This window comes from Schistocerca cancellata, chromosome 1 (genome assembly GCF_023864275.1).
Source record: "Schistocerca cancellata isolate TAMUIC-IGC-003103 chromosome 1, iqSchCanc2.1, whole genome shotgun sequence".
In the NCBI taxonomy this organism is placed as follows: domain Eukaryota; kingdom Metazoa; phylum Arthropoda; class Insecta; order Orthoptera; family Acrididae; genus Schistocerca; species Schistocerca cancellata.
Window position 1 is genome coordinate 539,564,692 of NC_064626.1, and position 72,089 is coordinate 539,636,780.

The window sequence follows — 72,089 nt, forward strand, 5'->3', positions numbered from 1 at the left end:
AACTGTCTCCCACTAGACAAGCCGACAGCGACTCTTCTGATGGTGACAGTGACGCAAGTGACGAACGTGACTTTTGTAATTCCGACATCGGATTCGCAATCAGCGACTTCAAAAATCTAAAAAGAACACAGTTTTTTAGAATTTTACACCACTTTTTCTGTTATGTGTAGGTTTTGAGACGAGTTGGCCCACAGTGACACGTGAGTAAAGGGCAAACATACTGTCCGCTCAGCTGAACAGGATCTTACAGATACGTCACGTCCCTTGAATCGCGAAACAGGCTTCTTTTCAGCAAGGCAAGTATGGACACGGGCAATACGAACGCCGTCTGGAGGACCACGTAGTGTCAGCACGTCAACCATTACTTGACGCGTCGACAGGGCTATGGCTACCCACAATACTGGACACAGAAGTGACGCCACTGTATCTTTACAGACGAACCCTAGTTCTACCTACAACATCACCTTTGACCCATCTGCTGTGGAGGCTCTGAGTACAAAATTGCATTCGTTATTGTCATAATGTCCTACCACCTAACCACTTTTTGGAAACCAGGTAGACAACATAACCACCTCTGTTTTCATGGTAATTTGTGTAACTGGAGTTACCTTTGTGAGGTGTTAAGGCCGGTGGCTGTGCCCTGCCTTCGATGTCTCTGTGACGTTATCTTTCAACATTGTAACTCTATACTCCTTGTAGTATATATGTAGATGCATATACTGGTACACATTTGTCGACGATGTAGGATAAACGATCTAGCAGAGAATGTAAACTTTCATACGGACATAAATACAATCTCTACAAAATAAAATTTTAAAAGGGAAGTACAGAAACAAGTAAGATTCCTGCTCATAACAACAAGAAGAGGGAACAGGAAACATAATTCTGACACTGGCAAAAAACTGACAACAAATGTTACATCAAAATGACCTCATATCTATAATGTAGGCGCATTTCGAAAAACTACACACACAATAAACACATAACGGACAAAACTATGAAAAACAAATAGGAACACTACCACTCATTGCTTATAATAATAAAACCACGTAATACAGACACTACCACATTCTATACAGAATTTACAGCTGATATAGCTCCCATTTCAACCATAAGATACGGTATATCCTTTGAATTAAAGACTATGCCCAGTGACTGAGCCATGCTGCCTCTATAGCCGCCCATAATTGCGAAGGATTCAAAAAATGGTTCAAATGGCTCTGAGCACTATGGGACTTAACATCTGAGGTCATCAGTCCCCTAGAACTTAGAACTACTTAAACATAACTAGCCTAAGGACATCACACACATCCATGCCCGAGGCAGGGTTCGAACCTGCGACCGTAGCGGTCGCGCGGTTCCTGACTGTAGCGCCTAGAACCGCTCGGCCACATCGGCCGTCGCGAAAGTATTGTCAGCGCAGGATTTCTTGCACGAGCTGACCTCTCGATTTTGTCCTATAAATGTTCTATGGGATTAATGTCGGGATATCTGGGTGACCAAATCATTCGCTCGACCTGTCCAGAACGTTCTTCAAACCAACAATTGTGGCTTATTGACATGGCGCATTGTCCTCTATAAAAATTCCATTGTTGTTTGGGACCATGTCCACGAATGGCTGCAAATGGTCTCCAAGTAATTGAACATCCAGAGGACCCAGTTCATTCCATATAAACACAGACACAGCCCACACATTTATGGAGCCACCACCAGCTTGCTCAGTGCCTTGTTGGCAACTTGGGTCCACGGCTTCGTGGGGTTCACCCACACTCGAACCCTACCATCAGCTCTGACCAACTGAAATCGGGACTCATGTGACCAGGCTACGGTTTTACAGTCGTCTAGGGTCCACCAGATCTGGTGACGAGCCCAGGAGAGGCACTGCAGGTGATGTAGTGCTGTTATGAAATACACTCGCGTCGGTCGTCTGCTGCCACAGTCCATTAACGCCAAATTTCGCCGCACAGTCCTAACGGATAAGTTCATCGTACGTGCCAGGTGGATTTCTGCTACTATTTCACGCAGTGTTATTTGTCTGTTAGCATTGACAACTCTACGCAAATGAGAGCTCCGCCAATGGACTGCTCTTTTATACCTTGTGTAAACGATACTACTGCCATCTGTACATGTGCATATCATTATCCCATGATTTTTGTCACCTCAGTAAAATGTCGTCATGGCATGTGAGACTCAGTTATAATTGACCAGGACATATAACAACAACTTTTTTGGAGTTTAACTGTTGAAACCCGTCGTCAGGGATAAATAGTGTTGAACTCGATCTTGGCTACTAAACTTTCTTCCTTAAAGATCAACACTGACAAATCCCAGGAGCTGATGTATAGAGGGTGGAATGTCAGGTACGCGGCCGTATTTATCTGGGAAGGAGGGGGGGGGGGAGTGGGGGAGGGTTTGGTACTGGCAGAAGCTTCAAATGCGATATAAAGAAAAGAATGCATAATGAACTGCAAAATAAGAGACCAGACATTCCTCTTTTTCAGAACACCAACGAATTGATGACATTGGAACAGTACATGAACGTCATAAGAATGAACAACCTTAATCAAAACGCGATCACCATTAGGCTACAGAATAGCTACGTCTTTCTAAAAGCATTTTCACTAATGAAGAAGTAATAAAGAAGCAAATAAATATAACTTGTAGTTCATAAATCTGGTTAGCGAGCACAGTAGTAACAAACTGAAATATCTTTAGTCAGTGTGGTGTCACCGCCAGACACCACACTTGCTAGGTGGTAGCCTTTAAATCGGCCGCGGTCCGTTAGTATACGTCGGACCCGCGTGTCGCCACTCTCAGTGATTGCAGACCCAGCGCCGCCACACGGCAGGTCTAGTCTAGAGACTCCCTAGCACTCGCCCCAGTTGTACAGCCGACTTTGCTAGAGATGGTTCACTGACTACATACGCTCTCATTTGCAGAGACGACAGTTTAGCATAGCCTTCAGCTACGTCATTTGCTACGACCTAACAAGGCGCCCTATTATTCAAGAATGTATTCGGAACTGATAATATTGTGAATCATGTACCGTCAAGAGCGACGTTCGTCATTAATGGATTAAAGTTAAGTACCGAACTAGCTACGTCCGCTTTCTGAATTCTAATCCCTTGTCATGTTCCAGATCTCACGTCAGTATAGTTCTTCCCTCCTCACGCCAGCCTGCGTGAGCTAAAACGTGCGCATTTCGGCCTCCTATAGTAACACGCAAAGCCTAGATACCAAGCTATATAAATTTATTGTCGCAAACAGCTTGTTCTATAGACCGGACACTCATAGAAATCTATATACTCACGGAAACTTATAATGAATGCCGACATAGTAAAGTACACACACACACACACACACACACACACACACACACACACTTTGTTGTTGCTGAATCCGAAATAATTGTTTCCCCTCCTCTGTCCCTTTCCTTTGCGCCTTTTTGTTTTCGACCCTAATCAAGCTCACTTCCTTCACACACGCACACACACACACACACACACACACACACACACGGACATACACAATCAAGCACACATCTATGAGCAACGAAAGGAAATTTAGCAGTGCATTTATACTACAACACAGGAAGGACTCCACAGACTCTTATAATAATAATCAACATCATTATTAACAAAGTAGCAGAAAATAAACATTCTCATTCTTAGTGGTGACTCGTGAAGTACGGAAGTTTTTAAGCGTGGGACAAAATCTCGATCTGCAAAGTATTCTATCTCAGCACAGATACAAAGAAAAGATTGCATAATGTCTTACATGCGTGTTGAATTAACAAGGTTTAAAAGCCCGATGAAAATGTGCACCAGTTGGCCAATGCCAAAAATAACGATCTAAAAATTTTCCAAAATGAAGTTGCCATGTCTTCACAATATGTTTTAGAGCTAAATTATCTGTTATTGGACATTAGAGATGTTCCAAAAATGAAAGGAAACAAAAGGCTAGGACAGCACTTAAATAGTCTTTTAGTTTGTCACAGAAGTGGCTCCCATATAAAAAAAAGCTTAAGATTCATTTTAAAAAGGTGATAAGAGACACAAAATACCTTTCTTTATTAGAATTTAGTGTCCTTTCAGTAAAGATTTTATTTGTGGTAAGAGAATTTATTCTGTTTGGTGTAATCTGGAGAAATAAAGACTGGTCTTACCGAAGAAACCATTTACGCTTGCGGTTTATATTGCGGTGCTCTAGTTGTAATTTGAGGACAGAAGCACTAGATTTCAGGATCCCACGTTCTGCAGCTGTAGGCTCCGTTTGATTGAACATAACGATAATGCGTTGAAATATAATGGTAAAGTTATTTTTCTGAGTGAGAACTCATATTTAAGAGAAATTAGTGCCACGGTCAGTGTCTCCAGGCTCATGCCTTGGGATGTGGCGGCGGCGGAGAAATCGGCGCGAGAAACAACGTCCAGGGCTGCAAAGAAGTTCACATCCGCTCGGAATGTGGGCGGGACCTCATCTGAGATGTACCCTGAGGCGCTGCCTGTGGCTGTCAACGTGCAGTCATATTCAGGTTGTGGCGTATGTCGGCACCAATGACGCCCATTGCTTGGGTTCTGAAGCCGTCCTCAGTTAGTACAGATGGTTGGTGGAGGTGATGAGTACTGCGGGCTTCGCTCTCAGAGCGAAAGCAAAGCTTACAGTTTTCAGTATTTCAGGTTGAAAAACAGTCTGGCTTGCAAAGTTATTTGTTTCAATAACGCGTTTAACCCATTTGGGGAATCATGAGATAGTGTAAAAATAACTGGATATGATGATGCCCAAAAAAAGATGTAACATGTTATTGAAACAAATAAATTTGCACCTTAGACTGTTTTACAACCGGAAACAATTCCAAACAGTTGCTGCACCAGCTGGAATCTTATATATTCTAATCTGCAATATTATACCAAGAACTAATCGGGGTTCTATGGTTTGGAGCCATGTGGAGGGTCTCAAACAGAGGATCCGTCAATTCTGTGTGAAGGTGTTGCTGTAGATATCTTGATCTGCTTTATGAGATGGGAGAACAGTAGGATTCCCCTTGATAGGTCAGGAATGCAGTACACAGAAGAAGCTATCACTCGGGAAGCAGCGTACTTGCGGAGTGCACGTAGAGTTTTTTTGTTTTGTTTTTAAAGTCTAGGCTATAGGCTGATGTCCTCTGATGAACGCTAGCCTGTCGGCACGCAGAGAGCGAAATCAGATTGCGTACAAAGTAAAGACAATTCGAATGTCAAATTTTAACATTAAGTTACCGAAGCATTAGTAACAAATTCAGAGAATTTGCCACCTTCCACGAGGGTTGTCACGCTCAATCTGTGCTCTGAAAAGAGTGTTGTATGAAACCCGAAGTGGAAAGCGCCGAAATATATAAAGTGTATTGGAAAGAGAGATTAGATGCCATAAGAGGTGGAGTGCTCATTGCAGTCGACGAAAATATTGTGTGTTTCGGATCTGATTGTATCGCTATCTGGACGCGAGAATCCAGCTTCAGTGAACCGAAGTTAACCATCAGATGTTTGTACCGGCCACTTGATTCCGCTGTAACAATTTTACGTCATTCAAAGCAAGTTTACACACAGCGGCACGGAAGTACCCCGATCATGTAATATTAGTTGGAGGCGACTTTATCCTATCGAATATAGGCTGGGATGTCTATGCATTCATTGCAGGTGGTGTGGAGAGGCATCCTTGTGAAAGAGTTCTGAGCAGATTTTCCGAAAACTGTCTTGAGCAGTTCTTCGACAATCTATACGCAATTGAAATATTTTACACCTTGTAGCTAGAAACAGCCCTCTTATCGACAGTGTCAACACAAAGACAGGGATTAGCGATTATGATTTCATCACAGTGACGATGGATAGTAAGGTAAAAAACACGACAAGGTGACGAGAAGCATTTTTATGCTGGGAAGAGCAGATAAGAAGTTGTTAACATTCTGTTTAGACACTGAAGAGGTATCATTTATGGTTTCTTTGTATACCGATCCACAGTCTCAACGTATTGTCTAATCATTTTAACTACCGTAGGCTGTCAGTTTTTTTCCTTTAATGCACCCTACGCTGTCGTATGTGTCACATTTACAATAAAAAATAATAAAATAAAATAAAAAATTAAATGTGTCACACACATCGCCAATATGATACATTTGATAACGGACTAGTGGCGAAGTTGGCTAGTAATATAATTTATATGCATGGTGTATTAAAGGAATAAAACTGAGAGTTTACGGTGATTAGAATGGTTACATCATTTAGACAATACGTTGAGGCTGTGGATCTGGTTTATTGGGAGAGTTTCAGGGAAATGTAGCTCATTACGCAGATGTGGCACGAACTCAAGGGGGAATCCTTGAAGAGAAGATGGCGTTCTTTCTGCGAAACGTTACTGAGAAAATGTATGTATGTATATAGATGAAGCTGATTGAATGAAGGTTTTGAGTGATTCGCAGTTTTTCGCAAACGCCTCTTTTACAGAATCATATTTACTCTAATGTTTCGGCTACTTTTATCGTATACATTAGCCAGTTTTGGTTTTGCTACTATTAATTATGATACTAACTGTACACAGATTTTGCATCTAAGCTTACCTCTGCTGCCCCTCTGAAATTGTTGCCCCTACCGGCCGTTGGTGGGTTTCTTGCGCTCTGTTTAGCGCCGCGGGCAGTTCACATTTGGTCGGCGGATTCGTTGGTGAGACGTAGCGAATGACTGTACGCACGTCAGTCGCGAGAGTGTACTTGAGGGTGATTCAACTACCGATGATTAGAAAGGTTTGATTGTACTCTATTCAGGCAGTTCATTTAAGAGCAATGGTATATAGCATGGTGAAGTCTAGTTATAGTGGACAAAAACTAACAGTGTAACGTCCCCTTTGAACAAATTATACAAGACTGTGCTTAAACTGACACACAATATTTTTTTAGCGCAACGCAAACTGACTTTCAGAAATCCCTACAAAGGAATGGCCCTGACTAACATTAACCTGTACCTTTCACAAATCACTTACCTCACCAAAAATCTTCGTTACTCGAACTACTGCAATACAGCGAGCGCCACTACTGCCAGCTAAATAAAAGATTCAAACTACTGAAGGCACTAACTACTGATAGGCATAGTTAGCAAATGAAAGATTTTAATAGAGAACAAACAATGTATTTACCTTAATAGTGTTGAAAAATCATAATATACATAGCAGTTTATGACATCCAGTCTTACAAATTTCAAAACTCCGCCATCTCTCTCCCCACATCCAGCACTGCTGGCGGCTCACCGCTCACCTCCAACTGCGCAACGCTACGCGCTGTTCACATCCAGCTGCCCAACACTACAATGGCAGACAACAATGCAAACTAGCTACAGACTGCACACAGCACAGCCAGTGATTTTCATACCGAGCGCTACGTAACGTTGCCGATAAGAAAACATAAACAGACTACTTACAACAGTAATAATAATGATTATCAATTGGGAACTTGGCGTAGGAAAATTAAATCAGTTTCCTGATTCTTACAGCATCTTTCTTTGGGACAAAAAGAAAGAGAGAGAGAGATAGAGATAGAGAGAGAGAGAGAGAGAGAGAGAGAGAGAGTGAGAGAAAGAGAGAGAGAGATTTACAGACGGGAAGCAACAAGAGTATGGCGGTAGGAATCTTATACTCTCAAAATAGAACACTCGAAACATTTTTTTAGAAGTAACGATGACATTTACTTTCTCTGTATCTTTTTATTTCAATGGTAGTTCTGAAAGGAAATAAATTTAAGAAAAGTATTAATTTAAATCGCAATAGAAGAGCACACAAATCACGAAAATTAAAACAGAGAATAATTTCTCGCTACTGTATTTTTCTTAACACTGTATATTTGCTTAATCTTTCGCACATTCTCCTACATGTTGAGGTGGTGCAATGGTTGTCATAATGGACTGGTTTTCGCGATAATCAGGTTTCAAATCTTTGTGTGTTAATTTCGGATTTGAATCACTTGAAGAAATTTCTTCAACCATCTCGAACTCAGCTAGTCCGTTCCTAACGACATCGATGTCCACAAGGCGCTACTCTACAACACATCTGTATCTCTGGTACTTCTGCAATCTGGAGTTCACATCGTACACATTTCCGGATGGTCATATATAATGCACATTTCTGTAATTACAATTATTTCTGTACTATCATGTACTTAACGTTTCGTACTAAGTTCATTCCACACACAAGTGTGTTCACGTTCTAATTTTTAGAAACGTTTTTTGTTTGCTTACAAGAATATGATTTTCAGATTAAACAGAAAAGAAAACTGATGATAGGTGTCAGTAAATTTACAAAAATGAGAATGTTTAATGGAATTGTTGTCTGGCAGTAAGGTATTACAAAAAATAATACATCGATATAAACAGTGTCGATAAAACTAGAAAAGGAGGAGCTGATAGCTCTGAAAGGTATAAAAATTTTGAAACACTTTCGTATTGCGTTGATATTAGACTGAAACTCACATAAGTTCAAAACAATAAGATTCCAGCATAGAAAGGACACACACTGGAAAGTTTGGCTGCTTATTGAAGGCTCCCAAAATTATACCAGTCATTAAAAATCGTCAAAAACTTGTTTTCTTTATAATTTTATGAATTGCAGATATAATATATAACAAAATTACACATTTTGTGTAATACGTGACCGAAAATTAGGTATAAGAAAGCTGTAATACTAATTTGTTGCTCATTTTGTTATAGATCTGTGGCCCTTTTGCAGTCAGCAATGAATGTGTCAATATTCGTTCTCTTATTCATCAACATGGCAAACCTGTGCTCCAGCTTGTTCGTCGCCGCCGTAGTAAGTAGATTATTTTTCCATTTTACTTACAAATGTAAACGTGACGTAGTTTTCGTTAAAATATGGGTGGATCGTAAACAAGACTCTCTGTAAATTACACAATACGTTTTTGCCCAAATTTTCATAGCCGAACTGAGAAGGGAGATGGACAAATGGGGCATTAAATTGACCAGCGTGAGATCTGGTTTTGTAAAAAAAATTAACTGCTAGAAACTAATCAGGATAACGAAGAAAACTTAATTAACAGTTTGAGGGAAAATGGAAATATATCGTGCACAGCTGCTGTTACCTATATGAACTTAGCTTCAAATTCATCTCTTCAGGGCTTAGATATTTTGCGTAAAAAGCTGCGCTAGTATAGTATTTGATTTTAAGATGGCTACCTTCGAATCAAGTACTAAATATTGGTCACTTCAGTACACTAGGCATTAGGAAGACAAATGAGATATCAATAAGTTTATCTCTTAAGGCCTAGTTATTTTATCCAGAGAAAGCTACAGTAGTGTGATATTTAACTGTAAAAAGGTTTCCTTCGAAGTAAGTACTAAATTCATGACGATTAAGGAACAGAAGAACTTAGGAAAGTAGATGACTGTCAATAAAATAATGCTTTCTGAAAAAAACTCAAAAATAAAAAAAAGTGAAAGAATCTGTCAGATGTTTTGAGACAGGTTTGTCCTAAAGTAAGAAATAAAATAGATTAGAGAAACATTCAGTATCATGTACGATATAAATGAGGCGTGTCAATGTTTCTTTCATCTATTTTAATTATTGTTTTTAGACAAATAATTTAACAGAGTATTTGACCGACTTTTTTCAATTTTTTGTGCTTATTGTTTTACTAAGTTTAAAAAAAATGGAGGACCAATAACTGGTTAAGGGACTGGAACGAATCCAGGGGGAGCGGTATGAGTTGTCTGTCAGTCGCTCTCCTGATAGATTTATACCACATGGACACGCATAACACTAAGTAATTCAAACTGATATATTATTTGGCAGTACCAAACACAAATTCTCGAAAGAAAAATTAAATTTGCGGGATATATAAAATTTATTGAGACTGAACTGAGAGTTCACCCCCGATGACGTATAGAAATACAGCAGAAATAATCAGTTGGGTTGAATAGAGTTATACCAGGATGTTTTCGATCACAACTTAATCCTGAGTAATCAAATTCAAATCTTACTCGCGGAAAAAGAAGAAAGAGCCGACGTCATCTGGGAGACAACATGGGGCTGTTGAGACGTCTAATCCTGAACGGTTTACTTCCTCTCCGTTCATCTGTTAAGTGTGACTGTAATTAGTATAGTATGGTGTCATGTTTGTGTTGGATAACGAGAGAAGTGTAAGGATAGAATCCTGTGCCAGTACGTAGCCTACTCCTCTAGGACAGAACTAACGGCCGGCCGAAGTGGCCGTGCGGTTAAAGGCGCTGCAGTCTGGAACCGCAAGACCGCTACGGTCGCAGGTTCGAATCCTGCCTCGGGCATGGATGTTTGTGATGTCCTTAGGTCAGTTAGGTTTAAGTAGTTCTAAGTTCTAGGGGACTAATGACCTCAGCAGTTGAGTCCCATAGTGCTCAGAGCCATTTGAACCATTTTTGAACAGAACTAACGAGTCGGCCTGGTTTAACGTCTGCATCCGACAGATAGGTTATCATCAATATACGAGATGCATTCAAGTTCTAAGCCCTCCGATTTTTTCTAATTAACTACTCATCCGAAATCGATGAAACGTGTTACATCTCGACGTAATCGCCCTGCAGACGTACACATTTTTCACAACGCTGACGCCATGATTCCATGGCAGCGGCGAAGGCTTCTTTAGGAGTCTGTTTTGACCACTGGAAAATCGCTGAGGCAATAGCAGCACGGCTGGTGAATGTGCGGCCACGGAGAGTGTCTTTCATTGTTGGAAAAAGCCAAAAGTCACTAGGAGCCAGGTCAGGTGAGTAGGAAGCATGAGGAATCACTTCAAAGTTGTTATAACGAAGAAACTGTTGCGTAACGTTAGCTCGATGTGCGGGTGCGTTGTCTTTGTGAAACAGTACACGCGCAGCCCTTCCTGGACGTTTTTGTTGCAGTGCAGGAAGGAATTTGTTCTTCAAAACATTTTCGTAGGATGCACCTGTTACCGTAGTGCCTTTTGGAACGCAATGGGTAAGGATTACGCCCTCGCTGTTCCAGAACATGGACACCATAATTTTTTCAGCACTGGCGGTTACCCGAAATTTTTTTGGTGGCGGTGAATCTGTGTGCTTCCATTGAGCTGACTGGCGCTTTGTTTCTGGATTGAAAAATGGCATCCACGTCTCATCCATTGTCACAACCGACGAAAAGAAAGTCCCATTCATGCTGTCGTTGAGCGTCAACATTGCTTGGCAACATGCCACACGGGCAGCCGTGTGGTCGTCCGTCAACATTCGTGGCACCCACCTGGATGACACTTTTCACATTTTCAGGTCGTCATGCAGGATTGTGTGCACAGAACCCACAGAAATGCCAACTATGGAGGCGATCTGTTCAACAGTCATTCGGCGATCCCCCAAAACAATTCTCTCCACTTTCTCGATCATGTCGCCAGACCGGCTTGTGCGAGCCCGAGGTTGTTTCGGTTTGTTGCCACACGATCGATGTTCTGCCTTCATTAAACTGTCGCACCCACGAACGCACTTTCGACACATCCATAACTCCATCACCACATGTCTCCTTCAACTGTCAATGAATTTCATTTGGTTTCACACCACGCAAATTCAGAAAACGAATGATTGCACGCTGTTCAAGTAAGGAAAACGTCGCCATTTTAAGTATTGAAAACAGTTGTCATTCTCGCCGCTGGCGGTAAATTTCCGTCTGCCGTATGGTGCTGCCATCTCTGGGACGTATTGACAATGAACGCGGCCTCATTTTAAAACAATGCGCATGTTTCTATCTCTTTCCAGTCCGGAGAAAAAAAATCGGAGGCCTTAGAACTTGAATGCACCTCGTATGCGAGGTTTAGGATTTAGTAGAGCACATTCATGCAAAGTCTAGCGATCAGGAACATGACCTTCACTTCCCTCTCAAATAATGGCGTTGGAAATTTTCTTCGCCACCAGTAATCGAAACGAGTACCTCCGAGTCGAGAGCTGCTGCACAGACGTTGTTTGAAGTCCTATGCTAAGGAAGCTCTTTTGTTATCAAACAGAAGGTGAAAAGAAAACCCAAATAACAAAAGTCTGTAAGAGAGGGACTACTTAAAAACGAAACACAAATCAATATAGAAAAGCATCTTATAGGGAGTATTTCTAAAATTCCGTAACTAAGCCCAACAACATGAAGAGATTATTTGAGAGATGATGATTTGAATAGGAATTCATGCATGTATCCATTCACTGCTATAGAAACGTACATGCAAAACAGTGTGTTCCACTTCCTTACACCTGCTGGTTGAAAATGTGACTGTAATTTACTGTCTCTGTCTCTTAATAACAAATAACTACGTTTGTAGCAAATTACTTACTTTCACGAGTGTCGCCAGACGTGTTCATCATATGGTTTCCTCAAACAGAACAGGCGTATGTTTTGCTCACCTAGCTTGAAAAGGCACATTTTAAATTGTAATGAGCATTTCAACAAGTGGTAACTCGCGTACCCACAGACGTCGGAGCATTATTGCATTTCAGCGTGTGAATTTGTGACCGCCATGACCATATTGCCTAACTCCAATGCTAAATAACAGGGCCCAAGGTATCGATTTTTTTTCTTAACAAGCATTTATCAGCATACCTTCGTCAGTTTACTGTAAAACTGTTACCTTAGGTGACAGAGTGTCATACAGGTCGTATGTAAACATACTGACGGAAACGGAAAGTGTTCACCATGGAGATCAGTCCCATATTTATCAGTGTTTCGGGAGGTGCTCATCACAGAACGGATATTAAACGATTAAACTTGGATACCGTATAGAACTGATATTCACCATCAAGATCATTTTTGAATGTGACCGCCAACAGGTGTGACCACACTCTTGTATTTATTATGGCTTGGAAGCTGACAGCCTCTGAATGTCATATTGAGGAGTTTCTTGCCATTTCTCAAACACTTGCTGCATCATTTCATGAAGATTGCCGGATGTAGTCTAGCATCAAAGTGTACTTCATCCCATCGCAACCCAGAGACGCTCTATGGGTACAGATCAGAGGAACGAGCAGGCCAGTCTAGAATTAGTACATACCTCAAAGCGATTGTGATGTGAACTTCAGTGTGAGAGCTTGCATTGCTCTGCCCATGAAGGGTATGACAACAAGATTTACCGTTCTTTGCACAAGCAGGGGAGCATTCAGGCTCCTTTCAACGATTACCAAATCAGTCGAATGTTGTCACATCGGGCAACTCACCACGCCATGACTCTGGCTTTGGAGAAGTATGGATCTCGAGAAGACCTGCTCGCCGGCCGGTGTGGCCGTGCGGTCCTAGGCGCTTCAGTCTGGAACCGCGTGACCGCTACGGTCGCAGGTTCGAATCCTGCCTCGGGCATGGATGTGTGTGATGTGCTGAGGTTAGTTAGGTTTAAGTAGTTCTAAGTTCTAGGGGACTGATGACCACAGATGTTAAGTCCCATAGTGCTCAGAGCCATTTGAACCATTTTGAAGACCTGCTCCCTGTGACCTTTTACCAGGTTTTCTACGGACAGGTTGACGTCGATCTGACCGCCATAAATAGAAGGGTGGTTTGTCGCTGAACACCATCGTATTGCACTCAGTATCTCAGATGACTCTGCCCCTGCACCGTGCAGGCGTCTGTGGTCTTGGTTGGTGTCAACGGCAAACGATGCATGGCAATCTGAAATGTCAACTCAGCTTCCAGTAATCTGTTACCCACTCTTTCTGATGACACTCTGTCTGAAATGCCAGGATGTTGGCTGTCGTCATCACTCTATTCGTCAGAGCGAGTCGACCAATCAGACGATCTTCTCGTGGGGTAGTCTTTCTGCAAGGACCAGTGCGTGATGGTCGTAGCGCCCCCCCCCCCCCCCCTTCCTGTTGTGTTGAGTCCATCTTTTCACCACTTGTTCTGCAGCCATTCCATTACAGGTGACTGTCTATGGGATTTGTCTGTACAATGTGAGTACACAGAGTGTGTCAAACATCAGTGTGCTGTTCCCATGCCACCTTTGTTATCGTCCAAATGATGGTGGTAAGCTACAAGTACATACACACTGAGTTGACGAAAGTCACTAAGTAGCGACATGCACATATACGGATGGCTGTAGTTGCGCTTACACAAGGAATAATAGGGTAGTGCATTGGTGGAGGTGTCATTTGTACTCAGGTGATTCCTGTGAAAAGGTTAACAGACTTTGAACGCGGAATGGTAGTTACAGCTAGACGCATGGGACATTTCATTTCGGAAATCGTTAGGGTATGTAATATTCAGAGATCAACAGTGTCAACAGTGTGTCGAGAAAACCAAATTTGAAGCATTGTGTGTATGTGTGTTGAACCAGGGACGTGGAAACGACAGAGAGGCTTTGTGCCCCGTAGCCCTCAATGGTTCACAACCCCACAACAGGCCGCAGCAGTCCACCCTCCTCACCGTCACCCCACACCGAACCCAGAGTTATTGTGTAGTACAGCCCCCCAGTGGACCCCCCGCCCCACCGCCCGGTAACCCCCAATGTTTGCTTGTTATAATAATTATGGTGTACGCGTATGTGGAGACAGTGTTTGCGCAGCAATCGCCGACATAGTGTAGCTGAGGCGGAATAAGGGGAACCAGTCCACATTCGCTGAGGCAGATGGAAAACCGCCTTAAAAACCATCCATAGGCGGCCGGCACACCGGACGTCGACACTAACCCGACGGGAGGATTCGTGCAGGGGACTGGCACGCCTTCCCGTTCGGCAAGCAGCGCGTTAGAACGCGCGGCTAGCCGGGTGGGCAATTTCAAGCATTACCTCTCACCATCGACAACCCTGTAACCGATGGCGTTAACATATCGACCACGAGCAGTACGTTGTCAGTCCTAACATACAGGCAACACTGCGTGAAATAACCACAGTAATCAATGTGGGATGTACGACGAACGTATCCGTTAGGACAGTGCGGAGATATCTAGCGTTAATGGGCTACGGCAGTAGATGACCGACACGTGTGCCTTTGCTAACAGCATGACATCGCTTTCGGTGCCACTCTTGGGCTCGTGACCATATCAATTGGATCCTAGACAACTGGTAAATTGTGGGTTGGTTAGTTGAGTCCCGATTTCAGTTGGTAAGAGCCGATGGTCTGGTTTGAATGTGGCGCAGAACCCACAAGCCATGGACCCATCAACAAGGCACTGTGAAAGCTGGTTGTGGCCCAATAATGGTGTGGGCTGTGTTCACATGGAATGAACTGAGTGCTCTGGGCCATCTGAACGGATCATTGAAAGGAAACAGTGATGTTAGACTGCATGGAGACCATCTGCATTCATTCTCGGACTTCCTGTTCCGAAACAACGGTATCATGTCACTGGGCCACAACTGTTCACGGTTGATTCAAAGACCATTCTCGACAATTCGAGCGAATGATCTGGCGACCAAGATCGCCCGACATGAATCGCATCAAACATTTGTCGGACGCAATCGAGAGGTCAGTTTGTGCACATAATCTTGCACCGGTTATACTTTTGCAATTATGAACGGATATAGAGGCAGCATGGCTCAGTATTTCTGCAGAGAACTTCCAACGATTTGTTGAGTCCATTCCAAGTTACTGCACTATGCCGGAAAAACCAGGTCCGACTTGATGTTAGGAGGCATCTCATGAGTATTGTCATCTCAGTGTATGCTGGGCACGAATAGCGATTTCCATCTGAAAAATTCTGTTAATGTGACCAAATATACTCCTGGAAATGGAAAAAAGAACACATTGACACCGGTGTGTCAGACCCACCATACTTGCTCCGGATACTGCGAGAGGGCTGTACAAGCAATGATCACACGCACGGCACAGCGGACACACCAGGAACCGCGCTGTTGGCCGTCGAATGGCGCTAGCTGCGCAGCATTTGTGCACCGCCGCCGTCAGTGTCAGCCAGTTTGCCGTGGCATACGGAGCTCCATCGCAGTCTTTAACACTGGTAGCATGCCGCGACAGCGTGGACGTGAACCGTATGTGCAGTTGACGGACTTTGAGCGAGGGCGTATAGTGGGCATGCGGGAGGCCGGGTGGACGTACCGCCGAATTGCTCAACACGTGGGGCGTGAGGTCTCCACAGTACATCGATGTTGTCGCCAGTGGTCGGCGGAAGGTGCACGTGCCCGTCGACCTGGGACCGGACCGCAGCGACGCACGGATGCACGCCAAGACCGTAGGATCCTACGCAGTACCTTAGGGGACCGCACAGCCACTTCCCAGCAAATTAGGGACACTGTTGCTCCTGGGGTATCGGCGAGGACCATTCGCAACCGTCTCCATGAAGCTGGGCTACGGTCCCGCACACCGTTAGGCCGTCTTCCGCTCACGCCCCAACATCGTGCAGCCCGCCTCCAGTGGTGTCGCGACAGGCGTGAATGGAGGGACGAATGGAGACGTGTCGTCTTCAGCGATGAGAGTCGCTTCTGCCTTGGTGCCAATGATGGTCGTATGCGTGTTTGGCGCCGTGCAGGTGAGCGCCACAATCAGGACTGCATACGACCGAGGCACACAGGGCCAACACCCGGCATCATGGTGTGGGGAGCGATCTCCTACACTGGCCGTACACCACTGGTGATCGTCGAGGGAACACTGAATAGTGCACGGTACATCCAAACCGTCATCGAACCCATCGTTCTACCATTCCTAGACCGGCAAGGGAACTTGCTGTTCCAACAGGACAATGCACGTCCGCATGTATCCCGTGCCACCCAACGTGCTCTAGAAGGTGTAAGTCAACTACCCTGGCCAGCAAGATCTCCGGATCTGTCCCCCATTGAGCACGTTTGGGACTGGATGAAGCGTCGTCTCACGCGGTCTGCACGTCCAGCACGAACGCTGGTCCAACTGAGGCGCCAGGTGGAAATGGCATGGCAAGCCGTTCCACAGGACTACATCCAGCATCTCTACGATCGTCTCCATGGGAGAATAGCAGCCTGCATTGCTGCGAAAGGTGGATATACACTGTACTAGTGCCGACATTGTGCATGCTCTGTTGCCTGTGTCTATGTGCCTGTGGTTCTGTCAGTGTGATCATGTGATGTATCTGATCCCAGGAATGTGTCAATAAAGTTTCCCCTTCCTGGGACAATGAATTCACGGTGTTCTTATTTCAATTTCCAGGAGTGTATATTCAAACCATTCCTGGTGTGTGGTAATGGATCTTTTCTGTGCTGAAAACATTGCAGATGACCTCGCATAAGGATGAAATTCTCATCAACACAAGCCACAGTTATGGAAACGCTGGAGTATCAGTTTGGTAGTTTTCGGTCAAACTCTACGAGGTGTAACACTTCACTTTTCCGTCAGTGGATGTTCAAGAGTAGGGTTCTTCAGAAAATATATTTCCTCTCTTTATTACCAGTGGCCTAAGTGAATGCAGGTGAAGCAGTGGCAACGTTGCTGATTGGCACAAACGGCCACGGCACTAGAGCCGGGATGGCCACATAATTCTGTCCATGTCTTCCAGCTCCTTAATAACTCTCTTCCTCTATGTTCCACAGCGTTCTGCACTGCGAAAGGCGGTTATTCAGGCTTTTGACAGAGGATCGCTTTAATGTGGCTGGACAGTATAGCTGTAGAGATGAAGAGACTGAGAAAATGTATGATGGGATAAAATAAAATAAATTATTCAACACAACAAGGAAGGCAAAACTTTAACGATGATTGTGTGTGTCTACGTGTGGTGGTGGGGGTGTGGGGAGGGTTGGGGGTGTTGGGGGGTTTGGGGCAGGGGATGGAATTCGATACTAGGAAAAGGATGAGGAGTAAGTTTAGTAGGAGAACAAGGAATGGGTGAAGAGAGTGGGAGGGGAAGCTTTATTGCGGAATTTTACAAAAACATATATTAATCGTTCCTAATAATTGGTTTAAAAACAACGAGAGCGTTTTATATGGATTGGAGACCTGAAGACTCTGGACAGTGAAATAGTGAAGGCAGTAGAGGAACAACTAACAGGAAGCAGGAAGACATGGTCCAATAGAAATATTTGGATAATGCATGAGATTTTATCCTTAACTAATGAAAGGCGAAAACATAAAAAGCCAATAAAGGAAGAGGGAAAGAGGGAATAGTTATGTTTAAGAAGTGGGGCGGGTAATAAGAGCAAAACTGCAAATCAAGAGTGTCTAGAGGGTAAATATAAAGCTGTAGAGGATGCAACAGTATGGGAGTGATAGGGGCCGAATATAATAAAATTAAAGATAATGTAGAAAAGTTAATATAAAGGACGGGAGATGAAAATGAATGTTATAGGAAGTGACGAAGAAGTGGCTGAATATATTCGGGAGATGCCATACAGTGAGCGCAGTGTTCGATGGAACACTGAAAGACCTCAGTAGAAAAAAGGTGTCTGGAGTAGATGACTCTCACTCATAATTATTAAGATCCTTGGGAGAAAGAACCGTAACAAAACTTTTGGTATGCAAGATATATGAGACAAGCGAAATATCCTCAAACTTTAAGATTAATGTAGCAGTGTCAGTACCAATGAAAGCAGGTGTTGACAGGTGCGTGTATTACCGAGCCATCTATTTAACAAGTCTTGGTTGCAAAATATTAATCTGCATTATTTACGGATGAATATAAAGGCTAGTAGAAGCCCATTTAAGGATGAAACATTTGGAATCCAGAGAAATGTAGTAACACGTTGGGCAATACTGACCGCACCACTAAAGCAGATTAAAAAAAAAGGCAACAACCTTTATAATATCTGAAAGTTAAGGAAAAGCTTTTAACGATCTTGAATAATGGTATCAGGGACAAAAACCAGGAACTCATAGGCTATCCACAGAAACGTGACTGTAGTTGGAAGAGCAGAAGTACAAGAAAAAGAGGCAGTATTTGAGAAATGAGTCAGATGGGTATGTAGCCTGTTAGCCTGTCCTCCATGTTATTCAATTTGAGCAGGCAGTTACAGGAAACCAAGGAGAAATTTGTAGCAGGAATTCAAGTTCAGGAATAAGAATTATAAACACTGTAATTCTGTCAGAGACAGCAAAATACGTGAAAGATCACTTGTATGGAACAGACAGCGTTTTTAAAACAGATTGTAAGAGGGACATTGAAAAAAAGCAAAACAAGAATAATATAATACAGCTGAATTCACTCATTTGATGTTCAAGGAATTGGATTAGTAAATGAAAGACTAAAGGCAATGGCCAACTTTTACTATTTAGGCAGTAAAGTAGCTGACTTTTACAGAGGTAAAGAGAATGTAACAAAAAGACCAGAATGACACTGAAAAGATCGTTTGCAAAAAGAGAAACATATCAACAGCTAACGTCTAAACTATGTGTTTTGAATGTAGCCTTGTGCAGAAGTTAAACATGGTCCAGGAACATACCAGACAACAAGAGAATAGGAGCTTTTGAGAAGTGTTTGCAGGATTGTTTTCCCTATTCATCTGTACTAACTTACATTTCTCTACGCTTACAGTAAGCTGACATTCATCAAGCGAAACCGAAATTCTAGCTATACCATGCTGTGTGCTACAGTCACTCAACGATGATATTTTCCCGTAAACTATAGCATCATCAGCCAATAGTCGTAGACTGCTGCTCACCCTACCCGTCAGATCATTGACGTTCTTGTGTTATTAAACTAAACATTATTTTCTGTTATGTGAACTCAACAGTAAATGGTCAGCATTGAGTCCTATTTAAATACCAATTAGATTAATATTTTGTAAACTAATTTGTTTATGTAATTACGGTACATCTTGCAAAGTGGTACCTGAAATATATAATTGACCAATCAACTTCGAGATGAAATCTGATAAGATCCTGTGAGCGACAATGGCGTTGCATAAAGTAAGTAAATCGAATCTGAAAGTGTGTCTATCACACGTGAAAGCGATCGAAACATTTCAGGATACCACATCAGGACTGACAATCTTTGATTTATAGCAGTTGGGTACTCTAAGGCCACCTTCAGCTAACATTAATTTACAATTTGCATTGTCTTTAGTGGGATAAACTGACGTTGGTGTTCATATTTGGTGCGCTACTTCAGAAGGTATCACGACAGCTAAGTCGGAAATCCAAGCAGAACGAAAATTCGTTCTGGGAAGAATCAGTACTGAGAGAATTTTTCCTAAAAAAGAAAAAGAAAAACTAGTACCAGTCGCAATGTTGCCCCAAGTAGCCGTACTGTGCTGACTCGGGCACGGGATGATTTATTTGTTGTTTAAAAGCTGCTGGAGATCATCCTCGGTGTGTATGTCTTGAAGTCTCGTCAAACTTGCTGAAAAGGCTACTTCAGCTGTTATTAAGGGAATAGGAACAGGATACTTCTGGCCATGGACGTCCGTAGAAAGTTATCCATCGGGGAACCAAGACTCTAAAATTGCTAATTTTGGTGTAATTTCAAGATGTTCCTTACAATAAGTAAATTTTACGGATGACGCACAACACTGATCACACTCCAGAGAATTCTGGAAGTGTTGGGAATTCGGTGGTGAATGCAAAAACAAAAAGAAAAAAAAACAGGTCTGAGTACACCATATTCCAGGGAAGAGGCGGGGGAGGGGGCAATTACCGCTTTCCTTTCCTCCCCACCCTGGCCCTCATCCCCACCCACTTCTTGCGGACGCTTGTGGATCCAACTACAGATTGCTGGCGGACATTGGAACGAACAATGCCTATTCTGGGCTCAGAGTTTGTACTTGACTCATTCCAGCGACTGGCCGAGATAATCGATAAGACGAATCAGACTCTCGCTTCATCAACGAAACTATACGCAGCGTTTTCTCTAGAACTGACTGGAGATATCTGTTTTTGAGTCGAGTGGAATCCCTTCAATTCGAGACTAGGGTGCCGGCTTCGGCAGCCGAGCGGTTGTAGGCACTTCAATCCGGAACCGCGCGACTTCTACGGTCGCAGGTTCAAATCCTGCCTCGGGCATGGATGTGCGTGATGTCCTTAGGTTGGTTAGGTTTAAGTAGATCTAAGTTCTAGGGGACTGATGACCTCAGATGTTAAGTCCCATAGTGCTCAGAGCCATTTGAACCATTTCGAGACTAGAAAGGTTCCGTGACTAGCTAGACTACTATTTCTGAAACTTACCCGTAAGTTGTGAATACCGTAGTGTCCCGTAAATGTTTTAGAGGCATACTGCACATCAGAGGCTGCATCTGTATGTGAGATCCACAAAAACGTTTTTAGACATTGTGATTCTCCACACAGTTCAGATAAAGACAGATTTAGGAGACTATGAAGTTCTAGTACAAGATTCAAAGAACTGCTCTCAAAAAATATTCTATTAGTCATCACTCTCATTACTAGTTTGAGGCTGCTCACAAATAACTCTCTTGTGCAAACCTCGTCGTCTCAGAATAGGTGTTGCTCTTACACGTTCAACTGCCGTACAATTCTGTGCTTGGAAAGTACATTATCAGAAATTTCTTCCTTAAATTAAGGCTGTATTTGACACCAGTGAACTTTTTTTGTGCCTCTTTGCCTGTGATAGTCTGATTTTTATGTTCTCCTTTATGTTCTCCATATTCAGTACTCATTGGACTGTTTATTCCATTCATCAGGTCCTGCAATTCTCCTTTGGTTTCATTAACGATACAAATGTCAGCAGCAAATGATTTCATCCAGAATTTTTAGTCCTACTCCTCAGCTTTTCCTTTATTTCCGCATTTTTTTTTTGATGTGACCCTTGGACAATAGTGTCAAAAGGATTCATTCCCGTCTTACATCCTTTTTAGTCCAAGCACTTTGTCCTTGCTCTTCCACTCTTGTTGTTCCTCCTTAGTTCTTGTACATAATATATACTGCCAGATTTTTGCTATAGTCATTCCTATTTTTCTCTGAATCTCGAACGTTTTGCTCCGTTTTTCGTTGTCGGACGCCTTTTGTAGGTCGACAAATCCAACGTAAGTGTCTTGATTTTCCTTAAGTTTTGCTTCCACTATCAAACGCAACGTCAGAATTACCTCTCTGGTGCCTTCACCTTTTATAAACCAGACTCATCGTCATTAACAGATCGTCTATTTTCTTTTCCATTCATCTGCATGTTAATCTTGTCAACATTTTGGATGAACGAAACGTTGAGCAGATTGTAAGATGGTTCCAGCAATTAACTGCCCATGCTATCTTTGGCAGCTGATGAATGATACTCTACGAAGGGGTCTTGATTCTTCTTGCATCTTGTTTCCATTCCCAGGGGCCTATGTCAGAAATGCCTCTCTGCTCCCTTTATTTTTCCTAAAGCATTATCGCCTTCTAATAGTTCCTCATTTTTCTTTTCCATTCTTCTGTATTGAAAGTCTGATGGTACGTCTCCAGTCAGATATTCTACACAATTTCTTGAATAGTTGTTTGGTTACCAATTACCCCATTGATTTTAGAAATTCAGTAGGGTTGTTACCTATCTCCTCTGCATTATTTCATCCCACGCCTTCTAAATCCCTGCTAAACTCTGACTAATACTGTATCTCCCATGTCTTCCTGTAACATGTCATCAATCAAACAGTACTCTCACACACAGAAGACTTCAGTGTACTCTTTCCACGTAGCCGGTCTCTCCTATGATTTTGAAAACGGAATTACAATTGCAATTTTAGTTTTGATAACTTTTTTTTGATTTCAGCGAAGATTCTTCGACAATACCATAGGCTGAATCAGCACTTTCGACGACCATTTTGTTTTAGATTTCTTCACATTTTTGCTGCAGGCATTTCACTTTGGCTTCAGTTCAGTTCATATTTCTTTCATTACTAAGTGATTTATATTGCTGTATTTCCGTCTTTCCCTCAGTACTTTTGTACTCGCTTCTTTAGTCGACCAATTGAAGTATTTCTTCTTTTATCCATGGTTTCTTAGCAGTTTTCTCCATTATACCTATGCATGTCTGTCCAACCTCTATGATTCCAAGTTTTAGAGAAGTCCATTCCTCTTCACCTGAAATGTATTCATGATCGCAGTATATATAGCCTGTAATGCAGATTGCGGTATTAATTATCGCAATATCTACGGCCTTAGCGAACTTCAAACGCATTTCATTATTTCTCAGCACTTAATATCTCACTTCTTTCACTTGTTTCAGACGATTCTCTTAAGCTGCATCCTACTCTTCATAATCACTAAATTGTGATCCTATTCTGTATCTGCTCCTAGATACGCCTTACAGTCTAATAGCTGACTTCGTAATCTCTGTCTGACCATAATATAATCCAGCTGGGATCCTGTAGTGTCTCCGAACGTTTAACAAGTAATCCTTTTCATCTTTTGAAATATGATCGTTGTGCTCGCTGTTCCTAAGTAATTTTTTTTGCAGAACCCAATAGGTCTTTCTCCTCTCTCATTCCTGCTACCAAGACCAGATAATCACGTAAATCTTTCTTCTATTTCTTTTTTTACTACGACATTCCATTTCCTCTTGATTATTTGATTATCATCTCCCATTACGCGCTGATGCCCTATTTACTTTCTCTCTCTCTCTCCATTCTCTACTTGTGACGGCAGCATGTACGGCTGAACTATTGTCGCTATCGTCGGTTTGCTGGTGCTGTTTTGCTGCCTGAGGACATTCATATCAGTGGTGGTTTCATAATATATCACTCACTGCCTTACTTTCTTTTTCATAACGAACCATTCTGTTGTTAGAGTATTTTCTGCAGCTGAATTCATCTGATCAGAAATCTGTATCTCCTTTCTATTTCACTTCACTGACCCCGACTATATCTAGACTGATCCTATCCATTCCTCTTTTCAAACTTTCTAGCTTCTCTACCGCATTAAAACTTTTGCTGTCCCATGCTCCGACTCGTAGAATGTTAACCTTTCGTTGGCTGTTGCATCTTTTCCTCATGGTTGCCTCGGCCTTGCAGACCCCGCATCTTTGGCCAATCGAGAAATCATAAAGACACTCTCAATTGCAAAGTATATATCTTGTGGATACAGATTATATGTCATTAACGCAGGGTTTTCTTTGCCTTCAGATGTTGATCATTGCTGGTTCTTTCGCCTTTTAGGGACGGTTCCGTACCACAAGGGCAAGAGGTTTTCCTGAAAATCTCCCCGCTACTGTGCCCTTCTTTGACAACGACGTTGGCAGAACGAGGGTTACTACTCATATAGGAAGTCTTCGACCGCCATTACTGATGGTTAACATGCAAAATTTAAGAATTGCCTGTATTTTTAATTTATTTTCGTTTCTACGTTAGTAATGGTCTGGAAAACAGTAGCACGATGACGCGCACGTTGACGACGCCCATAGCGCTGTCTGTATCTTTGGTCATGGCAACGGTTGGTTTATTGTTACTGTTGTAAAAACAGCTCGTGCTGCTGCTGAGTTGGAGAGTTTTGATTCACGTTCCGTGATGGCTTATCTCACCTATCATACTGATGAGGTAGCTAACAAAGATTTTGGCAGATCATGTTATTATTATGATAAGGCCAAGATTCTCCGTGCACGTAGCAGACGAGGAGTAGAGAGTACTGAAAGTGTTTTCATTTGGTTTAAGGAGCATGGGTGTTGTGAAAATGCAACTGTAGCTGGTGACTGCGCTGTTTATCATCATCAATAAAGGTGATCTTCATGTCTTAAAAGAAAAACACGTTGATCTTGCCAAAAGTTGAGAAGTGATTCATCTTGGTGTTGTAGCTCTCTGGGTTGTCCCCGGCCAGTAACAGTAACCTTGATGAGTCCCAGTAGCTCCGAAAGGCTCGACGTTTTGTCGTACTACGGTGATCAGATCCTGAAGAATTTGCAACAATGGGCTCATGTTTGATGTACTTTGAAGAACAATGGAGGTCATATTATACTTGGTGCACAAAGCCGACAACCTAAAATTGACAGCATTCAGATTTTTGAAACGAATGTCATTGTGTATCTAAAGGGAAAATGGAGGCGGTGTAGTCGTCGTACTGGTAGTAAACAAACAAGTTAAATCAATCGGAACAGAAATTGAAGCTGCAAGTGAAATTGTCTGGACAAGACGCAATATCAAGAGAGCACATAAACTAATAACTGAATCCTTCTGTCGACCACCAGACTCGACCCAGATGTAACTGAAAATTTCAAGTCGTAAGTACATATATTCCACAATTATACTGTCATTATTGGAGGACACTAATGATTGTGTAATTACATGACATAGTTACATGTTTTAAGGGGTGTGTAAAATAATACTAACTACTTTCTCTGAAAACTATTTACACCAGATATTTTTGACGAAAACTCACGTCGGAAATACATTAGATATAAAGGCAAGAAATCAAGGCTTGACATCTTTGAGGATGTCTGCACTGAAACAGATGTCAGTGACCTTGAAACAGTTGCAGCAACAATGGTTTTAAAAGTGAAAAGTGCAACTTAAACAGCTACAAAGATTTAAATGCTCAGTAAACTAGACAAAAAGGCAGGCGTTTCATATAGGAAGGGGGACCTCAGGTCACTTACCACTGGAAAGGAGCATGTAGCATAACTGTGGCGCAAGCATGGAAGAATATTTGACGTAACGCTGGATACATACGCACGCACCAGAACGGTTCACGACTGGAGAGACCTTCCAGTCTCTGTAAACAAATTTCCAAAGAGACCCTGAATGCTGAACAGTTGAGTGCAACAAATCATATGACTATATAAAGAGAGAAACTAATTGAAATACACTCCTGGAAATTGAAATAAGAACACCGTGAATTCATTGTCCCAGGAAGGGGAAACTTTATTGACACATTCCTGGGGTCAGATACATCACATGATCACACTGACAGAACCACAGGCACATAGACACAGGCAACAGAGCATGCACAATGTCGGCACTAGTACAGTGTATATCCACCTTTCGCAGCAATGCAGGCTGCTATTCTCCCATGGAGACGATCGTAGAGATGCTGGATGTAGTCCTGTGGAACGGCTTGCCATGCCATTTCCACCTGGCGCCTCAGTTGGACCAGCGTTCGTGCTGGACGTGCAGACCGCGTGAGACGACGCTTCATCCAGTCCCAAACATGCTCAATGGGGGACAGATCCGGAGATCTTGCTGGCCAGGGTAGTTGACTTACACCTTCTAGAGCACGTTGGGTGGCACGGGATACATGCGGACGTGCATTGTCCTGTTGGAACAGCAAGTTCCCTTGCCGGTCTAGGAATGGTAGAACGATGGGTTCGATGACGGTTTGGATGTACCGTGCACTATTCAGTGTTCCCTCGACGATCACCAGTGGTGTACGGCCAGTGTAGGAGATCGCTCCCCACACCATGATGCCGGGTGTTGGCCCTGTGTGCCTCGGTCGTATGCAGTCCTGATTGTGGCGCTCACCTGCACGGCGCCAAACACGCATACGACCATCATTGGCACCAAGGCAGAAGCGACTCTCATCGCTGAAGACGACACGTCTCCATTCGTCCCTCCATTCACGCCTGTCGCGACACCACTGGAGGCGGGCTGCACGATGTTGGGGCGTGAGCGGAAGACGGCCTAACGGTGTGCGGGACCGTAGCCCAGCTTCATGGAGACGGTTGCGAATTGTCCTCGCCGATACCCCAGGAGCAACAGTGTCCCTAATTTGCTGGGAAGTGGCGGTGCGGTCCCCTACGGCACTGCGTAGGATCCTACGGTCTTGGCGTGCATCCGTGCGTCGCTGCGGTCCGGTCCCAGGTCGACGGGCACGTGCACCTTCCGCCGACCACTGGCGACAACATCGATGTACTGTGGAGACCTCACGCCCCACGTGTTGAGCAATTCGGCGGTACGTCCACCCGGCCTCCCGCATGCCCACTATACGCCCTCGCTCAAAGTCCGTCAACTGCACATACGGTTCACGTCCACGCTGTCGCGGCATGCTACCAGTGTTAAAGACTGCGATGGAGCTCCGTATGCCACGGCAAACTGGCTGACACTGACGGCGGCAGTGCACAAATGCTGTGCAGCTAGCGCCATTCTACGGCCAACACCGCAGTTCCTGGTGTGTCCGCTGTGCCGTGCGTGTGATCATTGCTTGTACAGCCCTCTCGCAGTGTCCGGAGCAAGTATGGTGGGTCTGACACACCGGTGTCAATGTGTTCTTTTTTCCATTTCCAGGAGTGTATATTTGATTGTCAGAAACGCTAAACTTGAATCCTTCAATGATTGTAATAGAAGGATCTTAGAGAAAAATTTCTTTCAAAACACAAAGAAATTCTAATCATAAGTGTAGGCTGTTAGCAGCACGAAAATTAATGGCCATACACTTACGGATGACTTGAGAACTAAAACTGAGGGTAGCAAAGCAAAAGCAGAAATGCTAAACTCCGTTTTCAAACGTTTCTTGATTAAAGAGGAGCCAGGATTATTGCTCCAGTCTTATCCTCGCGCCACAGCATAGTTGAATGTCATACAGGCAGATACTAGTGTCAACGGCGGTGAGAAATGGATGAGATCGCAAAAACTGAGTAGCTCCAAGGCGTGACGGGATCCATGTCAGATTATAAACGGAAAAGAAAAAGAAAAAAACAACACATACCTACAGAAGGGTGGGGGAAATGACGCACAAAACTAACCTCGAATAGCTTAGAAATCTGTCGGTAGTAGGATCTTATAATATACTCTGATCTCAAACATAATGAGGCTTCTCGAACAGAATTACGTTGTCCATGTCAACCAGTTCGGATCCACAACCGACTCGCAGTTTACTCTCATGAGTCATGAAAACTATGGATGAAGGCAGTCGGATAGATGTAGCATTTCTTGACGTCCGAGAAAAATATGACTCAGTACCGCACTAACGCTTGTTAATGAAAGTACGATCATATTGGGTGTATAACAAAATTTGTGACTGGGTTCAGCATTTCCTGGCAGAGAGGACGCATCACGTTATCGTGGATGGAGAATCATCGACAAATATAGAAATTTTTTCAGGCGTGTCTCAGGGAAATTTGTTGGAACGCTTGATGTTCATGCTGTATATTAATGATTATTTTTGTATTCTTTATTTACACGTCTAGTTCCGTAGGACCAAATTGAGAAGCAAGTCTCCAAGATCATGGAACATGTCAGCACGTGAAATTACAACATAAAAGTAATAACAAATAAAATAAAATGTTTATGAACCCAGAAAAAGTCAAGTCATAAGTTTCAGCAAACGCAATCAACAATATTACATGAGAATTAGCTTAATTTCTCAAGGAATTCCTCAACAGATTAGAAGGAGTGACTTATGAGGAAGCTCTTTAGTTTCGATTTGAAAGCGCTTGGATTACTGCCAAGATTTTTGAATTCTTGTGGTAGCTTATTGAAAATGGATGCAACAATATACTGCACATCTTTCTACACAAGAGTTAAGGAAGTGCGATCCAAATACAGATCGGATTTCTGCAGAGTATTAAGTGAGTGAAAGCTGCTAATTCTTGGGAATAAGCTGATATTGTTAACAAGAGACGACAGCAAATAAGACATATATTTACAGGCCAACGTCAAAATACCCAGACTAGTGAACAGGGGTAGCAAGAGGTTCGCGAACTTACACCACTTATTGCACGAACTTCCCGTTTCTGAGAAAAAAATATCATTTTACCCTACGGCATAAACGAATGAAAATAAGCAAAGTAGACTAATTTTCGTGTCGAACGATCACTTACTTCAGATACCGTTCGAATAGTAAAAATGGCAGCATTAAGTCTTTGAACAAGATCCTGAACGTGGGCTTTGCACGACAGTTTGCTACCTATCTGAACACCTAGAAATTTGAACTGCTCAGTTTCACTAATCATATGCACATTCTGTGAAATTGTTGAATTGTGTGTTAGAAACCATAAAAACTGAGTCTTATTGTGATTCAGCGTTAGTTTATTTTCTACAAGCCATGAACTTATGACATGGACTGCACTATTTGAAACCGAGCCAATGTTCCACACAACATTATTTACTACCCAAATAGTGTCATCAGCAAATTACCCACAATTTGAATAAATAAAGAACAGGAGTGGCCACAACACTGGTCCCTGGAGCATCCCCCATTTGACCATATCCCACTGAGTCCCCAGATCACAGCCATTTTAAAGAATAACGGCAGAGATATTGCAAACGATGCAGTTATCAATGATAAAGTACGGTCTGAAAACTTTTGCACAAATGCTCCATGAGATCTTGTTAAAATTTCAGAATGGTACAAAGACTATCAACTTTATTTAAATGTTCAGAAATATAAAACTGCACAATTCACCAAACAAAGAAATGCAGTATCCTGTGACTACAATATCAAAGAGTCATAAATGAAGTCAGTTATATCATACAAGTACCTTGGCGTAACAATTTATGGTCATAAGAAATGGAATGATTGATCACTTTCATTTATAGGTAAATTAGATGGTACTTTGGTTCACTAGTAGGTCGCTCGATAAATACAGTCGACCTAAAAAGGAGACTACTGACAAAACTTTCGTGGGATCCATTCTGAAATACAGATCAAATGTGTAGGGCCTATACAAAATAGAAATAGTGGAGGATATAGAACGGATAGAAACAGTGACTGCACAATGGTGATAGGTTTGTGTGAAGGGCGAAATGACGTCATGGAACTGTCGATAATCTGAACTGGAAAGACGCTTGAGGATAGACGCCACCTATCCAGTGAAAGCCTACATATAAAGTTAAAAGAAACGAGTATTAAGTCAATGTCCTGGAATGTACTGCAGTCCCCTATGTTTCGCTACCGAACACACAGCCATTTCAGCTTGCATTCTGCCCACGCTCCATACAGGTATGGGGCCGGAAGAAACACTGGTACGTGGTACAGTGTGTTAGTCCTTGCTATCATGCACTTTGCAGGGGTTTGCACAGTATGGATGTAGTTGTAGAAATGATGACAGAAGCGATATCAGAAACCAGGCGCGAAGTAGTCATTTGTTCAGACTTGACGGTTACGCTTGATGTGTTAAACGTTTGGCGTTTTTACTGCTGGCTTTAAAGGACGCATTGCGGTATCCATATTTCAGAAAGTTGTAAAAGTCTGTAACGACCACACAGCTCTATTTTTGAGTACCGTGTACTTTTACTGTCTCTTAAGGATGGGTGGGTGCGCCTGCTATACTACATGACCTTGCTACAATACTGAGTGGCTATCGTAGCGTCTAGCTACGAACTCTCAAAGAGTAATAAAATTTACACTTGCAGAACAGCTTTTACTCAGATCGAACTTCTTTTGAAGATGTTAATCTCGCGTAAATCTGATTACTATTACGGCAATCATAGTTATTCCGGACCATTTAATGGAAATTTATGGGGGTAGTTCTATGTAGGAACAACATTTAACACTTTAGTTCACACTCACCTTAATCATCGTTTTTGTAATTAGATTTTCTCACTAAGATTTTCTCAGTATTTACAACTGATCTGGGAACCAGTGCAAAATCGCCTTCACTATTTTACTTCTGAAAAGAAATAATTACGGCTTTTAAATTCTGCCACCAGAAAACCTGAAGAGACAAATTTTGAAAATAGTTTTATTCATTGAACCTGAAATAGCTAATAAAGTTATCTTTCAATAACTGTAACTGAATGGTATTTAACTTCGGTACACTGTCACGTGTGGCACTTGATATACAACACCTAACACAATGCAATCCAATTAACTTTGCTGTCTCTTGAAAATTTGTTGTCACTGTAACTGCTAGTAATGATGCAGACACTTCTGATTGTGCTATTACTCCATAAATACTGACTGGTAAGTCGTGAGGTACTCTTCAGAGAACTGTAGTGAGCTGCCTGAAGGCATGAAACTGAACTGTCTAACGGCAAGATCTTAAGTGCGTAAGTGTCCGCCGTTTAGCGCCTGTGGGAGGTAGATTTTTCATGTTCTCCGATACGAGATTTAACCAACGTAGTCCATGGCTGTCAGTGCTCAATTTGGTTGCTATCTACACTCGGCGTCGAAGCGGAAAGTGGTCCGAATTTGTGAGCGTCATCTTGGGGCTGCTGCTAGAGCTCAGAAGTCCCGGGCGAATGGTTGTGCATGTGTGGCGTGACCTTTCGTTATGTACCCTTGAGACTGGTTCGCAACAGAACCTTACTCAGCCACTGCTTGCTGCCTACTATCTCCACTCAACCTCTGCAAATTTGTTCCAAAGAAAAAGTGTACCACAAAACGAAAGAGACAAGGCCACCTGCTAACCATATAACGATGCTCACTGCTGGGCCAGAGTACCGCGCATTTTTGCGAAAGGAAAGGCAATCCAGAGACGGAAACGAGAATGGAAAAAAAGTTGGCATTGAAAAGGCATGATGGCTTCACCATTTCGGTAGTTGATAACACCCTTTGCTTTATAACAAGCTATTCCTTTATCAAAAAGAGAACAGACGTTCACAAGAATGAGTGTTGCAAAGTCATATGTGTTTAACATTCTAATGAAGTACACAACAGCTAATTGCAAAAAAAATTATGTAATTCAGTATCAAACACAATGAAATAATCATTAATAAAATAGACACTAATGGCGATTAAAATTGCTACACCACGAAGATGACGTACTACAGAGGCGAAATTTAACCGACAGGAAGAAGATGCTGTGATATGCAAATTATTAGCTTTTCAGAGCATTCACACAAGGTTGGCGGCGGTGGCGACACCTACAACGTGCTGACATGAGGAAAGTTTCCAAGAGATTTCTCATACACAAACAGCAGTTGACCGGCGTTGCCTGGTGAAACGTTGTTGTGATGCCTCGTGTAAGGAGGAGAAATGCGTACCATCACGTTACCGACTTTGATAAAGGTCGGATTGTAGCTTCTCGCGATTGCAGTTTCTCGTATCGCGACATTGCTGCTCGCGTTGGTCGAGATCCAATGACTGTTAGCAGAATATGGAATCGGTGGGTTCAGGAGGGTAATACGGAACGCCGTGATGGATCCCAACGGCCTCGTATCACTAGCAGTCGAGATGACAGACATCTTATCCGCATGGCTGTAACGGATTGTGCAGTCAACAGATGGGGACGTTTGCAAGGCAACATCCATCTGCACGAACGATTCGACGACATTTGCAGCAGCATGGACTATCAGCTCGGAGACCATGGCTGCGGTTACCCTTGACACTGCATCACAGACAGGAGCGCCTTCGATGGTGTACTCAACGACGAACCTGGGTGCACGAATGGCAAAACGTCATTTTCTCGGATGAATCCAGGTTCTGTTTACAGCATCATGATGATCGTATCCGTGTTTGGCGACATCGCGGTGAACGCACATTGTAAGCGTGTATTCGTCATCGCCATACTGGCGTATTATCCGGCGTGATGGTATGGGGTGCCATTGGTTACACGTCTCAGTCACCATTTGTTCGCATTGACGGCACTTTGAACAGGGGACGTTACATTTTTAGATGTGTTACGACCCGTGGCTCTACCCTTTATTCGATCCCAGCGAAACCCTACATTTGAGCAGGATAATGCACGACCGCATGTTGCAGGTCCTGTACGGTCCTTTCTGGATACAGAAAATGTTCGACTGCTGCCCTGGCCAGAACATTCTCCACATCTCTCACCAACTGAAAACGTCTGGTCAATGGTGGCCGAGCAACTATCTCGTCGCAATATGCCAGTCACTACTCTTGATGAACTGTGGTATCGTGTTGAAGCTACATGGGTAGCTTGTACCTGTACACGCCATCCAAGCTCTGTTTGACTCAATGCCCAGGCGTATCAAGGCCGTTATTACGGCCGGAGGTGGTTGTTCTGGGTACTGATTTCTTAGAATCTATGCACCCAAATTGCGTTAAAATGTAATCACATGTCTGTTCTAGTACAATATGTTTGTCCAATTAATACCCGTTTATCATCTGCATTTCTTCTTGGTGTAGCAATTTTAGTGGCCAGTAGTGTATAAGTTACTGACATTTTCTGTTACAAATTACCAAGTACAACCCTTACTTTTGGCTGTTGTACAGTTTTATTCAATTCATTATATAAACTACTTTAATCAGTGTTGTACAGAACAGAAGCTAAATTAACTTTCTATTGTTTAAGGTAAACTACCCTCTATTTTTGTTACCAATTGGAACTGTTTGCTGAATTCTTAATATGTTTCTTTCTATAGCTGTTACAGAGAGATGGAAACATTGGAAAAGCTATAAATGCGCTTTTCTCCATACCTGGTCTTCTGTACGAAACTACAATTTACTGCATATTTGCCCACATCATGTCCGATCAGGTAAGCGACCAAGTACATGTAGAATTATTTGATTTGTCGTTGATTTGTGGACATGCCAAACGTAATGTCTCGCGTCCAATTTGCCTACTGTGCGCAGAGTGTGGAGAGAGAGGGAGGGGGTGGAAGAAGACAGGGTGGTCTGTGACTATTATATTTAACATTATTCATTATTTTATTTAATGAAATTGTTAAGCAGTTATTTAATTCTCTTTACTGTTCGTGCTCGACAGGAGCAATAACACTCTTTATAGACGTAATAGCGTCTATATAACGGGGGTAGTTTAGTAGAAGTTTGTGATAATTTTAAAGTTAGTGAGTGGAACTATTATCTGCGTTTAGCTGCCTTAAACTATAGCCTGCCGGCCGTTTCAATTTTTTTAGCTGTAATTTTTAGTTTGCAGCTGCAGTTGAAACTCAGCGAATATTTTGTTGAAGGCTAGTTACAGTAAATCTGAACAACCATTAAAGAAATATGCTAATTATATGCGGATATTAAACACACACATGGAGGTCAGTCAAGCGCTATGGATATAGTTCTTATCCGTTCACGAGCATTTGCCTACATATTCAACACATCTTTCCTCAGAGCAGTTGCATGTTTATTGCAGTAGGAATCTGCATGAAAGCTGTAGAACGCTTTTCGTGATAATCCACAATGTTTCATCAAAATTAGAAAAAAATAACGATAATTCCTCGTTAACGTAGACTAAATTAGAGTTAATAACTCCATTAGTTCTTTGAATATTACGCAGTAGGAAGTAGTTTCTCAAGAAGTAACCCTAACTAGAAAAATAAAGACAGAGTCTAAAATTTTAGCTCCCAGTAAAAATTACGAATACGGTAGAGACTGTACCATAAAAAGGAAATTAATTTCAACATGGTGATCCATCCGTCAAGATCATAGTCAACGACGCGCACATGTACGAAAATATTCTAACTGCTGTGCGGTAACAAAATATTCTGTATATTGCACTACATTAAATCGCGTCAGAGGCAGAACGAATAGCATAAAGAGCAACACAACGTCTGTAGCCAAACACTGCAAGATCGAGCCCTGCGTTCATTTTCAGTACGACTGTTTGAACTTTGTCCCAAATTAGGCATAGGCCGGCCGTAGTGGCCGAGCGGTTCTAGGCGCTTCAGTCTCCAGACCGCGCGACTGCTACGGTCGCAGGTTCGAATCCTGCCTCGGGCATGGATGTGTGTGTCGTCCTTAGGTTAGTTAGGTTTAAGTAGTTCTAAGTTCTAGGGGACCGATGACCTCAGATGTTAAGTCCCATAGTGCTCAGAGCCATTTGAATCATTTTTGAACCCAAATTAGGGTTCGATTTTTTCAGGCAACAAACAATGGGGCTCCCAGTTGGGAGTGGTTGGCATGAAAGGAATTTTTCTCTCATGAATGGAACATATTCCACTCCATGGAAAGAAGCATAGTCCAATCTTTCCCTTTGTGATTACCAGCCGATCAGTGTCTTACCCGTTGTATCCAGAGTTCAGGTATATGTTGTTTACGGCTAAACTAGTGAATACTTAAGCAAGTTCAAAGTACATGACAAATATTACCCAAACATTCATAAACATCATAGGACGAACACTGTGTTAATTAAGGTTACTGATCATCTGAAACACACATGAAGAGTTGTGAGGCCACAGTATTAACACTATTAGACATGAACAAAGTATTTGTGGTCGTCAAGTTTAACGTACTGCTCATTAAAATGCAACAGCAGAAATTTTAAGATATTACGCTGAAGTGATTGTCGCCGGCAATGAAAAGTCGTCTTGGATGGACACTTTCCAGTGATTACCAGAGGGATCATTTCCGAGCTCACTACTGTTTTTCTTGTCAGTGACACGTCATCGATTGTGCTCTCTAAAAACCCGTTAATGCGCACAATCTCGTGCATAGCCCAAAAGCCAGACCTGAAGAAATCAATACAGGGCTATTACAAATGATTGAAGCGATTTCATAAATTCACTGTAGCTCCATTCATTGACATATGGTCACGACACACTACAGATACGTAGAAAAACTCATAAAGTTTTGTTCGGCTGAAGCCTCACTTCAGGTTTCTGCCGTCAGAGCACTCGAGAGCGCAGTGAGACAAAATGGCGACAGGAGCCGAGAAAGCGTATGTCGTGCTTGAAATGCACTCACATCAGTCAGTCATAACAGTGCAACGACACTTCAGGACGAAGTTCAACAAAGATCCACCAACTGCTAACTCCATTCGGCGATGGTATGCGCAGTTTAAAGCTTCTGGATGCCTCTATAAGGGGAAATCAACGGGTCGGCCTGCAGTGAGCGAAGAAACGGCTGAACGCGTGCGGACAAGTTTCACGCGTAGTCCGCGGAAAATTGGCTCATGCCGCAACTGGAGACCGACAGCCCCGACTTCATCTTTCAACAGGATGGTGCTCCACCGCACTTCCATCATGATGTTCGGCATTTCTTAAACAGGAGATTGGAAAACCGATGGATCGGTCGTGGTGGAGATCATGATCAGCAATTCATGTCATGGCCTCCACGCTCTCCCGACTTAACCCCATGCGATTTCTTTCTGTGGGGTTATGTGAAAGATTCAGTGTTTAAACCTCCTCTACCAAGAAACGTGCCAGAACTACGAGCTCGCATCAACGATGCTTTCGAACTCATTGATGGGGACATGCTGCGCCGAGTGTGGGAGGAACTTGATTATCGGCTTGATGTGTGCCGAATCACTAAAGGGGCACATATCGAACATTTGTGAATGCCTAAAAAAACTTTTTGAGTTTTTGTATGTGTGTGCAAAGCATTTTGAAAATATCTAAAATAATAAAGTTATTGTAGAGCTGTGAAATCGCTTCAATCATTTGTAATAGCCCTGTACTTCGGTCGTCCACAAAAATGATGATCTGCCTTCAGTGGTAAGATGGGTACAAAATAAAACTAAATGCCAAAAAGTCACAAGTAATTTCAGCATCCCATCAGAAAATAATAAGTTCTGAGTTGCGCGTACAGCTTGTCCCTATTCTTCTCGTCAGCATTTTCAATACTTTATCAGAAAACAGTGAAGAGCCTTTTTGTAAGTTTAGATGAGCATCTCTTATGGTCAGAAAATGCAGTCGCCATTTACGGGAAGAATTCCGACTGTCTCTAAAGCCTTGAAACTTTTCGGAATATACGAGGGTTGTTCGGAAAGTAAGGAACGATAGGTCACGAAATGGAAACCACAGTGAAAATCAAAACTGTTTTCTTTGCATGTTTAGCTACACCTTCCAGGTACTTCTCTACGTAGTCACCGCTCCGACTTAGACATTTGTCGGAGCGTTATACCAACTTTCCAACATCACCGTCATAGAAGGCAGCCGCCTGTGCTTTCCGATAATTCTCTAAGCTGGTCTGTAGCGCGTAGCCTGTGCCCAAGTGTTGTCTTGGTATCCAGCGTTTCATATGAACAGAGATGATACTCAGGAAGAGCCAATTAGGGCTGTGTTGTGGGTGATCAGACACTTCCCATAGAAAAGGCTGCAGGAGCGTCTTCACTGCCCCTGCAGAGTGCGGCTCAGAATAGGCATGAAGAAGGAAGTGTGTGGCAGTTGTGTTACGTGGGCTGCATTCATTAAGGCGAAGCATCTCAGTGGGCCTTCCTTCTTGACGGGAGACATCGTTGTTCTAGGTACCTTTACTCGCTCACAGTGCGCTCACAACTGAAAAGAGCATCATGATGCGATCGACGGGCATACTAGATACAGTGCCCAAAACGTCTGTGCAAAGCCTCGTCGAATTTTCACAGTGGTTTCCATTTTGCCACCGATCGTTCCTCACTTTCGAATAGCCCTCGTACAGGTGTTTCCACAAGATGTGATACGTGAAGTTGTGCTATCACTTATTCTGCCGATCCTCCACTATTGCGATCTATTCCAACATGGCACCAGTAGTGCAAACACTAGACCGTTAGAACTGAACACGAATGCTACTCTGTGTAATATCTGCAACGTCCGTTTGCTTGACCATATCGCTGCTTAATACGCCAAATTAGGTTGCTTGCGACCAAATACATTACTTGACTTTATTGGCTTCACAGCGCACGTGCACACCTCATCATAATCCAAACACAAGATCTCGCATATCTAATACTCTACCTGTGTACATCCATAAAACAGGAACATTTGCGAAGTCCTTCACCGTTGCTGCCGTGCGCCTCCGTAATAGGCCACCCAGTACTCTGCGCGCAGTCAGAGTCCCTGTCGCTTTTACGTAGTAGCTGAAGCCGTTCCTTCGTTCACCCTCATAACGTTGCCGCAAAAGTCGACGTATATGTCCAGTTTTCCTCTACCAAATTGTAAAACAAATGCTCCTACCTTAACCCATTTAAGCTTCTTTTTCTTTTCATTTCTCAAGCAGTCACGTAACTTCTTTTCCATCTTCCCTCATTAATCGTGTTTTATCGCGGTACTCTTTCTATCCTCTTTCACCCCTAAGCTCATGTCAATTGCTGCTGGACCTCATAGCTCAAATCCAGCTTCCTGTACCTTGTTTCTGTTTTATACTCACGAACGAATAAAAATCGTGTTTATTTTTTTCTGTTTCTGTATTACAGTAATTGCAGAATATTTTATAGTGTTGCATATTTCTTGTATCTTACAACATGATGTCAAAATTAATGTAATGCAAAATATAAGGGCGATCGAGACGTTTCCTTTGGAAGGGCATCCAGTCCAGAATCTGTATGCCAATCAGGCAAAATTGCCGTGAGCATTGAGATAATCATCTCACTGACGCACCAAGTTAAATATACCCGTCTGGTAACACACAGCGCTCTGCTGCGATAAAGAAGTCCGTAGCTGCCTGCCGAGCATCCTTGTCCGAAATGAACTGTCGACCCTTCAACGCCCTTCTTAACGGACCGAAGTCTTGATAATCGCACGGAGAGAGATGAAGACTATACGGCAGGTGGTCGAGTGCCTCGCTCTTGAGATGGCGTAACTTCTGGGTTACTATATTTGCGGTACGGCAACGTGCGTCATCATGAAGCAGCAGCAGCACCCCTTGTCGCAGTTACCCCGCACGTTTCGCTTTCATTACGCTCTTATACATCCGCAGTCGAAGTCGCGCTGAGTTAAATACACACTGCATAACGCCCTGAAATAAAAACTTATTTGCAGAATGTCTGGTTATATATATATATATATATATATATATACACTACTGGCCATTAAAATTGCTACACCACGAAGATGACGTCCTACAGACGCGAAATTTAACCGACAGCAAGAAGATGCTGTGATTTGCAAATGATTAGCTTTTCAGAGCTTTCACACAAGGTTGACGCCGGTGGCGACCCCTAAAACGTGCTGAAATGCGGAAAGTTTCCAACCGATTTCTCATACACAAACAGCAGTTGACCGGCGTTGCCTGGTGAAACGTTGTTGTGATGCCTCGTGTAAGGAGGAGAAATGCGTACCATCACGTTTCCGACTTTGATAAAGGTCGGATTGTAGCCTATCGCGATTGCGGTTTATCGTATCGCGACGTTGCTGCTCGCGTTGGTCGAGATCCAATGAATGTTAGCAGATTAAGGAATCGGTGGATTCAGGAGGGTAATACGGAACGCCGTGATGGATCCCAACGGCCTCGTATCACTAGCAGTCGAGATGACAGGCATCTTATCCGCATGGCTGTAACGGATCGTGCAGTCACGTCTTGATCCCTGAGTCAGCAGTTGCGGACGTTTGCAAGACTACAACCATCTGCACGAACAGTTCGACGACGTTTGCAGCAGCATGGCCTATCTGCTCGGAGACCATGGCTGCGGTTACCCTTGACGCTGCATCACACACAGGAGCGTATTCGATTGTGTACTCAACGACGAACCTGGGTACACGAATGGCAAAACATCATTTTTTGGGATGAAGCCAGGTTCTGTTTACATCATCATGATGGACGAATACGTGTTTGGCGACATCGCGGTGAACGCACATTGGAAGAGTGTATTCATCATCGCCATACTGGCGTATCACCCGAGTGATGGTATGGGTTGCCATTGGTTACACGTCTCGGTCACCTCTTGTTCGCATTGACGGCACTTTGAACATTGGACGTTACATTTCAGATGTGTTATGACCCGTGGCTCTACCCTTCACTCGATCCCTGCGAAACCCTACATTTCAGCAGGATAATACACGACCGCATGTTGCAGGTCCTGTACGGGCCTTTCTGGATACAGAAAATGTTCGACTGCTACCCTGGCCAGCACATTCTCCAGATCTCTCACCAATTGGAAACGTCTGGTCAATGGTGGCCGAGCAACTGGCTCGTCACAATACGCTAGTCACTACTCTTGATGAACTGTGATATCGTGTTGAAGCTACATGGGCAGCTGTACCTGTACACGCCATCCAAGCTCTGTTTGGCTCAATGCCTAGGCGTATCAAGGCCGTTATTACGGCCGGAGGTGGTTCTTCTGGGTACTGATTTCTGAGGATCTATGCACCCAAATTGCGTTAAAATGTAATCACATGTCAGTTCTAGTACAATATATTTGTCCAATGAATAGCCGTTTATCATCTGCATTCTTCTTGGTGTAGGAATTTTAATGGCCAGTAGTGTATATATATACATATGACATCCATCTTTGCAAATTTCCTTTTTCTGGCGAACACACGTCCAGATCGTCCGCTTATAGCAACCTCTCAAAACTCTGGCATCTCTCTCTCCACATTCACCACTGCTGGCGGCTCACCTCCAACTGCGCAACGCTACGCGCTGTTCCGATCCAACTGCCCATCACTACACAAGCGAATATTCCAACAGTGAGTCCAACTAGCCACAGACTGCACACAGCACAGACAGTGATTTTCATACAGAGCGCTACGTGGTGTTACCAACATAAGAACCTACTTACACTTATACCGCGTTTCATTTTCGAAGTCCGCTCTTCAAATCCCTTCTGTCCAATACGGACCACGTCAGCGGTTTCTGGCCACAGTCAAAAATTCGCTAAACGGTTAGAAAATCCTATTAAATCAAATTCTAAGTACATAGTTTGGTATTAGGTGTTATGTTGTAACCTCCCCCTCACTTACCGACCTTAATGACAGTGAAAAATGAAACCGCGTGTACCTAATGGGAGTTTTGGAAAAGCAATCGTCACCGAAGTTAACCTGTCGGTAAAGAGGGAGGAAAGGGTTACATATAGATGAAAGGAAATGTGCTAATGAAACTGGTGGAAATTAATTTTGAAAAGGGGTAAAGTTAATAAAGAAAGTAAATGTGCAGCCGTTACGTTAACAATTAACTAGCGGTAATTAGGTATTTGAGATTTGGGGGAAATCACAGTCGCCAGTCCTAAGGACAATTACTATAGTAACTGAAAAAGAAGGTTATTACACATATAATTAGCACTAGAAGCGTGGCAACTGAAGGTTGACACGTGTAGTGTGAAAACTGAAAGTTTGTCAGAAGTAATAAATTTCGCTACACCCTGACTTAATTTAGCAAAAGAATTAATAAAACCGGAAAATCGAAAGTTAATTTAGTGACTGAAGTTAGTAGTGAGCTTTCTTTCTGAAGCACACCGAAATTCAGTAAAATACGGTTAGTCTTGGACTACCTCAACAATCATTTCAAAAGCTACTTGAATCTATGCAATTTAGAAAGAAGAGATTTAACTTTGAACTTGAATTAAATGATTCTGAACAATTAACAATAGTAAAATTTTGTACGTACCAAGCTGAGCTGCAGTCACAGGTAAGCTAAAATACGGTAACAAAACTCGCACTCTTAATTTGTGCTAGTGTAATCTAACTTTGGAATTAAAGCAGTGAAATGATGTTACTTTAATGCTGGCGTCTGAATTTCAACGACACTCGGGTTCATTCCGGAAAAGGAAGGGACCCTGCTTGGCAATGCAATTGGGACAATGAGCAACAAAGGTTCATACTAAGTTACTGTAATTATAGTTACGAAAATGGTACAGTTTGAAAAGCTGAGGTCTGCCATACAGTTCTAAAACTTTACGTGCTTCCAGTCTTCCTTGTTGTTTGATTGAAGGTTTGAAGCCGTCGATCGAGGAGGTGGCGACAGTCACTCATTGTCGGCCGTCGCTGTTGCAGAAGCTGGATGTTGGCGCGCCTTCTTCTCGACACGGTCACCAGACGAAACGGGCTCTTGATGTGCGCCAGCTAATGCTTCCCGTCCGCGACACCATGTCAGAAACTATCATCGCAAGTCGAGCGCAATTACATGCTGCCAAACCCCGAAAGCGCGGCAACTCGCGGGAGCTTCACACGACACACCTGCTCCACTCGCTACTCCAGCCAGACTCCTTCCCTCAGCCCGCGCTCCACACGGCAGAGTTAACACTACCAAAGATCCTACACACTTTGATTCTTCACACGACCTATCGACGTAATCGTTCGATAGCAGTTTTCCCTAGGCAAGACCCAGCGTAAAAATACAAATAATATTTACGAAACAAACCAATTATACATCGACATAAATGCATAAATATACAAATAGTAAAACAATTACAATATACAAAGAGACAGAAATGTCATATCTTGAGGTAACAAAGCAAGGAAAAAAAATAGTACAATAGATGGAAATAGGAGGATATGCATTTCCGGCGTTACAATGTCACAACATTTTCTGCATAGAGTTCATCTTCCACTGGAGACGTGAAGAAAGAACCACGACAGCTTAAAAATTATGACTGAATAACTTTAATAACTTAGAGTTACCTCCTCCTATATGCTCTGAGAAATTTTAGCAAAAATTAGCTGCGCCTAGAGTCTTAAATTAGCATGTCTTCAATCTGGCACAGCTTGATATTAGTTTCTTCTCTATACCATCCTGTAAACTGAATTTTGTTCCTTAGTTATCTCTCGTATTTAATGTAGACATACCTTCACAAGAGGCTGCAAAACTCCAAAAAATTCCAATCATTTCTAAAATAAAAGCGAGAGATTAATTTTGCGTGAAAGAGTGTGTTCTTCTGGCGAAATTGTATCGTAATGCAACGCGTTTAAGACAGAACAGCGAGTTTTGAGAATGAAGCAATGGTTAATAAAGCTGTACGAGAAGGCAACCCGCTTTCTCTTTAGCGATTCAACCTGTTCGTGCAAGAAAATGTAGTGACGATGGATTACAAGACAATAAGGCATGGAGATCAATGGTAAAAAAGTACCCTGCATAATTTTCGATGATGATGATCTAATACTGGCTGACTGTCCTGTAGATCGGATGCCCAAGACTTTCTCTTCAACAGTCGAATAAAGTAAGCTGAAAATGTATCTCTTATAACTTGATCCCGGTGCAAACATAATTTTGTGTACATCCAAGGTTAATCAAGTAACGCTACCTACAAGATGTCTTTATGTAAATTGACAGATGCAGTCAGGCAGTCAAGAAGGTAAGTATTTTTGTCAGTAAAGCGTAAAAAGAAAAAGTCATTGAAAAATGACTACATATAGAACCAAAAATGTTGCTGAAACAGTTTCTGCGGCCCATTGTTATATGATACTGAATAATGAGCAATGAATGGTAGACAATACCGGCTGTGAATAAAATTCACCTGTAAATAATGGATAGATACGAAAAGTAAGACGATAGTGTTGTAATAAAAAAACGGTTAGAGATATCTACTTGAGAAGAAACTTTAATTTCGTCACTTTTCGAGACACGAACATGGAACAGAGAGACGTTCTTAAGTCGAAAGCGTAAAGAAGTGTCCGTAAAAATCCTGGGCGAATTCGACTGTATCTTGGAATTTATAACATACTCGTACATGGACCTTAAATTAAATGCAAATGTCTCATCTTTGGAAGAGTAGAACAAGAGCAGAGCTTTGCGGGCACAATTGACTTCACAGGTGAAGACAGTGCAGGTAAGTCGGTACCTGCCGTAGTTAAACTGCGACGTTCTGACAGCACTGCCGTACGACAGCGTGTTTTATGTTAACCGTAACAGCAACAGCGTTTCATGTCAGTTTGTAGACATCCGTTTGCAGACAGCAGGATGACCTAATAAAATGCCAATTCTTCCACTGTCCACGTAAATTTACGTACCAATTTATGAGGAATTAAGAAAAATCTCTTTCCTACTGCCTCTTCCGTTTTCTGCTAAGCATAAAGCATCTGCAGCAGCATATGACATATCTGAAACTACGATAACGAATTCTTGCTGATTGGGCCAGACGTTAAACGCTTTGGAAATGAGTGTTTGGCGTCATTGGCCGGGACGCCCCTTGCGGGGCAGGTCCGGCCGCCTTGGAGCAGATCTTATTACATTCGACGCCACATTGGCGACCTGCGGGCCGGATGAGGATGAAATGATGATGAAGACAACACAACACCCAGTCCCTGAGCGGAGAAAATCCCCAACCCAGCCGGGAATCGAACCCGGGCCCCACTGACCATTCAGCTATCGGGGCGGACATTACACGCTTTTGAAATCAGCAGTGTACACAGCCTTTCTGAGGACTATAGTTGTGATGTTAGATTAGTTGCAGCGACTTCTATCATCTAATAAAGTATTACAATGCTGGTACACAGATCAAGAGTTTCGTGTAAACAGATTTTCAATTTTTTCTTGCAAAAGCTGGCGGTAATAGGACATAAAAGTCTAGATTGTTATGTTTGCTATGTGTATGTACGGGCATTCTTTCTTAAGGAATTTTCATGTTTTAATGAGAGGCGAGTCTATAGGAAAACGTAAAGAACGAAATGAGTGTTGGAGGAAATGGAATAAGAGGACTAACGGATGCAACAGAGGAAATTTCCTTTCAAATGGAACCTGACTTAGATCCTCTTTTCAAACAATTAACGCTTTCGGCTCATCGTGTGGACGAGATTTAGACTATCGATCATTAGGTAGCGTAAAAAACATTAGTTTTTATTATCAATGTCAGTTAAATGGCCGGCCGGCGTGGCAGAGCGGTTCTAGGAGCTTCAGTCTGGAACCGCGCGACCGCTACGGTCTCAGGTTCGAATCCTGCCTCGGGCATGGATGTGTGTGATGTCTTTAGGTTAGTTAGGTTTAAGTAGTTCTAAGTTCTAGGGGACTGATGACCTCATATGTTAAGTCCCATAGTGCTCAGAGCCATTTGAACCATTTGAATCAGTTAAATGCCAGGTAGCAAGGCGGTGAGAGTGCTAAGCTCGGCATAACCACAAATGAAATGGTTCAAATGACTCTGAGCACTATGCGACTTAGCTTCTGAGGTCATCAGTCGCCTAGAACTTAGAACTAATTAAACCTAACTAACCTAAGGACATCACACACATCCATGCCCGAGGCAGGATTCGAACCTGTGACCGTAGCGGTCGCTCGGCTCCAAACTGTAGCGCCTAGAACCGCACGGCCACTCCGGCCGGCATACCCACAAATGAGTAAGATATTTATATTCGCCTGATCAGCATTACAACAACATTGACAATAATGAACAATTCGATTCTTGAGAAAGATAGTATTTTGATTAACACAGAATTATTTTTCCTTCTTCCAAAGACATTATAAGAGCAACAATAAAGTTATTAATAAATCACTCAGTCAGCATGACTTTTCAAGTTATTCTTTTAAACCTGTAAGAAAATTTTAAAATTTTGCACATGAATTGTGAGAGAATCAATGTTAATAGAACTAACAAATTTTATAACGATTTTCTATCATTCAGCAGACGAGTCAGTAACACATCCAGTTCATACGTAAATAATAAAAGCCTTAAAAGTATTAAATCAGAACTAAAAGAGCTTAAAACAAATATAGCCTACTTGGTTAATAATCAAGTATTGACACAAAGTGACAGTTTGAGCTTCGCCCGAACATCTTTCCGTCCCTTCATTTAGCTCATTTTAACTTAGTATTAGGAAAACAGTCTTAATCGCGTTTATTTACTTATTTAGTGCCGACCGGTTTCGGCCCATCGCAGGGCCCATCTTCAGGGCGAACATACCGCTGGTCGACTGCTGTGACGTCACGTCTACCAAGGTGTGGCAGGAGACTTGACGCCACCAGCAGTCGACCAGCGGTAAGTTCGCCCTGAAGATGGGCCCTGCGATGGGCTGAAACCGGTCGGCACTAAATAAGTAAATAAACGCGATTAAGACTGTTTTCCTAATACTAAGTTAATTTTATATCAATCGCTGTTACTCCACAACCATGGTGTCCAAACATCTAGCACATATTAGGTACTCTAAAAAATTAAAACCACACAGTCACAGGGTGACAGACACGAATTGCAGGTCGCACGCCGAAACATCTCATAAGGCCCTTTCAGGTATTAACTGCGAGCAGTATAAGTCTTTATATTTTGTATCTGTAATCTTGCATTAAAAAAAACTGTGGAAATTTAACAGTTGGACTTTTAAAAAGGAACAGACATCTCAAAAGAAGGAACACTCTACTTAAAAATTATTAATTACTTTTATATCGAGCTATGACTGTAGGAAACAGTAAAAGTGTTTCAACTTGGCAATGTATTTCTTTCTTCTTGTGACCTTAGGAATGACTCTAAACATGTTTTGGTAACTCGGAAAGCTGATCTACATCGAGGACTAAGACAAATATAGCAGTCGCTCATCAAAGCTAGACAGTTTCTATAACAAGGCTTTGCTGAAGAAATAGATTTCGCTAAACGCAAGCAGTACTTCATTCATAAGTAACAAAAAGAACCGTTTTCTTTCTGCGCCGTTTCTTGCTTGAATAGCAAATAGTGACAGCAAGCCTCCACAAACCAGAGCAGCAGAGATAGGAAACGTGCTGACTCTTGAGATGCAATTCGCGACCACGAAGGTAGCGGAAAGCAGCAATTCTTCGAGTGCTGTAGGCACACTTTTCACAAGAGTAAAAGAGAAAAGAAAAGTTTTTGCCACAAAAACACAAATCATGTGTGATCACGAGTCCGCGCATGATGCTCTCCTGTCTCGTATTCTTTCTCGAACATCGCTTCACTTGAGACGCCAATCACAGACTTCACTAACACGCTATCAGACAGTTGTTTATCTCTCCTCCCACATCTAAGATTGTATATTAGGTTTACCAGCCTCACTAATTATTCAAAACCGCATGAGGCAAGAACTATCCACTTACATGCTTTTCTTAAGTCTCAGTATAATGGAAACACGAAGTTCTGCGACTCGTTCGTTGAATCTGTGAAATACAGGTAGGCGGTCAGTAAGGGAGTATCAGACACAAACAGTAAATAGAAACACCTAAAGCAAGTAAAAGGATAGCTAAGTAATGAGAAGATCACGGATGAATAGAAATGGAACAACAAAATATAGTTTATTCCGCCTCAATTCAATGAATTTCATGTCCAGTTAGCAAAAAGTAGTTAGCCAGATTTTTGCCACAGTCACAAACATCATTGAAACAAGGGAAACAAACGCTCGTGAGCGAAAACAGTACGACCACATGCTTAATAGCTTATTTGTCCACTTCTGGAATGTAGTACCGGCGATGAACGTGGCATGGGTTCCACAAGTCCATGGAAAGATTTCGGAAGTATGTGGTACCAGGTGCCTACGCACGGGGCATGCATTTATAGGTCGGTCACTAGTGGGTGCGGAGCAGACGACAGATTGCGTCCAAGATGTGTTCCATCTGGTTCAGTCAAGGCGAATTTGGTGACCATGACATCAAAGAGAGTTTACTATCATGCTCCTGAAACCACTAAAATACGATTCTGGCTTTGTGACACGGACAATTTTCTGCTGGAAATGCCCTCTGCATCAGGGAAGACAAACATGAAGGGATGGAGGTGGAGCATAATGAAGTTCACGTAGTCCACAGCAGACATGTTGCCTTTGATTACTATTATAGATGCCACTGAAGAGGTGGATATTCCCCATAGAACAATACTGCTCTCACCGGCCTGCGTCCGCGACGTGCTTCGAGCAGCTGTTTCTCGCCTAGATATGACAAGAAACGTCGTTCTTCCTACCAGGCGACACGATTCCACTGCTCCATGGTCCAGTCTAGTTGATCCGATGTCCAATGCATTTGCAGCTGACGATGTCGTTATGTGGACCATGTCGTATGAGAACTGGAGTTGTGGAAATTCGTGAATGAGTTCATTTGAACGATTCTAAATAAAGAATCATAAGAATCGAATCATGATACGGACAAATCGTCGTTCAAAAGAATTGTAAGAATGATTGCGTGTTTCCGAGTCGTGACGTTTCCAAGTTCCAACGATTCATCGATTCTTAGTACGCTATGCTTCGAAGGCAACTTCCGAATCATGCCGAGTCGTGCCAAATGATTACGACCGCCAATTTTAGTGAAGTAATGTCGCTGTATACGATTGAATACTACTGTTTAGAAGTATGTCGTCTTCTCACGTAAATAGTAGTGACAGCGGCAAGTTCTCAGACAAATTAAAAGCAAAATACCTATGCTTTGAATTTAGAAGAAATGAAAGTTAAGCTAAATTTGCTGTGTGGGGAGGGCTGTCAGCTGCGTTATGAATTACAAGGGTGATGAGGACTTGGAAAGACATCTTAGGACAGAAAAACATAGGATGATATGAGCCAAACCACGTCTGCCTCACTGCTAGATTTTGCTACTACAAAACAGACGTCTGTAGTTAGATACGTTCAAGCCACACAACCAAATTGGCATACCACGTAATTTTGCACCACCTTTCGCACAAATCGACTCCTCTTTCCTAGCATACTGAAATAAAACAATACATACAATCATATCAAACGTGACCTTTCATCAATTAAGGCATTACAGGTATAAATCGAGAATCACTCTTGTAACATCATATGCATGTTTACTCATAAATAAACTATTTCTGGCATATCTTATCGCGACACAGCTCGATTCTAACCTCATTGACAATTTCAGACATGTCCTGCCATCTGTGACTAAGACGTAGAACTTTTTGCAATCCGTAAGAATCGTGCCATCCCAGACTAGAATGAATCGTGAAAGAATCGTGAACGTGTCGTAGGAATCGATTCGCAATGTGAGATTGAATCGTAGGAATCGAATCGGGAAAAAGAATCGTGTTGCCCAACTCTAATGAGAACATCGGTCCAGGTGTTGCGGAACCCGATAGTCAACAACGTACGCTTGGCGTGCTCCGGAACAATTGTTCCCTTAACAGCGTTGTAATCTGTCGTTAGAACTGCCACAGACGCTTCACGTAGCGGGCATGCCTCCGAACACGTTTGCGATGGGGGCGTGGATGTCACACCACGTCGCTTATTCGTGGCTTCACAGTCCGGCAGCCACTTTGCATAAATACTCACGATAGTAGCACGCGTATCGTCTATCAGCTTCTCCGTTTCTGGCATGCTCTTACAACAATAACTTCCCACTCTTCTCGCCTCTGTAAAATGAGTCAGAGGGAATCGGAAAACGGTGTGCTCATGTACGTAATGCGGAAACGGAGCGATTTATCGGACGTCCAAAAGGGCGTTACCATTGGCTTTCGGACCAAGAGTGGAAGACTTTCGAAACGGCTACATTTGTAACCTGTTCACGTGCTGGCGTGGCTAGAGTATAGCGTGCATGGCTAAATGGCGTTATCCAAAACAGGAGGCAATTGTGGTGCACCACGGGACGTAGACGACAGGGGTGGGCGACGGCTGCGGAGATGTGTACGGGCGAATAGACGAGCAACTGATGAGCAATTGGGCACCCAGATGAACCGAGGGGCTACCAACAGCGTCTCCTCAACAACCTTTCAGCGAACGTTGCTGCGTTTGGGCTGTGCAGCAGGCGCGTGCCGACGAAGACTGGAATTTGCACGCCAGTACCGCAACTACTAGACTGCTACGAAATATCGCAACTGGATGGCCACTGACTGGCGACAAGTAGCCTTTTCAGATGAATCACATTTTATGCTTCGTCGGATAGATGCCGACTTTGGGGTATGCGGTGTGAAACATCTGTAAGCAAACACCCTGCATCAATCGTCGGAGGCATTCAGGCCGGAGGAGGGAGCATTATGATCTGGGAAATGTTTTCGTAGCATTCCATGGGTGATCTCGTCATTCTATAATGCACAAAGGATCCGCAAAGAATGTATCTATCCTTGGGGTCCATGTATATCCCAACTATAGTTAACTTTTTTCCTCGGCAAATTGGCATCTACCAACAGGACAATGCAACGTGTCACTCAGCTCACAGTGTTCGACAAGCACCAGGACGAGTTTACCGTACTTCAGTGGCCCCCGAAACTCCCCGGATGATATGTGGGACAACCTCGATCGCCGGCCCGAGTGGCCGAGCGGTTCTAGGCGCTACAGTCTGGAACCGCGCGACCGCTACGGTCGCAAGTTCGAATCGTGCCTCGGGCATGGCTGTGTGTTATGTCCTTAGGTTAGTTAGGTTTAAGTAGTTCTAAGTTCTAGGGGACTGATAACCTCAGAAGTTAAGTCCCATAGTACTCAGAGCCATTTGAACCATTTTGAACAACCTCGATCGGGCTGTTCGCGCCCTGGACCCTCAACTGAGAAAGTTAACGCATCTGCCTAGTAATAGAATGAGCATGGTTCCGCATCCCTATCGGTATCTTCCAGAACCTCAATGACTTTCTTCCTGCACATCTCGCAGCAGGCCGATCTGCAAACGGTGGTTATTCAGGCTTTTAACAGGTGGCCACGTTAATGTGACTGGACAGTGTACTTTCATCTATGCGTCACGTGCCCACAAAAAATGCATTGTTTTGACTCGTCAGTATACTTAAATATACTGCGTTCTTCTCCGGTCTATTGCCGGCCGGAGTGGCCGAGCGGTTCTAGGCGCTACTGTCTGAAACCGCGGTACCGCTACGGACGCAGTTTCGAATCCTACCTCGGGCATGGATGTGTGTAATGTCCTTAGGTTAGTTAGGTTTAAGTAGTTCTAAGTTCTAGGGGACTGATGACCACAGCAGTTAAGTCCTATAGTGCTCAGAGCCATTTGAACCATTTGAACCATCTCCCGTCTATTATGGAAAATTCAGTAGGCTGTGACTTCCAACGTTTCCTCCCAGTGACGCCTATGTTATTCAGACCGGTCGGATGGCTGGTCGGAGCTCAGTCCTACGCTTGTTCACCACTGTACCAGCGACATGCCCCACCCCCCCGCTACCACGTTCTCTAACATCGTCGTTCCTCTAGCGTCGCTTTTAGCGTCTCTTGTCTAATTACGTCTCTTCTGTCCCCATTATTTCTTTGCACCTTTCATTATTAAAGGCGTGATATGATTTCATGTAGTTAACCCTTCTGTTTCACTACCCCAACATTGTTAGTACGAATCCTCTACATCTGCTACACTTTATGATACCCGTGTTGAGCCACACCACAGAAGTATCCTTGTTATCCTCTCGAGAGCGAATTTTTCGTGATGCCATTAAAACATGGGAGCTGCTGCCGATATATTATTTTGGCCAACCGCAACCACATTTCAGTTGTTCAGACACATTACGTTGCCATACAGTATTGACTGGAACTGAAGTAAATTCCCGTAACGCTGCTTAGCTGAGAGTTGCTGGGGACTTTTGCGTAAAAGAAAGTAGAACTAAACTCTGCCCGAACAGGCCATGGAGGCCCAACTGTACCGACCGACTTCCGTGTCATCCGCTGCCCACAGATGACACTGGATTCGGATGTGGAGGGGCATGTGGTCAGCACACCGCTCTCCCGCCCGTATGTCAGTTTACGAGACCGGAGCCGCTACTTCTCAGTAAAGTAGTTCTTCCGTTTGCTTCGCAAGGGCTGGGTGCACCCCGCTTACCAACAGCGCTGGGCAGACCGGTGGTCACCCATCCTAACGCTATTCCGGCCCGACAGTGCTTAACTTCGGTGATCTGACGAGAACCGGTGTTAGCACTGCGACAAGGCCGTTTGCTATCGTTCCCTTGCGAATTTCACAGATGCCAATTACATGCAATAAAATGAGGTATTAAACACTCACTCCTAAAAACCAGAAGGTATCTGCGCAGATTTTTTTCTAAATTATTACGACAACAGTATACCACTTACAGTAGTATCCTTTTTAAACATAATAACTCCGCTTTTCAATGCACTAGCTCGCTCTCAGCACGAGCTTTCCACATCTCTCAGAAAAAAAGGTTTCCCCTGAGCAGCAAGTCACCTCTTCACCGGAGATTAATCGCCCGCCTCGTAAACCATATTTAACTGGACCAAAGAAGTGGAAATCCGACGAGATTATGCAGGATGATCAAGCACTTAGTGATGCGTATTCTTAAGACTTTGGACGTCATGGAGGGTGATATAAGGACAATCGTAAGGATCCAGAAAAAGAAAAAAAAGTCATATGTTTGAAGTTGCAGGCATCAGGTTAGTGGAAAGCATTTCACTGTAACGTTGACTGTTGAGTGTTGACCCCTTTTCCAGGAAATGTTTCAGAATTGAACCTTGTGCATCCTAAAAAGTTTGTGCAACAATTTTCCTGCAGAGGATTGTCTCCTGAATTTCTTGTCGGCTGCAGACCTGGAGTGATTCAAGCTCTAGCTGTTTGCTCTCAACAGAGTGATAAACCAGTATTTTATCTCCCGTGATGATACCTTCAAAAATATTTCACCTTCATCAGCGTGACGATTCAGTACGTGCTGGCAGATTCTCACACGATTCTGCTTGCACTCTTGATTGGTTTATTCTGTGACCCGTCTTGCACAGACTCTATGGAAGTTAAGCCAGTTATGGAAGGTGTCCTATGCAGAACCATAATTGTACAATTTGTCTGGAAGTACTTCAACAGTCACTGGACGGTTATACAAAATCCAGTCACAGATTTTCTCAGTGTTGCCATAAAAGAAGACATTCAGGTTTTCAGAAAGCTATTCCTTATCGGTGTAGAGAGGGAGTGGTGCAGTCATGTTCAGTTCATAAGAGCGCAGGGTAAACAGATGTGACAAAGCTAAAACCTGGGGAAAAAAAGGAAAAACGGTGCCATCTAGCGGCTGTTGAGCGTACTAAACTACTGCCATCCTACTGCCAACCTAAAGAAGATTAGAACGACAACGTAGACACTTACCGACTTACACTCAACTGACTGCTTTAGTTTCTTATGATCTCTTTATTATTTAGACTAAGTTGTTTGAAAATTGCGAAAATACTTTCCCGTCCAGTTTTACTTTTGGCCATCCTATGTTAACATTAGACATCGCCGGGACCTGGCCACACAGCGTTTGCACACCTTAACCGAACGCAGCAATCTGTTATATATTTGCAGAGTTATTGATGTGGGTAACTGGTGTTCCAAACCTGTTTCAGAGCGAGAGGCTGATGTACTCCGCCTTCTGCTGCGGCTGGGTCAACAACGACGCACGATTCAAACGCAGCCTGCGCATCTTCATGATGATGACAGTACGACCGATCGTAATCACGGTGGGCAAGACGTGCACGCTGTCCAAGCAGATGCTGCTGCAGGTGAGCGAGACACAAGTAAGGCGTTATCACAGATATGGCGAAAACTGCAATTTCGCTGTTATCTTCAACTATAGCCGATGCTGTGATGGAGCACGATGCGTGTCATCGATGCAAGAAGAGAGGCCGAGCGTGGTATGTCAGATGTAAAGACTGTACGTTAGCACTGGGGGACATACAGGGTGTTTCAAAAATGACCGGTATATTTGAAACGGCAATACAAACTAAACGAGCAGCGATAGAAATACACCGTTTGTTGCAATATGCTTGGGACAACAGTACATTTTCAGGCAGACAAACTTTCGAAATTACAGTAGTTACAATTGTCAACAATAGATGGCGCTGCGGTCTGGGAAACTCTATAGTACGATATTTTCCACATATCCACCATGCGTAGCAATAATATGGCGTAGTCTCTGAATGAAATTACCCGAAACCTTTGACAACGTGTCTGGCGGAATGGCTTCACATGCAGATGAGATGTACTGCTTCAGCTGTTCAATTGGGACTGGATTCTGGCGGTACACCTGGTCTTTCAAGTGTCCCCACAGAAAGAAGTCACAGGGGTTCATGTCTGGCGAATAGGGAGGCCAATCCACGCCGCCTCCTGTATGTTTCGGATAGCCCAAAGCAATCACACGATCATCGAAATATTCATTCGGGAAATTAAAGACGTCGGCCGTGCGATGTGGCCGGGCACCATCTTGCATAAACCACGAGGTGTTCGCAGTGTCGTCTAAGGCGGTTTGTACCGCCACAAATTAACGAAGAATGTCCAGATAGCGTGATGCAGTAATCGTTTCGGATCTGAAAAATGAGCCAATGATTCCTTTGGAAGAAATGGCGGCCCAGACCAGTACTTTTTGAGGATGCAGGGACGATGGGACTGCAACATGGGGCTTTTCGGTTCCCCATATGCGCCAGTTCTGTTTATTGACGAAGCCGTCCAGGTAAAAATAAGCTTCGTCAGTAAACCAAATGCTGCCCACATGCATATCGCCGTCATCAATCCTGTGCACTATATCGTTAGCGAATGTCTCTCGTGCAGCAATGGCAGCGGCGCTGAGGGGTTGCCGCGTTTGAATTTTGTATGGATAGAGGTGTAAACTCTGGCGCATGAGACGATACGTGGACGTTGGCGTCATTTGGACCACAGCTGCAACATGGCGAACGGAAACCCGAGTCCGCTGTTGGATCACCTGCTGCACTAGCTGCGCGTTGCCCTCTGTGGTTGCCGTATGCGGTCGCCCTGCCTTTCCAGCACGTTCATCCGTCACGTTCCCAGTCCGCTGAAATTTTTCAAACAGATCCTTTATTGTATCGCTTTTCGGTCCTTTGGTTACATTAAACCTCAGTTGAAAACTTCGTCTTGTTGCAACAACACTGTGTTCTAGGCGGTGGAATTCCAACACCAGAAAAATCCTCTGTTCTAAGGAATAAACCATGTTGTCCACAGCACACTTGCACGTTGTGAACAGCACACGCTTACAGCAGAAAGACGACGTACAGAATGGCGCACCCACAGACTGCATTGTCTTCTATATCTTTCACATCACATGCAGCGCCATCTGTTGTTGAAAATTGTAACTACTGTAATTTCGAAAGTTTGTCCGCCTGAAAATGTACTGTTGTCCCAAGCATATTGCAACAAACGGTGTATTTCTATCGCTGCTCGTTTAGTTTTTATTGCCGTTTCAAATATACCGGTCATTTGTGAAACACCCTGTATGCTCTTGTAACAGCGAAAGGATTCATGTCCTGACATGGTTCCTGCTCAAAGCTGTATCTGACTGCATTAACTGGCCCACCAGAAAGGCAGAAATTAACACAGTACAGTACTGTCATTCAGTCATTGAGCAAACCTGGTGTTTTAAATGTTTATTCCTTCAAAAGTGCAACGGTTCACTTTTGGAAATGGATGTGAAGTCTGTACACGATCGAGAAGATCGTAAATAGAATTTAGGGACACATTGTGTTTCAAATCTTTCGAAACTGATGAAGAGTACACAGATGAATCATCAATGCATAGTACAATTTAAAAAAAAGTTGAAACTTCCTGGCAAATTAAAACTGTGCACCGGACCGAGACTCGAACTTGGGACCGGCTGTGAGGACAGTGCGTGAGTCGTGCTTGGGTAGCTCAGTTGGTAGAGCACTTGCCCGCGAAAGGCGTAGATCCCGAGTTCGACTCTCGGTCCGGCACACTGTTTTAATCTGCCAAGGAGGTTTCATATCAGCACACACTCCGCTGCAGAGCGAAAATCTCATTCTGAAAAAACAAGTTAGTCGAAATGGTTCATTTTAAATTTCCTAAATCACTCCAGTATTTCAAGTGAATTTATCTGTCCCCACTAAAGAGCGTGCACGACGCTTACCCGTCCTCTGTTAGAGTTTTGCTCTCCCGTATGGGATCCTTACCAGATTGGATTGACGGAGACGTCGAAAGATTTCAAAGAAGGGTAGTTCGTTTTTTATTATCGTGGAATAGGGGAGAGAATGTCAACTACTTGATACGTGAATTAGGATGGCAGTCATTAAAACAAGGGCGTTTTTCGTCGCGGAGAGATCTTCCTACGAAATTTCAGTTTATTTTCCTCCTAACACGAAAATATTTTGTTTAGATACATCTTCATAGGGGGAACTTATCATTCTAATAAAATAAGAGGAATCAGAGTTCACACAGAAACATTTAAATGTTCGTTTTTTCCGTGTGCTGTTAGAGGGTGGTACGCTAGAGAAGTAGTATCAAAGTGATTCAGTGAATCCATTGAAGATGTCATATAGATGTAATTAGTTATCGAGATTCCCTTGGTTACTGATTGTGATTGTTGTAACTTTTATTTCGCAAGGACCTTGGAGACAGTTAAAACCCGATGTTTTTGAGATTACTTTTCGTGTGAATCGTGAAGTAGTGGCAATATACATATATATTTTGCTTTGTTCACAGGTCTTGAATGGAACGTACGGTTTATTGAACATGCTCTACTACATGCATAGAAGCAAATGAAACGTCACCGAAGAGACAGACCTGAAGACCGCACTGAATGTCCTACACTTTTTCATAACACGGCAGAAACAACTGTACTACCAAAATTTAAATGTTTCCTGAAAATGTGAAGCAGAGCTCTGTTGATAAAATATCAGTCAACAGTCATTTGATGAACTCTCCATGAAAATCATTTACGACTTTTGATTTAATATGAAATAAATTTATGTATTATTTTGATATGTATTAAATCCGCGAGTATACCCACACTGTCTGTCTTTGGAGCGAATAATGTAGTTAATCTAATCTTGCATTTTCACAAAATTGTTCAAAATATTAATGTTTCATACTGGCACTTTGCAAGACTTAATTAGAAATTTGTGTCACAGAGATTTCTATTACATTATGTTGGCGCCTTTGGTTTGCAAATAAATGTATAGATACTTAATATAATCCGGAGTAGCGATGACTGTAATAACAGAAACTTCATGCATCGGATCACCACTATATGCAAACTTTTACTTTCAAGTTTCACAGTACGGCGATTGAGGATCTTACTTAAAAGAATTAAATAAATGATGATCTTTTCTAGTATTACGAAAAGATTACTCGTCTTTAAGATAAATGAATCCATGTTACATAAAGTTGTGTTTCTATGAGAGTATAAACAGTATTAACACCTTATGAATACATACCTGTACGGTAGGAAGTTACGCAACCAAGCATATCGTGTACTGTAGTTCGGAGTGGAGAAAGCTCAGACGAAATTCGAACACAGCAGTGTCAATCTGGGTGTAGTGTGCGCTTTGTTCTACAGCGTGGCTCTGCCGAGTGCAGTATCAAAGGGAAGAAGAGTGTGAGACGGCGCTTGAGAGTTACACATGAATTACACATATTGATAAAGGATAAAATTTTGTGCACAGCATTTCAACACGTAGCTCTACAACACCAACGAATAATTGACGGAATGGTCTCGGTAAAATTATATTACTGGTCTTGTTTTTAAGTACAACGTAAATAATTTGGGACTAATGTTGATTATTACAATACAGTAATGTCGAAAGCATCATAAAGCTAATATATCTCAAAACAACGGTAAGCAATAGCAACAGAAATGCTCGGGATAGCTGAAAACTTCTTTTTTCTGTATTTTCAGCATATCGCTGTGGACACAATTAGAAGGAAATGGTCGATTTATAGCTGCGAAGACAAAAAAGAGGAGCTATTATAAAATATTGTTGGACATTTCATACAAGATTGCTACTATGGGGAAAAAAATCACTGAAAGTAGTAATGGAGCAGCAGTTAGGTCAGGCCACGCATTCCATTACAGACTGACAAATAGAATTCCTACTGCAACTTCAGTCCATTGTTTTGTTCACCAAAGGAATTCAGTACTATTCCAAGACAAGTTAAACATCACAGAATGCAGTTTTCTTATCCCTTTGAATAGTTTTATTGCTTTTTGCCCATATAAACGAACAGAATGCCCACTGTATATAAATGAGAAAAGAAATGATTGCCTAAAAGCGTCTACCACGCGAGAGAGATACAGTTGTACGAATGTTGTAACAACCCATTTACATTTTTGAAGTAAGTTTAGTCATGCAGAAAGGAATGAGATGAAAAAAGTTATGCGACAGCTCGCAGGTTCGACATCACGATGAAAATTACCATTTTCTGTTTTCTTCTGCTAGCTTTTACAGTTTGTTTAAAATTCTTATTCACGTGTTCGATGTATTTCAATGTAGAGCACACCGCGTGGTCTCCCATGTAACAAAAGTTAAAGAGTCGGAAGGAAAGTTGAGGATGAAACTGTGGGTTTTGAAGAATACGGGAAAAAGTAATTTCTGACGGAATTTTGAATCAGTAGTTAAATATCGTAGCTTAACTTTGTAATTGACTTAGAAACAGAAACAGAAATATAATAATGTGTGTTAGTTTTACAACTCTTAAAATATTACCAATTATTAACAATATAAAAAGTGTTTCCAAGAACCTGCATTTAGCCTCTTAACTGTGATAGCCACGCGGTCTGAGGTTTCTTACCACGGTTCGCATGGATTTCGCCCCCCCCTCCCCTCCCCCTCAGAGGTTTGAGTCCTCCATGGGGCGTGTGTGTGTGTGTGTGTGTGTGTGTGTGTGTGTGTGTGTGTGTGTGTGTGTGTGTGTGTTGTCCTGTTGAGTTAGATTAAGTAGTGTGTAACTGTCATCACTAGCAAAGCGAGTGCTGCTGTGTGGCGAAAGAGTGTGTATGACTGGATGGATTTTGTTATATTAAAGAACTTCAAATTAGTAAGTATATAAAACGATGTGAACCTACTCTATTTCTGCAGACTGACATTCAGCAGAAAAAACTTAAAAAATAAGAGAAGTTCAATTGTGGCAGCTGGAACAGAAAACCCTAGTTCCTTGATTTACTCTTCGTCGGTTACAGCAAAATGTACAGAAGAAGAGGAATTAATGAAATGTGAGACAAAGTCTCATTTAAAAACATTCATACATAGTTCAGAAAAGCGGTTTACAAACCATATGTGCTACTTTAAATTTTGGAATCCCAGAAAGACTGAAGTAAAACAGAAAGATTGATAATCAGTAGTTCTGCATTCCGGCTGACTGGGTCGAATAGGTAAAGATCAGGCATCAGACGAAAAATGACTTTCTTGCTCATATGACGCGTTACGGTATTTATCCATCATCATACATCCAGAGAGATTGCTTGTGTTTGAGACATAAACGTTCACAGTTTGCAGCAGTCGCTCCTGGATATCTGATGATGGATAAATTCCAAAAGACGTCACAATGAAGTCATTACTTCCCTGATGTCTGACTTTTACTTTTGCGACCCAGTCAGCCTGAACGCAGAACTACTGATTATTATTATTATTATAATGGTCGAATGCCTTCTTCCTGACTTCATGTTACATTTACAAAAAGATCGATATGAGATGTGTCGTCACTGCTATTTGCATGTGTGGTCGTCTTCCCTGGCTACCTTAAGCTGGTAAGTCTAAGACTATGTGGATACAGGAACAAAATTCGATGAACTTGCAGCTTACTATCATTTCAACAGTGAATATCCGTATCAGGATATCAAAGCCCTTATAACATAAGATTCACCGGAAATGATTATGGAGTATTTTAAAATATATTTTATTCCTAAAATTTAGAGCTGCTTACAAGATTTCAAATTCCGAAGTTGTCGAGTATTCCTTACATCAGCTGCCATAATGTCTTCGTGACGTACAGCTTTACTTTACTGACAGTCTGTTCCGTGTCTCTGTGAGGCTCAAAATCTCTTTCAGAATATGTACATACCTTTGTTATACTTACACAAACCCATCCACTGACGACAAATAATGCTTCAATACCTTTTAATCGTATAACAAAGTTATTGTTCGCATTAATGAATAACAGAATTAAATACGCATCCCTTCTTACGAATAGTATCCCGTTCAGAAAAGGTGACGGTAGCCATTTACCGTCGCGCAACGGTATTGGATGCGGCGACATATGAAAGTGAAACCTAAATTATTGTTCAGACCATTAGAAATAATAGAGGCATGTGTTTTAATTAACATATTTGGTGAAGTGTTAGTGAAGTGTTGCGCGGGAAAGGGTTTCGCTTTGCAAAATTTCATTCTAAAAGATTGCTAAACATAGTGAGTTATCACCTTTCTCGAGTAGTTTGGCGACTAGTTTGTATAATGAATCATAAAAATTTGGCAACCTTCCATATTTCATGCCGACTGGCAGGAGCGGAGAATCCACTGGACATGTTGTGGGGACTTGCTGTATGTGTACCTATGATGCGTCTTCACAGAAGGTAACGTGTAGAGTGGAGTCGTACATGCCTCCTGGACAGTCGAACAGTGGGCCAATATTCTTTTCGCAGATGAGCCCAGATTTGGTCTGGAGAGTGATTCTCGACGGATTCGGATCGAAATACGATTCTGAGATCCATTCTGAGATCCGAACATTGTGGGAAGAGGCCGATATCGACGAGGATCCCTAACGGTGTGGGCAGGCATTTTGTTGACCACTCGAACAGCTCTTCATGAAATTGTACGGGTGAATCGGAAAGGTTAACTGCTGTCAGTATCGTGACGAGGTCTTGGGACCTTATGTACAGTCGTTGCGAGGTGCTGTGCTCCCAGACGTCATAATGGTGGACTATAGTGCTCGACCTTATAGAGAACGAGTGTTCGGAAACGGAAGATACTGCACGCATGGCGTGGTCTGCTCGCTCATCCGATTTGAATCCCATAGAGCATGTCTGAGATGCATTATGGAGACGGGTTGCATCACGTCAACACCCACAAACATCTCTCGAAGATTTGCGAGCAGCTCCGCAGGAAAAATGGGCATTGTTGCCTCAACATGACATTGATGACCTTAGTCACAGTATGCTCTGTCGTTGTCAGGCCTGTGCTTCTGCCAGAGGTGATCACGCCCCGTAATGAGCACATTAACCAGTTATCGCAATGTGTGTGCAGATCTGTTAAGACGGAAGAAACGGAGAACATTTTCGTCTACTGTTGTGTATGTTGCAGTAGTTTACGTTCTGTAATTTTTACGTTGTTTCTACTGTTTGTACTGTTTTGTGTGCAAAATAACCGCAATCTTGTGTACAGGGAGGACCGATACTGAATGGATTTATTAGTATAAAGTTTGATTTTTATTTTTTCACGTTCTGTTCGTCAGTGCCTTCTGCCTGGCGGTAAGCTGCAGCGTCTCAGTCACGTTGCCTAGAACCGGATAGAATCACCCGAAACTCACGTGTTGAACTATCGGCAGCTAAACTCACATGTTGCTGACGAGGTAACGCTGCCGAACTACGCGTCTTACGATCTGACCGAGGCTTTGAGGTGGTCAAGTGGGGGTGGTTCAAAAATGGTTCAAATGGCTCTGAGCACTATGGGACTTAACTTCTGAGGTCATCAGTCCCCTAGAACTTAGAACTACTTAAACCTAACTAACCTAAGGACATCACACACATCCATGCCCGAGGCAGGATTCGAACCTGCGACCGTAGCGATCGCGCGGTTCCCGACTATAGCGCCTAGAACCGCTCGGCCACCGTGGCCGGCTCAAGTGGGGGTGGAACCGCGGCCGGCTGCCAAGAGCGGACACGCCGTTCGGTCTCTTCTGCTGACAGCTTCCAAACCGATCAGACGCCCTCCGCACCTGCTCTCTTGGGCGGCTGCCCATTCAGTCTCGGCGGCTTCTCCAGGCCTGCCTTTGTTTACGGCATTAGAACTTCATACAGTTTAAACTATGTTTTATTCTTCACCTCAACGGGTGCCTACTGCTTTCCCCTCCTGGCCAATCCTGACGCATTAACACTTGCAAAATTTCCGTTTGTTGATTTAATTTTGGACACCAATGTACAACAGCTTTGAGAGGCTATCCTTAACACGTCTGAGCTAATTTAAATATCTCCACATAGTTTCAAAGTTATATGACTGGTTATTGAAAACAAAAGTTCTTGCTTCTAAAAGTGACAGGCATCAAATATTACGGTTTAATGTTCTGTAGATGACAGAGCACAAGCTCGGATAGAATAAGTATGAAGAAGATAACTGACTATTCGTTTCTCAAAGGAACCATTCCGACAATTGTCTTAAAATATTTGGAAAACAATGCAAAGCCAAAATGGTAATGTTCAGACGGTGAATCGCATTCCATTCTTCCAGACTGGGAATCATATGCATTATCTATTGCACTGCCTCTCTCAGTACATAGTGTTAACTTTGGACGAAGCTTGTGGTTTTGTTTTAGCACTGTAACGATTACATGATAATTAATTGTATGGGCCTGGTACATTTTGCTGGAAGTGGCTAGTACTCGATTTTTTGCAAGAAGAGAGTGTGTCAGAAGGGCTTGGTGGTCCTTAGGGTCGGCAGCAGGTTTCTCACGGTGTCTCAAAAGCAGGGAACGAGAGCCTCCTGGATAGCAGTTTTTGCTGAAATGGCCCAGTCTCTCGGAATGCTTATTGTGGACAGTCCCTGGTGCTAATCCGCTAGCCACATGCATGGATGCTACCGGTTATCCCAGCTTTTCCATGACGGTGTTAGGTGGCCAAACTTGCCTTCCTTTATGCGTATGAGAAAGAGGGCCTCTTAGCGGCGCTTCCCTGGCACGTGAAAGTTCGTTGCTTCTCTTCAGAATTATTTCCTGTCCAGTCCAAAGTAATGTCCCTGCAACTAGACGCAGTGCGGTCGTTGCTGAACATTGCAGAAATACTGCTCGAAACCAGTACCAACATCATGAATCGTAATGATGCTTTTTGGTGATTTTGATTCCTACAGCCTTCCAATTAAACCCGAGTCGCGCTGTGTTTGGAGTCATTTTATTTTTGTAGGCTACAAGTTTCAGAATAGTACCCTGTGTTCCTTATTGTCAGTTGTTCAGTCCCTATGGTTAGGCAGCCCTAAAATAATAAACCAGCACCATTTATTGGACGTTTGCTTCATTGTAACGACTTTCCAATGTGTGTAGTGGCCAAGCACTATTTTTAAAGATGTAAGAGACACGAAGATGTAACGAGTGTCAAATTCTCAGGCTTTATAGCAGACGTAGCTGGTGCAAAAGATATTGAACCATATTTATATCTCTTCCAGGTTTGTTAATTGTGTCACTACTTATGTAAACAGTGTCTTGCGATCCTCGTAGGAACTTTTGGCATACTCAGCATATATAGATGCACTACACCAGTGTATTGCAAATCGTATTTCTTTAAAACAACACGGACGTAATTTTCAAACTGTATATAATCTACTGAGCCAACGGCCTTGCCGCAGTGGTAACACCGGTTCTCGTCAGACCACCGAAGTTAAGCGCTGTCGGACTTGGCTAGCACTTGGATGAGTCACAATCCGAGTCTGTCGAGCGCTGTTGGCAAGCAGGGTACACTCAGCCCTTGTGGGGCCAATTGAGGAGGTACTTGATTGAGGAGTGGCGGCTCTGGTCGCGAAAACAGACAACGGCCGGGAGAGCGGTGTGCTGACCACATGCCCCTTCATATACGCATCCAGTGACACCTGTCGGTTGAGGTTGACACGGCAGCCGGTCGGTATCGTTGGGCTTTCCGAAACTGTGCGGGTGGAATTTAGTTTTTATATAATCTACTGGCGTACTTACAAGCGCTTTTTTCATTACCAGCCACTACTCCCAACTACGTGATAAGTAAGGTTGTTAGCAAAGAGCTGTAGCAGAAATTGTGATACATGGTTGGTACATCATACATGAAGTCTTTTCTGCAGTATCATTGGTAACGGATAGTCGAAAGTCGTAAAATAGTGCTATAAAGACTTCTAGAAACAAATATTTCGTTACTGTTGAATGAAGGACTCTCAAAACAATCTTGGCAACAGGTGGGTCGGCCCTCATGTTGCCAAGGTTGTTTTGACTATGGTGCAGTAGTTTCACTGGGAACCTTTACGCAGCTACCATACAGTCCCAGCCTCTCCCCATGCGATTTCCACATTTTTGGAGCCCTGAAGAAAAAACACTCGAGGACTTTCATTTGCGTCAGATGAAGAGGAGCATGCCTGTGTGCAGTCGTGGTACCATAGTCACCTGCAACCATTTTTCCATGAAGGCATTGACTACCTTGTCTCACAGCGAGATAAATGAATAAATGGCTATGACAATGATTTTGGATGAAATAACGAACAGTTTACGAACTTTTTTTTCTATCTACCGTGTATTCTTTTGACTACCGCTTGTAGAGCATACAGGCCTCAGTACCGCACAGAGTGTGGTGTATGCGGGTCTGCGGCCCTGATGTTCGGTCACCACACTTACGCGCATATTTCGCAGGCCAGGTACAACCCCTGCCTCGTACAGCAGGTCGGTTGGCAATAGAAGAGTCGCTGAAACCTCCTGCAGCCGCCACAGCATGTGAGGGACAAGCCGCGTCGGTACACAGCGCTGAAGTCCGCGTCCGCGTGATCATATGTCCACGTGAAGCCACGCCTGTAGTCTTCTGCGGACTCTTAATTAGGTGGCCCCTGCGCTACAGTCCAGGGCTAAAACAAATGAGGACGATCAGCTACCGAGAAAACCAGTGGATGCCTCTACTGTCTCACCACCGTGACCTTTTGTGACTTCGAGGTGACTATTTCTGCTCTTTAATTCAGGAGAAGCTAATTCTGAGCAACGGCACATTGAAGACTTTTCACAAATAAGTTAGTCTTTTTTACGTTTTGTTATAAATAATGGCAGTTCATGACATATCGGTATCAAAAAGCCCGCATATATTTTTAAGGTAAATCGTGTGACTCAAATATAGCATAGTGCTATGAGTGACGCAGCAGAGAAGCAGAAAGCAATATGTTCGCATCCGAGCGTTTTCTTAAGTGTTTTGTTCATATTTGTTTGTGAAACATTTTCGCACTGGTACTGATTTGATGAAAGTATTTGCTGAAGTATTCCATGTTATTCGGTGTACGATCACGTTCCAGCATAAGCTAGAACTCTGGATTTGCTACAGATCGGTATCACCACAACCAAAATTTCCAGGGGTGGGGGTGGGGGCTCAAATACCATATCCAGGCCCTTTTAATGCAGGACAGTTACGCTTAAATTGGGACGTCCAATTTTGTACGCATTGCAGTCCATTTTAACACGTTTTTTTCAACAATGACATTCGTTTCGAGTTGTAAGCTTTCTGAGCGCATTTTCAAAGTACATGCATACATATTCTATAGAAAAGGCACATTTCGGAAATCTGAACGATCTACACGTTGGAACGAAAAGAGGCTAGTGTGTGGTGTTTGACACCCTCCCTATGAAATCTTGGTCGTGATGACAGACTGATCTCTAGCATAGCGAGGTGATATTTTGGTTTCAGTTGACCAAGGCAACGAATATGAACACTGTATAAATATGGTGATAGCAGACTTATCTGCAGCGTAACCTAATGTTTAGGTTCACTATATATTCAACACATTTTTTTATAATTGAAGAACCTTTCGTCATTAAAACTGAAACTGTGAAGTAAATTCAGAGAACCCACATTAGATAGTGGACAAGCCTAAGGCAAAGTTTGATGTCTAGTATGTGTATATACTGTAACCTCCCCACAGAAAAATGTAAAGTCAATGAAAATGTAAATGAGCCAAGCGTAACCTCCTCAAATAAAAAAAATGAAAATGTGAGCCAAGTGTAACCTCGCCACAAAAAATAGTAATTAAATGAATTTTTTATCCTGCCAGGGTCGCCAAGTGTAACCTCCCCACAGAAAAATGAGAATGAAAATTTGCCAAGTGTAACCTCCCAATACAATTATTAAATTAAATGAATTTTTAATTATAGTAACCTCTGAACAAAATTGATCTTAATGTAACCTCTGAACAAAATTGGCTCCGATTTATAGTCGTTGTGCAAAGAATGCATTCACATTTAATATTCCCACAAAATTCTTTTCTCATTTAATGTCAAGTTCGGAATAGAAAAATTCCTAAACACCAAAATAATAAAAAAGTTCTGTAACCTGATAAATTTTATGAGGACAGCAGCGCTGACCTTCGGCCCTGTATTCTGAATAAAAAAGCAAAAATTCTTACCTCTATAAAACTGCAATTATATCCGCTCTTAATTACTCATTTTTCGACACAGCTTCGTGCAATGCTGGCATATATTTTATTTTTTTTATTTTTGGATGCAATGATAATGCATTCGAAATTCTTTAAATTGAAATGAATGCTTTTCTTTAAAAGACTTGCTTTATATTATAAAAATTATTATTGGGGCATTTCTTTGAACAAATTAAATTACAATTAACATACATTATTAAATATGCGCAAGGCTGCTTCTTTGCCTTCTACAACAATACTCATCCACCAGAGTCCTGACCAGAGTCGCGAGCAGAGCACACAGCCGACGCATGCCGACTCCCGCCGACTAGCACGGACTAGCACGGACTGAAGACTACTACCGACTACTACTGCTACCCACTCGCTACTACTATTGTCGACTCGCGCGGTCAAGCACAGACTAGCAACAACTAACGATAAACTACTCACTGGTCAGAGATTCTGTCATGCCTCGCCCACCGCTGGCAATGTATACATCTTACATAACCCTCCACTGGGGGGGGGGGGGGGGGGGGGGGGCAAAAATTTGGCAGCAATGGTGAGTCAATTGGACTTGCCATGAGCAACAAATTTTTCTTAACTAAGTTTACAAACACAGAATATATACATATATATAAGTGCAGAACATGAAATAAAATATAGTGCACATGCATTGAGACAGAACATATCAAGCAATGACAAAATGTATACAGAATGAGTACAAATCATATTAAGAAGTGACATAAAGTGCACAAGCACTGTAGTTCAGAATATATCAGCAAATCACACAATGTATATGCAATGAGTACAAATCATGTTAACAAATGACAAAAGTGCACACACAATGTAGTTCAGAACATATCAGCAAATCACAAGATGTATATGCAATGAATAGAAATCATTTTAACAAATGACAAAAGTGCACATGCACTGTAATTCAGAACATACCAGCAAATTACAAAATGTATATGGAATGAGTACAAATCATACTAGCAAATGACAAAAGTGCACACGCACTGTATATACTTTTCTTTACTATTTTACAAGAATTAGGATATGAATGGGAAGGATTGCGTCATGGTTGTAGCACATTAGGTTGCACGCAGCTGCACTGAAAGTCCATATCTTTCTATAGAAGCACAACACCAAGTGAGACAATCTGAAGTTCTTTTCCTTGAAGTATTAATCAGTGTAGCCAAGACACTGAAATGTCGTAGTAATATTCCATGTTATCATTTTGGTAGTACATTAGGTACACCAATTAGTGGGACTACTATAACATCTCCATCGCTCAAGGTGGTGGACAGCATGTCGTGTCAACACCAAATTCTTGTAAGGTAGAGCAACGTAGAATTAGTGCAAAAACCAAATATAGTGCTCCATGATCATGAGGATAGACAGGACAAACGGATATTGCAGTAATTTCTGGTAATTAGGTCAGAAGGTGAAGGACATTAAATCACATAGTAGTCTGCATTGAGAATTACACTAGTCTAACAACTGTTGTTGTTGTGGTCTTCAGTCCTGAGACTGGTTTGATGCAGCTCTCCATGCTACTCTATCCTGTGCAAGCTTCTTCATCTCCCAGTACCTACTGCAACCTACATCCTTCTGAATCTGCTTAGTGTATTCATCTCTTGGTCTCCCCCTACGATTTTTACCCTCCACGCTGCCCTCCAATACTAAATTGGTGATCCCTTGATGCCTCAGAATATGTCCTACCAACTGATCCCTTCTTCTGGTCAAGTTGTGCCACAAACTTCTCTTCTCCCCAATCCTATTCAATACTTCCTCATTAGTTATGTGATCTACCCATCTAATCTTCAGCATTCTTCTGTAGCACCACATTTCGAAAGCTTCTATTCTCTTCTTGTACAAACTATTTACCGTCCATGTTTCACTTCCATACATGGCTACACTCCATACAAATACTTTCAGAAATGACTTCCTGACACTTAAATCTATACTCGATGTTAACAAATTTCTCTTCTTCAGAAATGCTTTCCTTGCCAGTGCCAGTCTACATTTTATATCCTCTCTACTTCGACCATCATCAGTTATTTTGCTCCCCAAATAGCAAAACTCCTTTACTACTCTAAGTGTCTCATTTCCTAATCTAATTCCCTCAGCATCACCCGAGTTAATTCGACTACATTCCATTATCCTCGTTTTGCTTTTGTTGATTTTCATCTTATATCCTCCTTTCAAGACGCTATCCATTTCATTCAACTGCTCTTCCAAGTCCTTTGCTGTCTCTGACAGAATTACAATGTCATCGGCAAACCTCAAGGTTTTTATTTCTTCTGCATGGATTTTAATACCTACTCCGAATTTTTCTTTTGTTTCCTTTACTGCTTACTCAATATACAGATTGAATAACATCGGGGAGAGGCTACAACCCTGTCTTACTCCCTTCCCAACCACTGCTTCCCTTTCATGTCCCTCGACTCTTATAACTGCCATCTGGTTTCTGTACAAATTGTAAATAGCCTTTCGCTCTCTGTATTTTACCCCTGCCACCTTTAGAATTTGAAAGAGAGTATTCCAGTCAACATTGTCAAAAGCTTTCTCTAAGTCTACAAATGCTAGAAACGTAGGTTTGCCTTTCCTTAATCTTTCTTCTAAGATAAGTCGTAAGGTCAGTATTGCCTCACGTGTTCCAGTATTTCTACGGAATCCAAACTGATCTTCCCCGAGGTCGGCTTCTACTAGTTTTTCCATTCGTCTGTAAAGAATTCGTGTTAGTATTTTGCAGCTGTGGCTTATTAAACTGATTGTTCGGTAATTTTCACATCTGTCAACACCTGCTTTCTTTGGGATTGGAATTATTATATTCTTCTTGAAGTCTGAGGGTATTTCGCCTGTTTCATACATCTTGCTCACCAGATGGTAGAGTTTTGTCAGGACTGGCTCTCCCAAGGCCGTCAGTAGTTCTAATGGAATGTTGTCTACTCCGGGGGCCTTGTTTCGACTCAGGTCTTTCAATGCTCTGTCAAACTCTGCACGCAGTGTCGTATCTCCCATTTCATCTTCTTCTAATTCCTCTTCCATTTCCATAATATTGTCCTCAAGTACATCGCCCTTGTACAGACCCTCTATATACTCCTTCCACCTTTCTGCTTTCCCTTCTTTACTTAGAAATGGGTTTCCATCTGAGCTCTTGATGTTCATACAAGTGGTTCTCTTATCTCCAAAGGTCTCTTTAATTTTCCTGTAGGCAGTATCTATCTTACCCCTAGTGAGATAAGCCTCTACATCCTTACATATGTCCTCTAGCCATCCCTGCTTAGCCATTTTGCACTTCCTGTCGATCTCATTTTTGAGACGTTTGTATTCCTTTTTGCCTGCTTCATTAACGGCATTTTTATATTTCCTCCTTTCATCAAGTAAATTCAATATTTCTTCTGTTACCCAAGGATTTCTAAGAGCCCTGGTCTTTTTACCTACTTGATCCTCTGCTGCCTTCACTACTTCATCCCTCAAAGTTACCTATTCTTCTTCTACTGTATTTCTTTCCCCCATTCCTGTCAATTGTTGCCTTATGCGCTCCCTAAAACTCTGTACAACCTCTGGTTCTTTCAGTTTATCCAGGTCCCAACTCCTTAAATTCCCACCTTTTTGCAATTTCTTCAGTTTTAATCTACAGGTCATAACCAATAGATTGTGGTCAGAGTCCACATCTGACCCTGGAAATGTCTTACAATTTAAAACCTGGTTCCTAAATCTCTGTCTTACCATTATATAATCTATCTGATACCTTTTAGTATCTCCAGGGTTCTTCCATGTATACAACCTTCTATCATGATTCTTAAACCAAGTGTTAGCTATAATTAAGTTGTGCTCTGTGCAAAATTCTACCAGGCGGCTTCCTCTTTCATTTCTTAGCCCCAATCCATATTCACCTACTACGTTTCCTTCTCTCCCTTTTCCTACACTCGAATTCCAGTCACCCATGACTATTAAATTTTCGTCTCCCTTCACTATCTGAACAATTTCTTTTATATCATCATACATTTCTTCAATTTCTTCGTCATCTGCAGAGATAGTTGGCATATAAACTTGTACTACTGTAGTAGGCGTGGGCTTCGTGTCTATCTTGGCCACAATAATGCGTTCACTATGCTGTTTGTAGTAGCTTACCCGCATTCCTATTTTCCTATTCATTATTAAACCTACTCCTGCATTAGCCCTATTTGACTTTGTGTTTATAACCCTGTAGTCACCTGACCAGAAGTCTTGTTCCTCCTGCCACCGAACTTCACTAATTCCCACTATATCTAACTTTAACCTATCCATTTCCCTTTTCAAATTTTCTAACGTACCTGCCCGATTAAGGGATCTGACATTCCACGCTCCGATCCGTAGGACGCCAGTTTTCTTTCTCCTGATAACGACATCCTCTTGAGTAGTCCCCGCCCAGAGATCCGAATGGGGGACTATTTTACCTCCGGAATATTTTACCCAAGAGGACGCCATCATCATTTAATCATACAGTAAAGCTGCATGCCCTCGGGAAAAATTACGGCCGTAGTTTCCCCTTGCTTTCAGCCGTTCGCAGTACCAGCACAGCAATGTCGTTTTGGTTATTGTTACAAGGCCAGATCAGTCAATCATCCAGACTGTTGCCCTTGCAACTACTGAAAAGGCTGCTGCCCCTCTTCAGGAACCACACGTTTGTCTGGCCTCTCAACAGATACCCCTCCGTTGTGGTTGTACCTACGGTACGGCCATCTGTATCGCTGAGGCACGCAAGCCTCCCCACCAACGGCAAGGTCCATGGTTCATGGGGGGGGGGGGGTCTAACAACTGATTTGAGTAATTGGTGGCACTCATCGCCCAGTTGCTGAACATTTCTGTACCATGTATGCAGTATTACAGAATAATAATAATAAATCGTTTGTTTACAGAGAACATTGGCACTCATTGTCCAGCTACAAACCATCAGAAATCATCATTCAAAACAGGAGCTAGTAAATGGCATAGTATTACAGAATAATGTTCATAAATCGTTTGTTTACAGAGAACATTGGCACTCATTGCCTAGCTACAAACCATCAGAAGTCATAATTCAAAATGAGTTAATTATTGGCATAGTATTTATACATAATTAATCTAATTATAGTAATCATTGGCATCATAGGTCATCTTATTACAGTAATCAATGGCATTCATTGGCCAGTTACAAAGCATTTTTTTTGTGCTAGCTATGCATTGCGTTGGGATCGATAATTAATAACAATATTTTCTTTTGAGTTATTGCTGCAAATGAAGATGTGTTACGTCATACGTCATGAGTCAGCTATAGCAAGGTTTAGAAACAAGTAGACTATATGTGATCACATTCATAAATGACATAGTTTTAATGAACAACTGCTTATAGCACATTAATTTCATGAATAATTTCTCCTGCAAAATATACAAAAATGGATTATTAAACTGAAAGAAGAAACGCATATTATGCTGAAAAGTAGTAAACTTCAAATTAACAGGTAGTGAAATGTGTATAAAAAATGTATATGTTCTCTAGCTGTCCTTTCCATAACCTTCACTCATCATACTATGCGATATAAGACATACTGTCAAAACAAACTGCAACAAATACTTAAATAACTACATAGCATAAATACATAAACTTCAACATTATCCTCATCTGCAAAGAAAAATTTCATTATCCATATTATCATAACTCCATTATTATCATCACCTGTAAAGAAAAACTTCATTATCCATAGTAGCATATTCTTCATCATTATTCATCACCATTCATTGTCGTCTAAAAAAAGGCACTTCATTATTCATTATACAACTATTCCTTATTTCTAGCATATTTCATCACTAAAACTAAGATGTGTAGTTCTGTCTGACAGCCTGCATCAATCGCCTCGTATTCTGAAAGAAAAAATTAGTTAAGACTGCTATTCTACGATGTGTGTAGTATATTCTTGTTAATGCTTGTTAATTCTGATCCATTTACTCTTCCTCACGAGGTATTGCATCTTCTTTCGTTCATTCCGAAGGTGAAATTCCCATGTCTGTTTAATTTATATATATTCTTTTACACGTTATTGCTTTCTGAAAATCATGAACAAAGATTAATGTCTTGCATTTAAATCACATACCCACTAAATAAAAACTGGTTTATAGTAACATAATTGAGCATACAGCATAGCATGACAGAAAACGTAATATGTCAAAAACATAGACAGTGTTCAGAGGCAAAAATGTACACAGTGTATCATAATGTAGCAGCAAAAAAAAAAAAAAAAAAATAAATAAATAAAAAAAATAAATAAATAAATAAATAAAAAAAAATAAAATAAAAAAATAAAAAAAAAGATAGTCACGATGTTGAGATATCATAAGGCAAAATGTCAAAGTCAACTGGTGTTTGTTATATCTTAACTATTTCATAGTGCATACAAACAGAACAGAATAACAAGCATACATACAAAAAAATGGAAAATATGCACGGTTTGTATATGATGACAAGAAATATGACCTTCTTTGTGTTCAGCATGTATGTTGTCTAGTTAATAGAGGCGAGAATTGAAGACTTTAATGGAGAGAGAATTTAATAAAATTAATATGTCACTAGATGAAATTGCATAATTATTCATAAGATACGTAAGTTTATCTAGAAAAATGTGCACTGTCTGATGTGTAACGACAAGAAGAGCGACCTGCTAACCTTACCTTGCCGGGCACTTGCCAAGAAAAAATACGACAATCATCTGTAAGTAGTCACATAAATATAATTGCATAAGTGGTCATAAAATGTGTAAGTTCATCTGGAAAAATATGCACGGTCTGATGTGTAACGACAAGAAGAGCGACCTGCTAACCTTACCTTGCCAGGCACTTGCCAAGAAAAAATACGATAATCATCAGTAAGTGTTCATGTGAATATAATTGCATAAGTGATCATAAAAAAATTTGGAAATGGCATTACAGTATGATAAATCATAAAGTATGTTCATTCAATAAAAGGTTTGATGTTGGACACGTGGTGGTTCCCTTTGGCTTTTCTGGTTCT